The following is a 72,089-nucleotide window of genomic DNA, read 5'->3' as shown; positions in this document are numbered from 1 at the left end:
ACCTATAATATTACCAATTGTATTTCTTATGCCAATGACGATCTTATTATGAGTTTCTCTTTTCAGCCAAGCAATATTTGCATGAACACTTTCATGAGTTGGTACATCATTTTTAGATCTAGACTTAGAATCCATCTCTTGAAATTTTAAAAAAGCCTACCTCTATTTTCTTAGTGCTAAAACCACTAGATGGAGGCAACCATTTCTACCATTCAACTTTCATGCATGACAAAGACATGAAAACTGAAAATACCTTTATGTGTTGTTGTCAAAAACCTCGGATCTATTGATTGGCATGGGTGCAAATATAAAATCCTTCACACCATAGATAGAATCCTTTGTAGAGCCACCACCTCCTTGAAGAGGAAAATGAAATCATAGTAGTGATTCACCCTTTGAAATCAATTAATTCAGTAGATATAAACAACCACATAAACCATTAATCAAGAAACTTATAATTTCTCTTTCCCAACAAAAGAGATCTGCCCACAAATACTGAAAGCCTTTGATATTTAAAAAAATCATGCACTGGTATAGAGATTTACTTTAGAGTTGCCACTCACACTTAGTGAGAAAATATTTAAAACAATTTTACCATTTATACATTTTGAACCAGACTTTCAATATGGAAAACTTGTAGATTAGGTTATTTCTCTTGGGTTCCTGAGCGGGGCATTACAATGAGTATCTTAACAAGCATTTATGAATGCTACATGTTGAATTGCATTTTAAAACATGTATATACTATATTAAAATTTACATCTTATCTACTTATTTTTCATGATAATGTTAGTTTTAATTTACATCTTATCTATTTATTTTTCACTATATTGTTAGTTTTGATTTTGTAATTATTATTGTACTTGCTATAGGCAACGTAGTGTTGCATTCACTTTGTCTGATTACTAATTAGTTTTCACCAAGTAACTATTTTCATATTATTGAAATATTTCTAAAGTTAATAATATAATTAATATTAACACGTATCAATGATATTATTAAATATTAATGAATTTAATATCAAAATTCATTAATAAAAATTGTTAAATAATTATTAAATTTATTTGTAAAACTTACTAATTATAATAATAATAATAGATTTATAAAATATACTAATTAAAATTATTAAATAATAATAAAATAGTGTTAAAATTTATAATAATAAAAACTTTAACTTTTTTTAAAAACACAACACCCAGCGCTAGTCACATGGGCTACCGTGTAGCCTCTGCTGACATAGGGCCTATAGTAGCATTGTTGATGCAATCCCTACGGCAACAATATGGCTGTTGGTGGTAGGGGAGGTAAGAAAGGAAAAGGGGAGGTGGTGGGTGAGACCTGCCTCCTTCCCATAATATTATTAATTTAATTTTTTTAAAAATTTTTTCTATTCAATAATATGGAATTTAATACAAACAAAACTCCTCCCCAATAAAAAATGTTTAAACATATTTTTTTTAAACAATTGCCATTTTAATCTGATAGGAGAAATACAGACAACCATTTGAATTTCCAACCTAAAATTTTCATTTTCAATTTCAAATCTTTCTCAAGTTATCTAATAAGAAGATTTGACTAATAGTTCTAATTTCTAAATTAAATTTTCTTTTAAATCTCAAACCTTCCCTTGTTTAATATCTAATTTTTAAAATTAATGGACAAGGTTTTCTAGGAATTTTCAACCTCTACAAATATAGAGGAATTAACATGCATACTGCAAATTCACAGAATTGAAAGCACCTATCACAAGAAATATCTAGATAGCCATTCGAAAAACATGATGAAGATAGGAAAATAAGATCATTATAAACTATGCGAAGAATAACAAGCATCTACTTGGACACTGATGCTAATCACTATGCCCAGGAAAATTGTAGAGATACTCCTCTCAGAACCTTCCCCTTTCTGAAAATTCTTTCCTTCTCCAAAATTCACAGTCCCTTTCCAAAAACTTATGTCCTTTAAAAAAATGAACCCTTAATTAGTGATAAGGAATTTTCTCCTAAAATAGGGGCACTAATTGTGTGTTCACCTGAGATAACTCTCTACTCACCAAACTTCAACTCTAAATTAACTTTTGTTAATCTTTTCTTTATCTTTTCATGCACGTTAATTGAATTATAAAATCACTTTATTTAATTTTTACTTGACTTCTATTTTAATTGATTTATTAAATTTAATCTCATGCACACATTATAAACCATGGAACTTTTAATATATTAACTGAACTAATTGAAGGTATACTCGTTTCTAAACACAAATTACAACCAATTCAAGAACTACTGTTGTAAGAGAATAAAGCATATTGGGGAACATGAAAATATAGCAAGGAAATGGACTGAACACATCAACTTACTACTGTATAAATTTTTTTCCATGTCATTCCTTCTATTGTGTTGAATCCTTTTAAATTGTCAAGGTTTGTCTATCATGAATCTCAACAAAAGTCCCCAATAGAGTTGCCATTTTGTTGGTGTTTGAAAACATTGTAGGTTTCCAATTACCTCGATGAGAAGATGACATATCTAGGGGTAGTTAACTCCCATTTTCAACAATTCATTTCAGACATCGAGCCAACTATAAGGCTTGACCCTTCTTCACTTCAAGCTCTGCAAAACCTAGGTGGGTAGACCTTGGATTCAATCAATATGGTACCAGTACAAAAACATATTCATGAATCTATTCAAGCAGATAAAAGCCCTTATATCTCCTACCATTTATGCAATGACACATATCTGTAGTAGCTAAATGCAAATCCTATGATATTCACAAGCTAAGTGAGGGCATCACATTTAGGTTCTTCAACATGAAAGGGAAAGAACGTTTGATTAATAATGTTGAATTCAACAACATCTCAAATATGTAGGAGTAAGAACTAATGATCCTATAGATGACCAGTGCCTAATCCATTGGGAAAATCCATGAATCAAATGCATACATATGGATACCTAATACTTATTAATATATTTAGAGATATGATCTATCTATTCACCTTGTAAATAGACATCCATATTCAATCTAGATCTCATTCTTACATGATATCTCCATCAATAAACTTGCAACCCTATTGATTTCCCTGAAGCATTTACATAACCCCTTGAGTTATCAGCAACAATGAAATAACATATAGCCTTAAGGGACTGTAACTACAACCTAAGCCCTTTGTTCAAAGTTTATAAAACATTGAAGATCACTGATAAAGGAGACAAGATTCAAGATGAAACTCAACCATCTACTATTCTTTGTATTTATTTCCTTGAAAAAATATATTCATATGCATGAAATGAAAACACAGAAAAAACCTAATAGATCTAAACTATCTGTATTATCCTTCCTAATGCTATTCATACAAGAGAATTATGCTAAAGAATGAAGGTGGAATCACAGATCTGGATCCACAAAGTGGTCTCATAGAAAGACTGAAAATTCCAACCAACAATGGTCTCACAGTGAAAAAATTGGAACCCCTACAATCAGAAAGAAAGGGAAAGATATAGTAGGAAGTGAATTCTTGGATCTGTTGTAAAGATGACATGTTTCCACTCAGAATTCCTTCCCAAGAAGATGAAAAACCTCTTTCTACCCTCTCTCTATAACTGCATATCAAACCATCATCAATTGGCCTCCAAAGAAGACAAAATATCTAAGATACTTGATTGGAAATCATAACTGATTTTGATGCCAAAATGAGCTCAAGGTAAAAGTGAAAAATTAGTTTAATATGACCTCAAGAATGCAAGAAAACTATTTAAAATCAAATTTTTCCACATTCAGAACCGAACAAGTCTTCAAATCTACCCTCTAACCAATTTTGATGCTCAGTGGTGAAAAACACCCATTCTACTGAGAATGCCCCAGATTCTACAAATTGGCTTATAGCACAAATTGGTGAGCACCTATATGAAAACTGACCTCAAATTTGGAAAATTCTGATCTTCCTAGTTCTGGTAGTATATTGGAGCCATCTTTTTTGATAAAAATAGCCCTAGTTATGGCCATTTGAAGATTTGGCTCCCATTTGCAGGTTTGCATAACATTTTACAAAATTTAAAACCTTTTACATAGTTTGAACTATATTAAAAGTCTTAGACTTTATTTAAAAAGAGATGCATGTGAGCTTGATGGAAAATTAATAAAATATTAAAATTTGAAATTTCCAAAATTCCTCACCATTCTCTATTTGGTTCAAACCTATTGACTAGCCCAATGACATGTGTCAAGATGTGATTAGCTCAAACCTGTACAACTGACACCACATGGCATCACCTAATTCATCCTTGTCACCACCACATCATCATGCCACCTCATCTCACCATGTCATACTCACTATGTTGCTATATTAATAGGTGAGCAACTTCCTCTTTGCAACATAGCGAAATCCATCTTATCTACCATGTGGCACGATCTGGTGTGACTCTGAGATTTACCTACCATGTCATAGCTTGCCTTGGAATTCATTCCATGTGGCACCTTGTGGTTGGTCTTGAACTCCACATTATGATCTTGTCATCCTGTCGGCTGCCACATGGTGCTACCTTATTCATCAACTACATTGGAAGCAGGACCCATGTTGCATTTTACCTTGGCTAGATTTTGGAAGTTTTCCAGTGATTCACTATGTCGCTACTAGAAAACCTTGGATTTTCTAGCAAGCAAAGTAGTGACTACTGGATTTTAAGAATTTTTTGGTACTTGCTTGAACTTCTACTGACATCATCTCAAACTGTCTGGGTGTTCAAAATTTCTTCTTGGTTGCCCTCTAGCTCAACACGGGCTCCACCACACATGCAACGGCCTTTAAAATGAATCTTTCTTTTAGACATTGTATTATGTATGTGAAATGGTATTTAAAGAAATAATGGCTTCATTTCCCTTTCAATGTGGGATAAAGCCCTTTCATGGTCTTTTCCCTTTTCACTATGTTTTTTCATCTACCACGACTTTAAACCCCGCTCATGGATTTTACATGGGCTATTTGCATTATCTGCCTTCAACATATAACATCAAAGGGCATCCTTATCTTTATTAATGTTTTTATTAATGAGTAAGCCTCCTTGCAACTTGGTTTTGTTGGAATCTTTTCCTGTGGCATTTTTCTCTCACAGGGTGGGTTTTCATTGTCTTAACGCTATCATTATGCAAATTCTAAGGCATCCCCTTCATCCTCACCTTGCAGCAGACTACTCTTCCTTTCAATTTTCTATGGCTTTGTCTTTTGATGTGCCATCTTGGACCCTGCTCATAGCATGCATTCCTTTGTTTTCTAATGTTGTGTGCTCCTTTCTTGCCATGTTGGTCTTTCTTTTCTTCTTGAATGCTAGACGTGCATTGTTTGTTATTGTCCAATTCCTTTGGCTTGCATGATTCCCTTGTCTATTGCTGTGGGCTTCTTTTTAACTCTAGTGTCTTGGGTCTTCAAACTACTTGTGGCTTTTGTTCTTACTTTTCAATGCCACAGGTTTCCTTCTTGTTGCTAGGTTTCTCCATGCTAGCTAACGGCTTATTTTGCACTTTCAAAGAGCTAGAGAGTGGATGTTTTATTTTAAAAAAAAAGTTGTGGCTTCATTCTTTATAGCACGAGCTCCTTGTTTGTTGCCTACAGGTTGCTTTAAGTCTTCCTGTTGGCATCTTTCTTCTAAATTTGCTCTTCCCTTCAGTATGTTGCCTACTATGTCTCTCCATTTCAATCCCATAGAGCTCCCTTTCATGCATAAGGCCTTGCCTGGAGGTCTATGGCTTCCTCTTGATGATTGCACCTCACCACCAAACCACCTTTGACTTCCTTGATGTGTGTGGACTACATCTTTATTACATGCTAGCCGGCATGTTTTTCCTTCAAATGTAGCTATATTGCCTTAGCTACAAATTCTCCTTCATTCTCATCCACCTACACTTTGATGTACTCAGGCTTAAGCTAATCAATTAAGGCTATAAATTACTAAACCAATGGAGTTCAAATATTATAACTGAAGGCATCCATTTACATTTTGACCAATAAAGTCCAAGTGTAATTTTCATGTGCTATGTAGCCACCATCAGACCAATAAAGATCATCCTTATGACTTTGACCAATAAAGATCTATCCATTATAGTTGGCCTTCTAATATTTATCCATTAGAATTATAGTTTTTTACAAATATGAATCTGTACCTCCATTAGAATTATGGCTGAATTATAGTTTAGGAACTATAAATAGATGAAATCTCATTTAAACACAAAGATCCTTCAAACTGCCCTCATTACCAATAAAGATCTAAACTGACTTCATTAAATGTTGGGAAGTAGTGCAATCTACTACCCCAAATGGTCCATACTTTGCAAGGTTGGTTTCAAACAACAAACCTTTGATGACTGTCACGCCCACGATTACCACGATATGCCCGATCCACTTGCCTACCATAATCTTTCCTGTGTCAACTTTAATCGCCATGTTTTACTTGAGTCTAACACCTTACAAATTTAATGGTGGCTTCTACATTTTCAATGCATTGTAGGCTGCTTCCTTTTAACACTCCCTTGTAGTCATTGAGGCTTCTTAGTGTGGACTATATATATATATAAAAACCACACTCTCAGCATTATCAACATCTTCTTCATATTGCCATGAGAATACCATCACAACAAAAAGTGGAAATCCATAACCTTTTTACTTTTTCATTTTTTCAAAGCCTTTTCCCATATGATCTATTCCATCTAGCCAATGATTGTGAAAGCCAATAGCAATCATCTCACAGCGTAAGAAAAAAGATCTCCAACATTGACACCAAAGATATGACCTGGTAGCTTTGTCAGGAAAAGAAATTCATTTTTCATAAGCATATTACTAATAGCCTTTAAATTAGGCTATCTTGAAAATTTCTTTTCCTCTTTCATTCCATTTGATCCATTCCCTACCTTTCTATTCAGTCAAATGTAATTAGTCGAGCCCCCAAAGTGGGTTCAACTAAATTTTTTTCATTTTCAAACAACTGAACTATCAAACTAATCCATTGATAATCTCAAACTGATTAGAATCAAATTTGATCACTGACTAATTGTTAAAAACTCATTTTATCACTTTCTGCCAATTGTCAAATTTGTGCCAAGAGGTTCATTGACTGGCCTTAAAAACTGATCCGAACACCTGACTGGGCTTTGAAAACTGGCATACTAATTCTTTGTTTTGCACCCTTTTACCATGTCAAATATCATCTCATGAAAAATTCCCATTCAAAGGATATTTTCTGTCAAATTTGACATCTCAGAACTACCTACAAGAAAACATGTCAGAAAGCAATAAATTGCATTTGGAATTGTCTTTGAAAACTGGGTAAATTGACACTTGGGGAAACAAAAATTGGGGCACAAGTTCATTGTCATGAGGAGAGTATAAATCTAAAATTTGGGCTCATGATGAATAACTGGATGCAAATGGTGAGGGGTCAAAGTGGGCTACTAAGAATTGGCAAACTGGAAACATAGACAAAAAACTTTTTTGCAAATGGAATTGACTTGGAAAAGTGTGCAAATGGATTCGTCATGATTTGAAAATTGACAGACTTAAAATATTTTTGGAGGAAAACACATTAGTATAATCCATTTGATCTAGGCAATCATAGATTTCAAGATATAACATTACGAACAGGGGTACTGATCAATCTGCACTTGACTCCAGTAAAAAGATAGAAATTACACTTGGAATCGTGTTTGAAAACTAATCAAATGGATTTTTCATAAGCTAAAATTTGAAACATAGAAAGTCTCTAACCTCTAAAATGGAACACAAAAATAATTTTAGCATTTTGGTCAACTGGGTCAAAGTTATAGCTCATCAAACAGGGCTTCCTAGAATTGTGTGGAATGTGCATCAGCATGAAAACAATAAACTACCAACTTTGAGTGATTCAAAACCTAGTCAAATAGATTTGAAACAACTCAAAATCTAAAACATAGGCTTTCTAGTATGGACACTAAACACTCCCCAAATGGCGATTCATGAAACATTTTTGGGTGCGAGATATTCAATGAAAAACATAGCCTCCTATCGCTATTTGACACTCAGGTGAAAATGCAGAATTGACAAATGCTCAAAATAGGACTTCACAAAATGGCTTGGAGTGAAAATTTAACTTCATGGAACAAGTGAATATGCTGAATGAAATGTGTTAGAAATATTAAACACCTCAAGGGCCTCAAAAGTACAGCTGGGTACATGTGCATGTAAAAGCATTTATAGGGCTCAATTTCTCCAATGGTGCTCAAAATCAAGGCTACAATTTTGAGCGCCAACAAAGACTAAGAATGTAGTGTTTAGATTTGAGTCATTTCTCATACACTTGTTCTTCTAAGTAATAAGGAAATTACCTGGTATGCTAGATTATGAGTGGAATAGTAAAAGATGTACAATTAATATAATTACTCATTATTATAGAAAATATTCAAATGATATAATAATAGAGGATGTAACTAAAATGATGATGAGCTTTTAGGAAGAAACAAAAAAAGGATACAAAATCCCACCATCTTCAGTAGAGAAGTACAAATATGACATCTGTTTCATGGTTGAAACTGATGTAACCTATATTAAAGCAATTGAATCAGAAGTTAAGTTCATTGACCCTATGGGATATGCAATGAATGAAGAATTAATAGAAGGAATTGTGAAGATAATTCTTTAATCAGAGAGAGACAAGGGGTGTCCTAGATAGGGCACATATGAGGTTAGAGAGGTAGACACTCAGCTCCATAGTAAGGAAATCAAGAAAAGAGTTGATAAGAAGATAGAAACTATTTTGAAGGAATCAAACATGAGAAGCGATGAATTCAAGGAGGCCATGGCAGTAGCATTGGAGATAAAGGCTAGTGAAAAATCAAAGATATTATTGTCTAAGCCCTTAGCAGTTGAAAGTGCAACACAAGGAGTGACTATTTTAGGTTCATCTACACATATACTTAGTGTACCATATGTAACAGTATCACAGGTGCAACCTTAGACTATTCCACCAGTTCACAATTAGTAAGAGGAAGATGTCAACATTACTAAAGTACAAACAACTACACCTCCTAGCACCAAAAGTTCTATGAGGTTAACTGAAGTAAAAAAAGAGAAAATTGAACCTCCTAAGCAAAAGAGAGTCAAGAAGATGGCTACAAGTTGAGAAAAGAAGAGGAAGACACTTTGATGCAAGGAGATGGGTATAATCAAGTTCCCCTCTAGATCTTCTTCACTCTCTATAAGAGAGAGAACATTCCCAAGGCTCTACACCTTTGAAGGGGTTCTAATCATCAATCCAATCTTACTTCCAAGAGCATTCCCTTATGAGACCAATGCTTGATTCCAAAATACCACATCTATTTGGGTGAATTCTTGACTATGAGTGAACAAGTGTAAGGAATTGGTTCACCTTGGACATGGCTTGGAATCCTATTTTTCATGGGCCCACTGACTCCTTAAAACATACTAGTCCTGAAACTATGTGGACTTTCTTTTAGACTAATGCACTTGGCCTAGTAGCCCTTGATGCAAGGTTTTGAGGTCTAACTTGTAGACTTCCCAAAGACTTGAATGAACTAGTGGCACATCCTAATATCCTTTTGAAAGATGGGTTAACATTCCAAATGATAGGTCCTAACTCCAACTCTAAATCCTAAAAAGTGGAGAATCTTGACGGGCCTAATTGTCCTAATTAGGGCTAAGTTTCAGAGGAAGTACCCTCTAAACAAGCTGCAGAACTAGTAAAGTGATTTAGACCAAGTTTTTGGACTTTAGTTACATGGATTCCAAGGTTTGCTATGAAAATTCAACCCCAAAGTGATTAACTTCACTCGATCTTTGTTGTTGTCACAAAGTTGCCACATAGAGATGCCAACTCAAAATTACTTCATCTATATGACCACCAATTGATCTCTACAGGAAAGTTCCAAAATCTTAAAATGCACACACATGACTCTCATTCCACCAAATATTAGAATTTTTCTATGGTGAAAATGAGAGATATGGCGGTTTGGAAGTAAGTTACACCAGTTTGAGGATATCTCTTTATCCCAAGCATTTCAAGACATCAATCAGGAAGCAAATGAAGGATAAAACAATAGGCTTCCATTCACACTAGGTTTTCCTTCTATCTAATCCATACCATCCATATAATCAACCAAAAACTCAAGGAATTTGTAGAAAAAAATCAATTATTTGTATTGATTCAAAGCAAAGTACATCTTAAAGCCTTCCACCTACCTGAAAGGGCTATATGAAGGCCTTCTTCAACTGGTCCAACCAAAATCTAATGTTGTGATCATTGAGGAGATTATTACAAACAAAATTTTAAATTAGACTAGTTTCTAAAAGCTGCTAAAAGTTGCACATAGCAACTTTTCTTGTTCATGACAACTTTTTTCTAAAAATGAAGGACTTAAAGTCCTAAACACAAACCTAAAGACCTAAAGTGACCCTAGTGTTGGAAATAGAGATGAAGTAACTGAGAGGGGAGGGGTGAATCAGTTACCACAAAAATATTTCTACAGACCCTTAGATGTCTTATAACTGCTGATGACACTCGATAACCACACAAATAGATGCTAAAACTTGATAGATGTTCTGTTAACTTTATTAAGCATTTAAAGTGATTAACATGCATGCATAAATAAATAACATGAAAACAAGAGACAACAGATTTAACGTGGAAACCCAATTTGGGAAAAACCACCAAGTAACTAGTTACCAATTTTCACTCTTCTAAAGTGAGCCCTATTAGGAGCCAACCCTGTTAAAGGTTACAAAACACACTATTAGGTGTGAACCTGTTAGAGGATTTGATCACCTTGTTAGAAGTGGCCTTGTGAGAGGTCTTTAAAACAATTCAACTGAATTGTCACCTTGTTAAAGGATTTACAAAATGGTTGTCAAACCAACTCTGTTAAGAGATTTTGAATCACTATTACAATTATTAGAAAGCAACAATGAAATGATCTAAGATATATGAAACTTATCTTTTGCTGAATACAGATCTCTGTTCTGCTTTATTAAATCCTTATTGATCGAATGCAACTCTGCAGCTTCATAGAGATGGCAAATTCTTCCTCAACATTTGCTCATGTATTTTCTTGCACTTTTTGCATCCATTCACTTCCTTACTTTTGAATTCACAACTTGAATTTTCATATATACCTTACAGATTGTCAAGTCAGCTCAATTACAAGTTTGCAACAACTGGAAAAACATAAATCAGTCGGCTGCAAAAAACAATTAAACTTAATTCTTTAGAATCATAAAATTCTTTACTGCCCGACCCATCTCGATGACCACTGCTTCAAAATGGTTTCCCCATGTTAACCAAGTCAAGCTCGGTAAACACTGCAAACCTTGCAACTTCCTTCTGAGACCGAGTTAACTCGATAAATACTAACCTTCCTTTGTTTACCGAGTGAGCTCGGTAAAAGCTAATTTTTCTTCGCTTACCGAGTGAGCTCGGTAAAAGCTAATTTTTCTTCACTTACTGAGTGAGCTTGGTAAAAGCTAATTTTTCTTTGCTTACTGAGTGAGCTCGATAAAAGTTAACTTGCCTTTGCTTACCGAGTGAGCTCGGTAAAAGTTAACTTGCCTTTGCTTATCGAGTGAGCTTGGTAAAAGCTAACTTGCCTTTTCTTACCAAGTGAGCTCGGTAAAAGTTAACTTACCTTTTCTTTGCTAACCATTTGAGCTTGGTAGACTCTGTTTGATGACTGATATGACATTTGTGTACCATCAAAAAAAATACACAATCAATAATTGTACCCAACAATCTCCCTCTTTGGCATTGATGGCAACACAACATATCATAACAGAAATAAAATTTGAAAACAAGTCTTTTACTTATATGGCAACACAACATGTCAATATGGCAACACAACATGTCAATATAACAATTATCCCTCTAAGATAGAAAACTCTTCCTCTTACAGTAATCTCCTTCTATTTTGAACAAATTTCAAAGAGATATGACAGTAATAAACTCTCCCTCTTTGACAACACATGCCAAAGACAATTCAAACTCAAATGAATTTCAGTGTACCTTTAGTACTAATTCATATGCAATGTTTCCTGGTTATGTTGCATCAACTGATAGATCTTCAATCTGGCATGAGTTGATGTATCACTAGAACTTTATTTTAGTGAACTTCGGATAGGGGAGTGACCCCTAACTTACCTCTTAGATACAAGAATGCATCCTTAGGTAATGGTTTTGTGAATATGTCAGCAATTTGGTCCTTTATATGAATATATTCCAATCTAATCTCCTTATCTTGCACCAATTCTCTAACAAAATGATATTTTATTGCAATGTGCTTGGTTTTGGAATGCATCACTGGATTTTTAGATATGTTGATTGCACTTGTATTGTCACAGAACATAACAACAAGTTCTTTGATTTCCATCTTCATGCCTTCCAACAATTGTTTAAACCAAACAATGTTAGAGCAGTTTACTGCTGCAGCAACATACTCTGCCTCTGCTGTTGATTGAGATGTACAATTCTACTTTTTGCTTGTCCAAGAAACCAACCTTTTTCCAAGAAAGAATGCACCTCCACTTGTACTTTTTCTATCATCAAGGTTTCATGCCCAATCAGCATTAGTAAATACTTTCAAATCCAAATTTCCTCCAAACTTATACCATAAACCATACTCTTTAGTTCCTTTTAAATATCTCATTATTCTTTTGATTGCCATCAAGTGGTTTTCTCTTGGTTTTTCTGAAAATCTTGCTACAATACCAACTACAAGAGCAATATCTGGCCTTGTATGAACTACATACTACAACTTTCCAATCATAGATCTATACAATGTTTGATCTACTTCCTTTGATTCATCTTCCTTGGTAAGTTTTAATCCAGTACACATAGGAGTCCCAACTGGTTTAGAATCTTCCATTCCAAACTTTTTCAATATCTCTTTGATGTACTTTGATTGAGTAATGTAGATACCATTTTTATTCTATTGAATTTGAAGACCAACAAAGAATTTGATCTCACCAAACATGGACATTTCAAATTCCTTGTTCATTTGTTCTGAGAATTCTTTGCATAGATCATCATTCCCTATGAAAATAGTATCATCTACAAATATTTCTGCCAAGACAATCTTATTATCTAGTCCTTCCTTAATATACAAGCTACTGTTATCATTAGTTCTTTGAAAACCAATATGAATAAGATAGTTATGCAATTTTTCATACCATGCTCTAGGGGCTTGTTTCGGACCGTACAATGCCTTGTGTAATTTGCAGACCATGTTCTTCTTATCTGGATTAACAAAACCTTCAAGTTGTTCAATGTAAACCTCTTCATCTAGTATACCATTGAGGAATGCTGATTTGACATCCATCTGATAAATTTTGAAACCCTTGTGAGCAGCATACGCTAGTAAGGTTTTGACTCCTTCCAATCTTGCAACAGGAGCAAAATTTTTTCCATAGTCTATTCTTTCTTCTTGAGCATATCCTTTGCATACTAGTCTAGCTTTGTTTCTTGATACCTTACCATCTTCATCCAACTTGTTTCTGAATACCCACTTAGTTCCAATCACATTTTTGTCTTTAGGTCTAGGTACAAGAGTCCATGTCTTGTTTTTCTCTATTTGCTCTATTTCTTCATTCATAGCCTCAATCCAACTATCATTTTCTAATGCATCTTTGACATTTCTAGTTTCAAAATTAGCAAGTAAACAAGTACCTTTCAACTGTTTTCTTGTCATGGTTCCTTCAGATTTATCTCCAATGATCTAATCTGCTGAATGATGTCTCTTGACATACTTAGCTAATACAGGTTCCTTGCCTTTTGAATGGATTTCATTTTTATCTTTTTGCATTTCAACTTTAGGCTCTTTCTGTTCTGACTCGATAGATGTTTGCTCGATAAATACTTTCTCAGTAGATACTGAATTTAACTCAATTTGCTGTGGCTTGGTTTGAACTTCTTGTAACTCAGTTACAGATGACTCAGGAGTAGAAGTTTCCTAATTCTCTGATGTAACTGGTACTATATCAGGTTCACTGAAGACAAACCTTTTATAATCTTTTGGTTCCCTTTTGCTTTCTTCTTTAGTCCTTTCTACAAACTCATCAACTTTCACATGTACACTTTCTATGACTTTGTGAGTAGACGAGTTCAAACATCTATATGCCTTACTTGTGCATGAGTATCCAAGGAATATACCTTCATCACCTTTTAAATCAAATTTACCTTTTCTAGATTCTTTCAAAATATAACATTTACTTCCAAATACTTTAAGATAACTTACATTAGGTTTATAGCCATACCATAACTCATAGGGGGTTTTGAATGAGTCTTTTTTCAGCTGTACTCGATTCAAGGTATAGACTGCAGTGCTGATTGCTTCCTTCCAGTATTTGATAGCAATGCTCTTTTCAATCATTAATGTTCTTGCACAATCCATGATGGATCTGTTTCTTCTTTCAGCTATTCCATTCTGTTGGGGTGTTCCAGGTGTTGATACCTATCTTTTGATTCCTCTTTCAATGTAAAAGTTATTGAATTCTTGTGAAATGAATTATCCACCTTTGTCTGATCTCAAGCATTTTAATCTTTTTCCTGTTTCCTTTTCTACTCTAGCCAAATACCATTTGAACTTTTCAAATGCTTCTAATTTATTTCTGAGATACATGACTGTCATCATTCTTGAGTAATCATCAACAAAAAGAAAGAAGAATTTTTCTCCAGTATAGCTTTCAATTCCAATAGGTCCACATAAATCAGTATGCACAATTTCTAATATGTCTTCAAACTGATAGTTTTTACTTTTAAAACTAGTCTTTCCCATCTTTCCAATTTGACAATTTTTGCATAGACCAACTTCAGGTTTCTTTATGTTGGGAATGCCTTTTACTTTTCTGAACTTGCTTATCTTTACCAGATTATCAAAGTTTACATGACACAACCTTTTATGCCATAACCAACTTTCTTCAACTTGAGCAATAAAACATGAACATTCACCTAGTTCAAGATAGAACAAGTTACCTTTGGTTTGAGTGCCTGATCCAATCTGCTTTCCTTTCCCATCTAGGAGTCTTGTTTTACCATGCATGAATTCTACTTTGATTCCATTATTGAGTAGCTATGCCACACTTAACAGATTATGCTTTAGTCCTTCTACCCAATAGGCATTATCACATATAAGTTCTTTGGTTAGAGGGATTCTTCCTCTTCCTTTTATACAACAAGGTTCATTGTTACCAAATCTTACACTGCCACCATCATAGTCTTCAAAGTATTTAAACTTAGTTTTTTTGCCAGTCATGTGATGAGAGCAACCACTATCTATGATCCATGTATCATTTTTTCTCATATGAGAAATGAGTGCCATTTCTTCATCATCATTAGATTCATCTTTTACAGCAATATAGACAATCTCATCTTCTTCTTCATTATCAGAGTCATTAGAATCTTTAGCCATAAAACATGTTTTCTTACCTTTTCGTTGAATGATTTGAAATCTTTCTTGCCATTCCATTTTTGATCTTTATTTTCATCTTTATTTTGCTTTTTTGGACATCTAGCAGCAATATGACCAACTTCTTCACATGAAAAATAGATTAGGGGTACTTTACCTTTGTATTTTCCTCTGCTTCTAGAATATTTCCTTGCTAAAAGGGCTTCAATTACTTCAAGATCACTGTCTAAACTTTGGTTTGATTCATCTTCACTTTCTGACTGAGATTTCATTTTGCCTTTCTCCTTGAGTGAAAGTTTGGCTTCAAATGCTGATTCAATGTTTTTAGAAGCTAGAATATAGTTATCAAAGTTGTCCAATTCAAATGCAGTCAATCTTCCAACTATAGCCTCTAGATTTATCTTATGATTTGCTTCACATCTTCTTTCCTAAATTGCAGAGACTCTGATTGCATAAATGGGAAGGAGAGTTTTGAGAACTTTGCTTATAACTGTCTCTTCACTAATATCTCCACCAGAAGCTTTGATTGCACTGACACATGCTTGAACTCTTTCAACATATTTTGCAATGTTTTCATCCTCTCTCATCCTCATTTGATCAAACTGTCCTCTCAAACTTTCTACTTTGGCTCTTCTAACATTATCATCTCCTCCATATATCTCTTTCAACTTTTCCCACATTTCAAAGGCAATTTTGCAGTCATTCATATCATCAAATTCTTCATAACTCAGAGAAGATTCTATATCTATCATCATAATGTTGTGAGTCTTCTTTTCAGCAATATCATTGACAGATAGCATACCAGCTAGTTCTGCATACTTTTCATCAAGGTACTTCAATCCTATATGACCAATAGATGCTAGGTGAAGTTTCATCAGTGCTTGCCATGCTAAGAAGTTATTTCTGTTAAGTCTTGGGATTTCCCTTTTGTAAGACATCCTGATCTTTGGCTTAGATCCTTGAAATCTTATACTGCAAGCACCAAAAGCTCTGATACCAATTGTTGGAAATAGAGATGAAGTAATTGAGAGGGGAGGGGTGAATCAGTTACCACAAAAATATTTCTACAGACCCTTAGATGTCCTATAATTGTTGATGACACTCGGTAACCACACAAATAGATGCTGAAACTTGATAGATGTTCTGTTAACTTTATTAAGCATTTAAAGTGATTAACATGCATGCACAAATAAATAACATGAACACAAGAGACACCAGATTTAATGTGGAAACCCAATTTGGGAAAAACCACCAAGTAACTAGTTACCAATTTTCACTCTTCTGAAGTGAGCCCTGTTAGGAGCCAACCCTGTTAAAGGTTACAAAACACATTGTTAGGTGTGACCCTGTTAGAGGATTTGATCACCTTGTTAGAAGTGGCCTTGTGAGAGGTCTTTAAAACAATTCAACTGAATTGTCACCTTGTTAGAGGATTTACAAAATGGCTATCAAATCAACTCTATTAAGAGATTTTGAATCACTATTACAATTATTAGAAAGAAACAATGAAATGATCTGAGATATATGCAACTTATCTTTTGTTGAATATAGATCTTTGTTTTGCTTCATTAAATCCTTACTGATCGAATGCAACTCTACAGCTTCATAGAGATAACAAATTATTCCTCAACATTTTCTCATGTATTTTCTCACACTTTTTGCATCCATTCACTTCCTTACTTTTGAATTCACAACTTGACTTTTCATATATACCTTACAGATTGTCAAGTCGGCTCAATTACAAGTTTACAACAACTGGAAAAACATAAATCAGCTAAACAAAAAAATTAAACTTAATTCTTTAGAATCATAAAATTCTTTGCTGCCCGACCCAGCTCGGTGACCACTGCTTCAAAATGGTTTCCCTGCGTTAACCAAGTGAAGCTCGGTAAACACTGCAAACCTTGCAACTTCCTTCGAAGACCGAGTTAACTCGATAAATACCAACCTTCCTTTGTTTACCGAGTAAGCTCGGTAAAAGCTAATTTGTCTTCGCTTACCAAGTGAGCTCGGTAAAAGCTAATTTTTCTTCGCTTACTAAGTGAGCTCGGTAAAAGCTAATTTTTCTTCGCTTACTGAGTGAGCTTGGCAAAAGTTAACTTGCCTTTGCTTACCGAGTGAGCTCGATAAAAGTTAACTTGCCTTTGCTTACTAAGTGAGCTCGGTAAAAGATAACTTGCCTTTGCTTACCGAGTGAGCTCGGTAAAAGTTAACTTACCTTTGCTTTGCTAACCATATGAGCTTGGTAGACTTTGTCTGATGACTGATATGACATTTGTGTAACATCAAACACAATACACAATTAACAATTGTATCTAACACCTAGAGCCTACAAGACCTATATCTAAGGTGCTAAGTATAAGAATAGTCTTCATGACCTCTTTTAAACAGTAGATTTATTTAGCCACCTAATGTCAAAGGGTTTGTACAATCAAGACCTTAATGAATAAGAGAAAGCCCTAGGAGTCTAGATTATTCTTCATGGTCTAGGAGACCCCATCAATTCTTATTAGGTTTATTTGAGTTTTTTAGGGTGCTCCTACACCTTGCTACCCAAGTTGTTTGAAACTCAAGTTCCCACTTGAGTCTAACTACTCCAAGGTGCACCCATGCTGAAGGATATCTTGTTTAGTCATCCAAGTGGTATAAATGTTAGGTAGGTTCTACCGTTTGACTAGGTACTAGAGATAGGTATTATGCCTAGTTTTCTTCAAAATATTTTTTTTCGAATATCTTCTCTAATTGAAGAGGTTGGCTTGGGAGAAGATTCTTAACCCAATCATCATGTGTCTCTATAGGATTAGTTGAAGCACCTTCCCTGTTAAGTCAGAGACATTGAATATTGGAGTAGATCATCTCATTTCTACTTATAGAGGAACTCAGGAGAAAGACATAGATTATTGAGTTTGAATTAGATAAATTAGAAGAAGAAGCCAAGGTGATGGTAAAATAAACTACAGAAAAAGTAGAGCTAAAAGATCCTATTGGAAGGAGACTTTAGAAGCCTAAGATGGAAACAATATATTGTGCAATTATCAATGATGGAAGTTTTTTTCAGTTGAACAAATATATTTATTTGTACATAGGTATTGAAAAAATTTAGTTGGAAAATAAATTTTTTAGACATATGATTTTGTCTAATATCTAATTTGAAGATATTGAAGGTCAGATCCCAAAAGATCTCTATGAGATATTAATAAATAAGAAAAAAGAGATTAGTTGAAGAGGATAAGAAGATAATGGAAAACATGATAAGGAAGTTGTGCAAAGTTGAAGATGATGAGCATCTTGAAAGAATCATGAAAATCATTGAGCCCTTATTGAGGAATAAGAAGAGAGCAATATTAATAATGGGAGGAAATTATGAAGATGTTAGTCACGAAACATAAGAAGCTATTGTGAAATCTATGACTTCTATAGAACCCATCAAAGAGAAGGAAGGAAAGGAGATATGGAGATAAATCCCTAGAGTAGAAAACCATGACACATCAACAACAACAATAGAAGTTGGAAGAGATATAGTGATGATAGAGGCATCCACTAATCAATAGGTAATAATTAGTAGTGATACATTACAAATAGACAATACAATAATTGCCCTAGATACATCAATGAATCCATTCAAGGACTATGGACCCTCTATTGTTGACAATTTTGTAGACTACACTAGTTGTGAGGATGAAGAAGAAGAGAAGAGGAAAAGAGAAGAAGAAAAGAAAAAGAAGGAGGCTGAAAAGAAACAAAGAATATAAGAGAGGAGGAAAAGAGTACATGAAAAGAAGAAAGGAAACAAGACGAAAAGAAGAAAGAAGAAAGAAGAAGAGTAGAAAAAGAGTGAAGACGAAGAGGAAAAAAGTAGAAGAAGAAAGAAGAGAATATCAAAAGTAATTGGAAGATAATCATGCAGGAATTGACATTCTTGACATAGTTGAAACACATAGAAACTGAAGTTGATAGTGTCATATTTCATCATGAGATAGATATCCTATTGCAAACCCCTATGAAATCTAAATCCCCATGGGAATTAGCATTGAAGAACTTTCCTAGTGATGATGATGACTAGCTTGGATTGATATCATCCTTAAGTAAATTGTTTGAAACAACTAAGAAGGTAAATAGCCTTTAAGAGAATTTAGAAGAGGTCTCTTAGAAAATTTGAAGTGTTGTGACCAGTAGAATAACAGATGTACATTCTTAAGCTAGAGCCAAGGAGTTGATCAAGGATCTTGATAATGAAGTTACTTAGTTATCAAAAGTAGAAAAAACACATGCTCAAGTCAAGCATGATGCACAACTATTTGACATAGTGTGCAAGAATATCATAAATGACTTAGTTGTTGACCTGCTTAAGTTGCCTATTATTGTTCAAACACTTAGTCATTTGCAAGTCATTTACTAGGCAATATTATAAGGTCATCACTGTGACCGAGTTATCTAGTAAAGGATGAGCATATAATACTTTACTAAGCAGGATAGTAAAGGTTGAGCATATAGTAGAGACCAAGAAAATACAAGAGTTGAGAAATATAATGGAGACTAAGCATATTGATGAGTTATGAAGAGCCGATAAAATAGATATATAAAGGTAGAGAAACAACATGAAGGTTTATGAATGACCGAACATCAGAGAATTCAAGTGCCAAGTAATTCAATTTTGATACATTAGTTTGTAATTACACAAACTCATATGTAAACCATTTTTGGCCAAATTTATATGGTATTTAATATTTGTAGAGCCAAAATAGATGTTGATTACATGTCATTATAGAAGGTAATGATCCCTAGGTATGCAATTCAACTAATCATAGAATGGACAATAAAAGGGAAAAAGATGATGAAGTTTAAGCCATTGATCAAGATCTACAAATGTTACAGGACATCTATTTAAGGTGAGTTTTAACCATAGAATCAAAGGTTGTAAAAAATTATCAAGGAGAAGAGATGGGTAAGGAGAAAATGTGCACATGAAGACGAAAAATGAAGTTTCATTGACATATCCAATAGAGCAAAATCAGAGCCGTGAAGGACTAAACATAATTATTAGATTAGGAGAATCAGATCAAAGATATAGGAAAGAGGAGTCCCTATTGGATACAATTGATTAATTGTGTGTTTTTTTGATGTTACACAAATTTCATATTAGTACAAGTGTCATATCAGTTTTAGTCAATGCTTTTCAAGCTCACTCGAGCAATGAAGACAATTTTCTATGTCTGCTGAGCATTCTTGTGTTTGCCAAGTTCAGAAGGTAGTGTCTACCAAGTTCACTCTGGAGACAAAGGAAAGTGTGTTGAAGATGAGTGTTAACCAAGCTCACTCAATTAATGAAGAAAAGTTGGATGGAACTAGTGTTGACCAAGCTATGTCACGTGAATCAAGTTTCACAGTATTTGCTAAGTTGCCAGTGTAGGCCGAGTTTGAGAATACTTAAAGGTGATCACTATGGATTGATTTTCTATGTCTACTGAGTGCATGATGATGTCAAGTATTAGGATCTCATTGAGCAAGTCTTTAGGACCCGAGTGTCTACATTTTGGCTGAATTTGTAATTTTATGTAAACTTGTATTCTAGCTGAATAAGGTGATAAATGTTGATTATTCTAAGTTGTATTTGAGCCAACTTGACAATATGAATGATATAAGTATAAGTTCAAGTTGTGGATTCAAAGTGTGAAAAAAGAGAGTAAATGGATGTATGAAAGAGTGTATGAGTGAATTGAAGATTTGATAATGAGCAGAAGAAGCTAATGATAAGTAGAATATCCTTGTGGAGTAGCAAAGCTATATTCAGTCAAGAAGGATCAAGTGCAAGTCAAAACATAGATCTATAATCAGCAATTCAGTTGCATTCATTTAGGTCATTTCATTGTTTCTTTCTAACCATTGTAGCAGTGATCTAAAATCTTTTAACAGAGTTGGCTTAATAGCTATTTGTAAATCTTCTAACAAGGTGATAGTTCTATTGAATTGTTTCAAGACCTCTAACAAGGCCACTCCTAATAGGGTGATTAAATCATCTAACAGGGTCACACCTAATAGTGTGTTTTGTAACATTTAATAGGGTTGGTTCCTAATAGGGCTCACTTTAGAAGAGTGAAAATTAGTAACAAGTTGCAATTGTTTTTTTTTCCCAAATTGGGTTTTCACTTTAAATCTTGGTGTCAAATGTGTTCATGCTATTTAATTTTATGTGTTTTCAACTAAGTTAAAGTAATCGCAATCACAGATAATATCTAAAGACTTGCATGTTAATGTTTACCGAGCAAACATAGTGTTTACTGAGTTACAACATTTTCTTTGTTTGTCAAGCATCAACAATATTTAATTTTTAGAATTTTTTTTGTATAGACTCTAAGGGATCTAGGATTTATTTTATTGGTAACTAATTCACCCCTCCCCTCTTAGTTACTCCTCTCATATTTCCAGCAATTGGTATCAGAGCTTTTGGTGCTTGTAGAGAAGGTTTTAATGACCTAAGCTAAAGATCAGGATGTCTTACAAAAGAGAAATTCCCAAGCTAAACAGAGATAACTTTGTAGCATGGAAAGGATTAATGAGACTAAACTTTGTAGCATGGCAAGGATTAATTAGACTGCATTTGATTAGTATTAATGATTTAGGTTGCGAGTATCTTGATGCAGAATACAAGACTCCCGTTGGAACATTATTAGTTGAAGATATTGTTGTAAAGAAGAACCATAACATCATGATGATTTATATTGCATCTACTATTAGTTATCCTAAACTTGATGAGGTAAAGGACTGCAAAACTACTTTTGAAATGTGGAACAAACTGAAAGATATCTATGGAGGAGATGACAATGTAAAAAGAGCCAAAGAAGAATATCTTAGAGGATAGTTTGATCAAGTGAAAATGAGAGAAGATGAAAAAATTGCTAAATATGTTGAACGAATCAAGTCCAATGTAAGTGCAATCAAGGAATCTAGAGGAGACATCAAGGAGGAAACTATTGTAAGTAAAGTGATTAAAACTCTTCTTCTTATTTATGGAATTAGAGTATCTGCTATTCAAGAGATGAGATGTGATCCAAATTGTAAAATATATTTGGATGCTCTAGTTGGAAGATTGATAGCTTTTGAGTTAAATAATTTTGATAACTATGTTCTTGCTTCTAATAATATTGAGTTTGTATTTGAAGCTAAATTTTCACTCAAGAAAAATGACAAAAAATCAAAATCTAGTCAATCAGGAAGTGATGAAGATGGAATATTAGAAGAAAGTTTAGATAATGATCTTGAAGTTGTTGAAGCTCTACTTGCATGGAAATATTCAAAAGGTAGAGGAAAGTACAAAGGTAAAGTTCCTCTGATATGCTTTTCTTGTGAAGAAGTTGGTCACATTGCCGCTAGGTGTCCAAACAGAGAAAACAAAGATGAAAAGAAAAGTCATAAGTACAAAGGCAAGAAGGATTTCAAGAATTACAAGAAGAAAAAAGGTAAGAAATCTTGTTTTATAGCTAAAGATTTTGATAATAGTGAAGATGAAATGGTATATATTGCTATAAAGGATGAATCTAATGATGAAAGAGATAAAATGGAACTTATCTCTCATGTTAGCAAAAATGATACATGGATCATTGAAAGTGGCTACTCACATCATATGATTGGAGATAAAACAAAATTTGAGAATATGGAACCTTATGATGGAGGTAGTGTAAGATTTGGAAACAATGAAACTTGTTGCATAAAAAGTAAAGGGTGTATCTCATTAACCAATGAATTGGCATGTGACAATGCTTATTGGGTTGAAGGATTAAAGCATAATCTACTAAGTGTGGAACAGTTGAACAACATTGGATTCAAGATAAAATTCATCAAAGGCAAGGCCAAACTACTGGATGAGAAAAGAAATTTGGTTGGATTTGGAAAGAAAACAAAAGGTAACTTATTTTATCTTGACCTTGGTGAAAATTCATGTTTTATTGCTTAAGTAGATGAAAGCTAGTTATGACACAAAAGGCTATGTCATGTAAACTTTGATAATCTAGTTAAGATTAGCAAACATAAGAAAGTAAGAGGTCATCCTAGTTTGAAGAAACTTGACATAGGTCTATGCAAGTATTGCCATATTGGAAAGATGGGAAAGACTAGTTTTAAAAGCAAAAACTATTAGTCTAAAGAAGTCTTAGAGATTGTTCATATTGACTTATGTGGTCCTATTGGAATAGAGAGTTACAGTGGAGAAATTTTTTTTATTCTTTTTGTTGATGATTATTCTAGGATGATGACTGTAATGCACTTAAAAGAAAATCTGAAGCTTTTCAAAAGTTCAAATGGTATTTGGCAAGAGTAGAAAAGGAAACTGGAAAGAAATTAAAATGTTTGAGATTAGACAGAGTTGGTGAATTCATCTCCAATGAATTCAATAACTTCTGCATTGAAAATGGAATCAAAAGATAGGTATCAGCCCCTGGTACACCTTTGCAGAATAGTATAGCTGAAAGAAGGAATAGATCCATCATGGATTGTGTAAGAACATTGATGATTGAAAAGAATACTGTGCTCAAATACTAGAAGGAAGCTATTAGCACTATAGTTCATACTTTGAATAGAGTACAGTTGAAGAAAGATTCAAATCAAACTCCTTATGAGCTATGGTATGACTACAAACCTAATGTAAGTTACTTGAAATTATTTGGTAGCAAATGTTATATCTTGAAAAAATTTAGAAAAGGAAAATTTGATGTAAAAGGTGATGAAGGCATATTCCTACGAAGGTAAAGCATACAAATGTTTGAATCTATCTACTCATAAAATCATAGAAAGTACACATGTTAGAATTGATGAGTTTGTAGAAAAGAGTGAAGAGGAAAGCTGCAAAGAGCTAGAGGATTACAAAAGCTTCATTTACAATGAACCTGATACATTACCAGTCACATATGAAGGGAATAAAGCTTCACCCCTCGAGTCCCCAAAATCTCCATCAATTGTCGAGTTGCAACTAGTGCAGCTTGTCACAATTAGAGGCTACCAGGCTAGTTCAAATTGAGTCATAGTCAAAGGCTACCAAGCTACTTCAAACTGAGTCTGATGGACCTGAGTCATAGATAGTGGGACTTGAGCCTAAAATTGAAATTAATGATGAAATCGGTGAAACTCATTCCAAATCCAAGGAACTTGTGTTAGCAAGATATGTCAGAAGGGATCATGCACCTGATCAAATCATTGGTAAAAAATATGATGGAACCATGACAAGAAGTAAATTGAAGGGAACATGCTTACTTGCTAAATTTGAACCTAAAAATGTTAAATATGAATTGGAAAATGAAAGTTGGGTTGAGGCAATGAATGAAGAAATAGAATAGATTGAGAAGAACTAAACTTGGACTCTTGTTTCTAGACCTAAGGATAAAAATGTAATTGGCACAAAATGGGTGTTTACAAATAAATTGAATGAAGATGGAGAAGTTTCAAGAGATAAAGCAAGATTAGTATGTAAAGGATATTCTCAAGAAGAAGGTATTGATTATGGTGAAAAGTTTGCTCCTATTGCAAGATTAGAAGGTATTAGAACTTTACTAGCATATGCAACACATAAAGGATTTAAAGTATATCAAATGGATGTTAAATCTACATTCTTGATGAGGAATTCTATATTGAACAAATAGAAGGTTTTATGGATCCTAATAAGAGAGACATGGTTTGCAAATTACACAAAGCATTATATGGTCTCAAGCAAGCTCCTAGAGCTTCGTGTGAAAGGCTACATAACTATTTGGTATAGATTGTCTTTCAAAGAAAAAAATGATAATAGTAGTATGCATATAAAAAAAAGACCAAACAAGAAAATTGTATTGGCTTAAATATTTGTTGATGATACTTTATTCACAAGAAATGATGACTTATGCAAGGGAATTTTAGAAGAAATGAGAAAAGAACTTGAAATGTCTATGTTTGGAGAGATAAAATTCTTTATTGGGTTGCAGATACAACAAAGCAAAAATGGTATCTATATTACTCAATCCAAGTATATCAAGGAAATACTAAAGAAATTTGGAATGGAAGATTCAAAGCCTGTTGGAACTCCTATGACTACTGGACATAAAATTTCCAAAAATGATGATTCCAAAGAAGTATATTAGACCACATACAGATCAATGATTGGAAAATTATAGTATATAGTACATACAAGGCCTGATATTGCATTAGCAGTTGGAATGATGGCAATATTCTCAGGAAATCCAAAAGAAAATCACATGATGGCAATCAAGAGAATCATGAGATATCTGAAAGGTACTCAAGATTATTGCTTATGGTACAAACTTGGAGGTAATCTAGATTTAAAGGTATTTACCAATGCTGATTGGGAGGGAATTATTGATGATAGAAAAAGCACTAGTGGTGGAGCATACTTTCTTTGTAAAAGACTAGTGTTTTGGACAAGCAAGAAGCAAAATTGTACATCTCAATCTATAGTAGAGGTAGAATATGTGGCAACAATAGTTAATTGTTCAAACATTGTTTGGTTCAAGCAACTATTGGAAGGTATGAAGATAGAGATCAAGGATCCAATTGTCATATACTATGATAACACTAGTGCAATCAATATATCAAAGAACCTAGTGATGCATTCTAAAAAAAAGCACATTGCAATAAAATATCACTTAAGAGAATTAGTGTAGGATAAGGAAGTTAGATTGGAATATGTGAACACAAAGGAACAAACTGTAGACATATTCACTAAGCCATTACCTAAGGATGCATTCTTGTATCTAAGAGGCAAGCTAGGGGTCATTCCCCTATCAGAAGCTCACTAAATGAAGTTTAGTGATGCATCAACTAGAGCATGTTGAAGATCAATCAATTGATGCATAATTGACAAGAACTTATTGAAAATGAATTAGTACTTAAGGTACATTGATATTATAAAGGAAGTTGTCTTTGGAATTTTTTGTCAAAGAGGGAGAAGTTTACTATCATATCTCATAAGAAATTTCTCTAAGAGGGAGAACTTTGTACTAAGAGGGAGTTGCAGATGAAAGTTTTTTGACAGAGGGAAAGATTTGAAGATGAGAAGAGCTCACACTAACAAAGGGAGTTCTCATGGATGAGAATTAGAATGAAACTAAGGATATGCTCCTTACTTTATGCTTGCTTTGAAATTTCATTGTGTTATGACATGTTGTGTTGCCATCAGTGTCAAAGAGGGAGATTGTGGGATACAACTGATTAATTGTGTGTTGTTTTTGATGTTACACAAATGTCATATAAGTTTTAGTCAGTGCTTGTTGAGCTCACTTAGGCAGTGAAGACAATTTTTTGTGTCTACTGAGTGTTCTTGTGTTTGCCAAGTTCAGAAGGTAGTGTCTACCAAGTTCACTCAAGAGATGAAGGAAAGTGTGTTGAAGATGAGTGTTAACCAAGCTCACTCAGTTAATGAAGGAAAGTTGTATGGAACCAGTGTTGATCGAGCTATGTCACGTGAATCAAGTTTCACAATATTTGTTGAGTCGCTAGTGTAGGCCATGTTTGAGACTACTTAAAGGTGATCACTATGGAACAAGTTTCTACATCTATCAAGTGCATGATGATGCCAAGTATTGACAGTGGATGCCAAGTATCGGAACCTCACCAAGCCAATCTTTAGAGCCCGACTGTCTACATTTTGGCCAACTTTGTAATTTTTTGTAAACTTGTATTCTAGCTGACTAAGGTGATAAATGTTGATTATTCTAAGTTTTATTTGAGTTGACTTGACAATATGAATGATATAAGTATAAGGTCAAGTTGTGGATTCAAAGTGTGAAAAAAGAGAGTGAATGGATGTATGAAAGAGTGCATGAGTGAATTAAAGAATTAATAATGACCATAAGAAGCTAAGGATAAGAAGAATATCCTTGTGGAGCAGCAAAGCTATATTTGATTAGGAAGGATCAAGTACAAGCCATAACAAAGATCTGTAATCAACAATTTAGTTGCATTCATTCAGGTCATTTCATTGTTGCTTTCTAACCATTGTAGTAGTGATCTAAAATCTCTTAACAAAGTTGGCTTAACAACTATCTGTAAATCCTCTAACAAGGTGATAGTTCTATTGAATTGTTTCAAGACTTCTAACAAGGCCACTCCTAATAGGATGATTAAATCCTCTAACACGGTCACACCTAACAGTGTGTTTTGTAACCTTTAATAGGATTGAATCCTAATAGGGCTCACTTCAGAAGAGTGAAAATCAGTAACTAGTTGCAATTGGTGGTTTTTCCCAAATTGGATTTCCACGTTAAATCTTGGTGTCAAATGTGTTCATGCTATTTACTTTTATATGTTTGAAACTAAGTTAAAGTAATGGTAATAATAGATAATATCTAAAGACTTGCATGTTAATGTTTACCGAGCAAACATAGTGTTTACCAAGTTACAACATTTTCTTTGTTTGCCAAGCATCAACAGTATTCAGTTTTTAGAATTTGTTTTGTACTAAAATCCAAGGGATCTATGATTTATTTTAATGGTAATTGATTCACCCCTCACCTCTCAGTTACTCCTCTTATATTTCCAATAGGCCCAAGATTAGCTTGTAGAGAAAACTAAGGGTTAGGTACTAAATCAATTATTTTGTAATTGAGACAAGGTAAATCTCTTAATAGAGTGGTCTTAACAAATCTATGTAAACCTTTCAATAGAGTCATTACTTAATTATGAGTGTAAAATCCTTTAACAAGGTGAGACCTAATAGTCTCTTAAGATTTTAATAGGGTATACCTTTCACAAGGTAGATCATATTTTATAATCAAACATTGTAACCTCAACATGTTAAATTTATCATTGCAATAATGAAGATTTGTGGGTTTCATCCCCACCCTAGTTTTGCCTTCATCTTGAAGTGTTTCTGGGTAACCAAATCATTGTGTTATGTGTTGATGGATGTGATGTATTTCAATTATGTTTTAGTATTACACTTTTATTGATAAATCTATGTGATGGTTTGGATATGAATTAGTGAAATTGGTTTTGAAGTCAAAATTTTAAGATCTTGATTCGCCCCCACTCTCAATATCTTGTTTTCCAAATAATAATTCTAACAATTGGTATCAGAGCCTAGTTCTCATGTCAGGAAGCCTAATAACTTGAGAAGATAAAATCATGGATCTGGAAGTATTCAAGATGGGAAAGATCATTGAGAATTAGATAATTGAAATCCAAATTGTGTTGCAATAATTAGAGACAACAAAAGAAGAGTTAAATAGAACATTAAAGAAAGCAAGAGAGATAGCTATTAAACTAAATGACACTCAATACAAAAAATTTGATACAGAAGGACTGCTAGAATGTGGAAAGATTGGTAACAATGATGGAGCATTGGTAGAGTTGCTAGAGAAGAACAATAACTTGGTAAAAAAAGTAAAAGATCACAAGACAAAAAAAATTCAAATAGTTGCACTATGTGAAGCAATCAAGCTAAAGAAGAAAGAAATGGAAGATAATAACATGGCTGAAAAAGACAAAAGACATATGGCTAGAAAACTTGAAGAAACATCATTTGAAGTTCAAAAGCTTACAAATAATCAGCTTGATATGATAAATCAATTAGTGACTACAAATAAAGAAGAAAACATAAAATATTTGGAGATCACAAATCTAAGGCTACAAAATGAACAATTAAAAAATTAGTTAAGGCATGAAAAGGAACTCATGGAAAATATGAACAGACCTAGTGAAGTAATTAAGCATTTTGAAGATATGATGAAGTCACCTAGAGAAAAAAGACACCTTTGGACTTGGATACAACAAACAATCTTCAACTACTACAGAAGGAGAATCGTCCAAAAGTGGAGAACAAAGGAATGCAAAGTCAAAATCCAAACCTAATGTCATTCTTATGGGAAAATTTGACACATAGCTATTATTTGAATAAGCAAAAATGGTAAGAAAATTCCTAAACCTAAGCCAAGTGTTAATTGTTTTAATTGTAAGAAAACATGACATCAAGCACATAAGTGTAGATCAAAGAACAATGATTCAACTATAAATAGACCTAGATTCCAAGGTCATTGCTATAATTGTCAAAAGTATGGACATAGAGCTTATGAGTAAAAACTTAAGAAGAAGTCAAACTAGCTACTTGAGAAACAAAATCACACAACAAATAAAGGTAATTCCTACAATTGGGATTATAGCACATGGTACAGTTGTCATTATTGTCGAGAATATTGGTACATTCCACAAAATCACATCAATACATGTTTCAAGCTAAATTACAAGAAATGGTTAAATGGAGAGATAATATGTTTCAATCATCTCAAAGTTGGACACATTAGTAAGAAATGAAAAACTAGAACACCAACACTAGTACCAGAGAATGTAAATGAAAAAATTGAAAGGAAGAAGATGTGGGTAGAAATAGTAAGAGTTGGAAGCAATAGAGAAGATGAAATTGTGGTCACTCAATTTGATGGATTAGGTGATCACACCACATCTCACTAAAAAAAGAAGAAGGTGTGTAGGAACTGTATACTTAAAGTTATATTTTACATTAGTTCCTAGCATAAAAGTGATAAAAAGTTATATCTACATGAATAAATCTGTATTAAGAACTGTTAGAAATAGAATATTAGAAAGTACCAAGCATCAGTGATATGGTTTATATTGACTGAACCTTTTAGTATAGATCGAGTTATCAAAGGCGTACATATTGACTGAGTGAATTAGTTATGGCCAAGTGAGTAAAAAATTCAAGTAAAGACCAAGCTAGCTATCTTACACAATCTAAGTACAAAGGCATTCATTGCAGATCTAAATCAAAAGATTGAAGGTATATATAAAATTTGAACACTCATTTTTACTCACCAAGTGATCAAAGAGATCACACAAATATTTAAAGGTGATCAAAGCATTTTCAGCGAAAAAAGCAAAGAATCTCAGTAAGTTGTCAAGAAAATTTGTGAAGTGAAGTAAGTATTATTCCTAGTGTTGAGTAAAGTATTGTTGGTGTAAATTGGTACTTTACTATTTACACTTACTTAAGTTTACTTAGGTTAATGCATTAGTTAATTACTTTGCATTATTTTTATTATTTTATTATGAGACACTTAGGATTTTGTGCCACCTTGTGATTTGTCATGTTGACAACACAGGAGTCTGCACCTTTATTTGAGCACATGGTGTCTACAACACTGTTTTGTGTGTCCCACCCTTGTAGGCTTATCCTCTCATCACCGCACTTACTTCCGTGCTTAATGGAGGATAATCCATAACTTGTGGACATGTGCTTGGTTGTTTGACACTTCATGGTGCTAACTTCTATGCACTCTAGAAGCTCTCCTGTAGCCTTTATAATTAGGCACTCCTAGTGTACTCTAAGCATTAAGCATGGTGCATTTAGCATTATTCTGATCATGCTCTCTCTTGGTCTTCAATTGTGCTTGTGTTTGAGTTCTAGGTTCTTGGGTGAATTTTGCCCTTAAGCAAATTCTTACATGGTATCAGAGCTTGGAGTCTTTCTCTTCATAGCCGTTCGAGACCTCTTGCTTGCTTCATCACCTCAGCCTGAATCTGGAGTGCTGTAGAAATTGGGAGCGTCCAACATCAAATCTGACCTCTCCATTGTGTCTGGAACGCTAAACCAGTGAAAATCGACTATAAGCACGCCTATTTTGGCCCATAGTTGATCGTGAGGCAACATTTTTTTTGCAAATCGAAACTCGGAAGCCCCGATTTGCAGTATGGGTATGGTTCTTTTCGCAGATTTATGAATTTATTTTTCGATCTGCATTTATTTTCTCTGTAATTTCCATCTTTTTCTCGTCAGCATTGTTGAAAAAAAAAAATTTCGACCTTCGAGCACATGACAGGGAAAATTTTTTAACAGACCCGGGCTGTCAACCCCTGGATCTGCCCATTTGGAAATTTTTTTATTTGGTCGCAGGCGATATTCGTCATTTTTAAATTGCGCAAGGGTGGATCATCAAATCCAAAGCGAGACGACCAAATCTGGCTAACCCCAATCGGGCTGGCCTTTTTCCATCACTGTCAGCCACTTCAACAGAAACTTCACACGCTCTTTGCTTCAACGCTAGCGGAGGTTTCTTTTTCTCAAGCGCTTCTAGCGCACCCACTATCAATGTGGGATTTTTGTTATACAAAAAATCTCGCTGACAACGAACAAGTGTATTCTCTGGCGGCCAGTCTCCATCGAGGTGATAAGTATTTCGGCTGCCCGTTTCTCGGCCTACAGCGTTCAGATCCAACGAATATAGTTTAATTCTCTGGCCCCCGATTGCGTGAAAAATCTTGGCGTCGCTCTGTTCCCGCCCACGATCTGCTAAGATTCTCGGCAACCATTACAGCATTTTCCAGCGTCGATTCTCCTTCCACGGTGCCACTGTTTCCTCTGCACCCACCTGCAGACTTGGTTTTTCGGTCACGATTTAATGTTTCGGGTGCAGATAGCAGATACCGCCAGCAGACTTGGTTCCAGGCATGCTGTAAATGGTTTCGGTGAGGGTTTGATCTTCAATTTTCTGGCATCAAACTTTTCGCTGTCCGCAGGATTTTAGATACCCTGCGCCACGCGGCGCCCAAACAATCGCCAGATCAAACAGTCAGCATTTTGAAACATCCTCCAATCCAAAATTGCCACGTTGCCACATGGGTAGCCAGATCTTCATTTGCCACATCAGCGTACGAAATTGCCACGTGTTAGTACGGACTGACAACTCAGACTGACACATCAGCACATAGCGCTTTTTCTTACTGACGTCATCATTTCACTGGGCTAAATTTGATGCCTATCTGAACGTCACTGTAAGGCATTTTACAACTGCATTGATGGCCATTTGACCATCAAATTTAACTTCGCAGTTTCTCCTCCAGACCCCTCTCCAGATTACTTTTCAATTTGGCAGCCTGTCTTCACGAGGTCATAACTCGGGCATCTGACCTCCGATTCAGGTGCAATTTTTTCTGAAATCAAGTAGAATTTATTGAATTTTCCATAGGTGGTGTTTTTTCTAGTTTTGGTGCACAAATTTTGCAGAATTTGCATTTTTTGGCGACTGTACCTGCATAATCCTGCCTTTAGCAACTTCAGAAGCTCCGTACGGGCATCTCAGGTCACTTTTTCAGGTTTCATTTTTTTTGAAAGTGCATATTTTTTTGTCTACTTTCCAGATTTGAAGTTAGATTCTAGGGTTGTGTGAAAAAATTTCTCACTTTTAGAATTAGGCCTTCTTTGGCATTGTAAGCTTTCCTTCTTTTTCAGTAAACTATAGTGCTTAAGTGACAGATTTTAGCGTCATAAGGCAGTTGTAAAAGCCAAATTAGACAGTCCACCTTGGTCATTTTTGACAAGTGGCTCATTGTAAACGCACTACTTATCAAGTGCCAAAAGCATCTTTTTTGGGGGGGTCTTTTGATTGGGTGAATAGGGGGGTGTGTACAGTGTTTTTTTTGTGTCTCTATTTTGTGCTCTTTCATTTCTGCATCATGGGTTTTAAATGTCCTCCTCTAACTTCACGCAACTATTCTACTTGGAAAGATATTGCATGGAGTAGATTAATGGAAAAAGGATATAGTTTATATGTTGATGGTACAATCACTAAACCTACTGATGCTAAAGAACTCATTAATTGGAAAATTCAAGACCAACAAGCTTTAGGTGCTATCAGGAGTTGTGTACATAGTGATCTTCTCTTCCACATTAAAAATTGTTCAGAATCTAAGGAAGCTTGGGATAAACTTGAACAGTTGTATGGTAAAGTGGATGAAGAAAAGGGATTTCAGATTGAGGATGATCTACTTCTCTTAGATCCTAAGAATTATGACACAATTTAGGATTATATCATCAAAGTTAATGAGTATAGGGCACTTCTTAAAGATTGTGGAAATCCCATGAAGGATGAAAGGTTGATACATCACATCCTAAAAAAGCTACCTCAAGAGTATGCCAACTTTGTTTCAAGTTTTGATACTCACAAGTTAACCATGGGATCTGCTTACCAGAAACCTTCCTTTGATGGATTTGCGGACATGTTGATTGTTGAACAATCTCACTTGGTGGATTTTGGTCTTCTCAAGTCATCCAAGACCAAAGCCTTGGTGGCTAATGATGCTTAGAAATCTAGTCAAGGGGGAAAAAGCAACAACAAAAAAAAGTAGTGGAAGCAGAAAACACAATCTGAGACACAACATGAATCCTCTCAACAAGGCAGTTCTTCTTCAAACAAGAAGGGAAGTAATGACAAGAAGGACAAACTCTTTTGTGCATACTATAAAAAGCCAAATCATGATGAGCATCATTGCAAAACAAAAAGAATCGATGAGTTAGAAAATCTACTCAAGAAGAAAAGAATTCAAGTGCCAGGTACTTCCAAGGATTCTACTCCTAACTCTTCAAAGGGTAAAGGTCAAGCACTTATGGCAAACACAACTTCTTCTTCGGAATGGATACTTGACTCAGGTGCCTCTTACCACATGGGTTCTTCAAAGCAATATTTTTCTTCCTTGAAGCAGTCACAGGTACCACACATCTTCGTGGGAGATGATGCAAAAATGGAAGTTGAAGGGAAAGGACATGTTGAAATGGAAGATGGGGAGTTCAAAGATGTTCTCTATGTTCCAAATCTAAGTTCCAATCTACTATTAGTTTACCAAATCACTCACCTTGGAGATGGTCATAAGGTTGAGTTCCTTCCCGATTTAGTGATGGTGCGAAGTCTAAAAGATGATTCATTGGTAGCAGTTGGGAAAGTCAATGATGACAGGAGGCTTTATTCCTTTTCTCATTTTGTGCCTAAGAGTTCTTCTCAAGCCTTGTTAAGTCACTCACATTCAAACAACAACTTATGGCATGAGCGGTTTGGTCACCTTGACTTCCGCTCTCTTCAGCAAATTTGCTCAAAATGCATGGTTAAAGGTCTCCCCAACATCAACTTTTCTAAGGGGGAATGTTCATCTTGTTTAGTGGATATGCATCTCAAGGAGAAGTATGGTAAAGGGAAGTCTTCTCGAGCTCCAGTTGTTCTTCAGCTAGTTCACACGGTATTAGCAGGACCATTTGCAGTGACTTCAGTCAGCCAAGGTCGCTACATACTTGCATTTGTTGATGACTTTTCAAGGTTCACTTGGGTCTTCTTCCTTCATCATAAGAGTGAAGTTGTTCATAAGCTTCAAGAATTCAAGGCTCATGTTGAACACAAGTCAAGGAAAGCCATCAAAGTATTAAGAGTGGACAATGAGCATAGATATGTTGATAGGAGACTTAAGAACTTTTGTAAAATTGAGGGGATTGATCTTCAGAACTCACCAGCATTTAGTCTGCACAAGATAGATGTTGTAGCTATGAGGATTAGGACTCTCAAGACCATGGCAAGTTTCATGATACAGGCCAAGTCTCTCGATCCTACACTTGAAGTTGACGCCATTAGCAGTGCTACTCACATACTTAATAGGTGTCCTCATCTAGCCTTAGATGGCAAGACTCCTTTTGAGGTTTGGTGCGGTAGAAAACCAGTTGTGAGTCACCTTAGAGTCTTCAATTGTCCAGCATGGGAAAAACTTTATTCCAGAAGCTGCAAGGCACAGACACCTAGGCCTTGTACCTTTATTGGTTATGAAGACAATGTGAAGGCTTACAGACTTCTTGATCTAGAGACACATGAGATTTTTGTGGAGAAGGATGTTCACTTTGAGGAAATTTCTCCGAGCTTGTCCTCTACTCCTCTCTGCACTTCATACACAATGGAAACTGATAGTGACACCAGCGATGGTTCTTCCACAGGTTCAAATATGTGGGGTTCTATTGACAGTTGTAGTGAGAGGTCACATCAGTCCAGTCCATGTGCTTATATTGCCACTGTGAAAGGTCCATCTTAGCATGGTACATCTCGTCTTCCAGCTCCAGCTTCATTTGACTTGGGAGACAGACTTGAGGACACACATCTTTTCATTGATGATGATACTTCTACAGTTGTTGCGAGGGCTCACTCTGACCCTCATGTCCATTCTCTACATGATCAATCTTTTCAGGTTGGCATGATTGTGGATCCTTATGAACAGCAATTAGTGGATGTCTCTTTGTTAGTAGAGGAGACAGATGGTTCAGTGGAACAGGTTCAACAGACATCCTTGACATATTTTCATTCATTCTTTTTAACATAGTTGGATGGGGTGAACTTCAGCATCAGTACATGGATACTTGAGTAGGTTTCAGGGCCACCACACATCTTCAGGACAGTACCTTGGGTATTGTTTCTTCCTAAGGGGAGGAACACCATTCTACATTCTTGGACCTGCTTCTTCATCGGAGGAGCCTTAACCTGTTGGCATTCTTCTTTTGGGGGGGGGGGGGAGCCTCTTCTGTCTCTCTTCCTTCTTTCATTCTCTTTTGTATATATTGGATGTATGTTGTAATGGGGGGGTCTTGATTACTCCATCCATCGATGCATCCATCTTTATCTCTCTTTTTGGGGGAGGGTTTTTCCCATGAGGTTTTCCCTCTTTCCCCACTTTATGGGAGATTTGCATTTTCATTATGTAAAGGGGTACCTAACATGGCCTAGTAGCCGGGACCCATTCTGCATCTTCATCCTAGCTTGTAAGCTTAAGCGCATACCCCTAACTTGCACTTAAGGGGGGGTGTTGGTGTAAATTGGTACTTTACTATTTACACTTACTTAAGTTTACTTAGGTTAATGCATTAGTTAATTACTTTGCATTATTTTTATTATTTTATTATGAGACACTTAGGATTTTGTGCCACCTTGTGATTTGTCATGTTGACAACACAGGAGTCTGCACCTTTATTTGAGCACATGGTGTCTACAACACTGTTTTGCATGTCCCACCCTTGTAGGCTTATCCTCTCATCACCGCACTTACTTCCGTGCTTAATGGAGGATAATCCATAACTTGTGGACATGTTCTTGGTTGTTTGACACTTCATGGTGCTAACTTCTATGCACTCTAGAATCTCTCCTGTAGCCTTTATAATCAGACACTCCTAGTGTACTCTAAGCATTAAGCATGGTGCATTCAGCATTATTCTGATCATACTCTCTCTTGGTCTTCAGTTGTGCTTGTGTTTGAGTTCTAGGTTCTTGGGTGAATTTTTCCCTTAAGCAAATTCTTACAAGTATTAAGTAAAGATATGTGTAAAAAGTTTTTTTCGTAAACCCTAGTTCATAATGGAATCTAAAAGTGAAATGATGAAGGATAAAAGTGCTCAAATTATTACGAATGATCATTGTATGTGTGAAAATGTAGCCTATGTTATAACACACACACTTCAACATGGTCTTTATTTGCAGATTCATCCCGGAATGAACATTGGATTGTTCATCTAAAAATCAGCCGGCAAGGCGAGCTGTTGCCTTCTATCTAAAGGGATTTTGCTTGTTAGATATCTTTAGATTTGAGGTGTTAAGCAACTAGACCCTCTAAGAATGAAGGATTTAAGAAATGAAATTAATCTATATGATTATGCAAATTAATCTAGAATGAGAAATGCATTCTAATTTAAGAACAAGTAAAGGAAACTAGATTAATCATATGCATATTATGCTAAATGAAATTAAGCTAAGGATGCAAATGTATGTAAAATATGAAGAAATGTGAGAAAATGTGAGTACGAATTCCAGTAGCAATTTGATGCAAATTCCAAATTCATTCTCCCCCAAAATGAAGAGATGAGGGTCTCTTAAATAGACTTTCCTGGAATCCATCAACAGTTGAGATCAATTTCAATCAATGGTCAGGATTAAAGGTGAAGTTCAGTCATAAAGGAAGATTCCCAAATTAAAGGGAGTTAACTAATTTAATTTGAGTAGAATATGGAGTTAACTAATTTAATTTGAGTAGAATAAGGAGTTAACTGATTTAATTCCTTTTTTATCAACAGTGAACTGGGAATTTCCCTTTTTGAACTGAAGAAGGATTTTGGAGAGATATTTAATTTAATAAAATGAGATATGCTCTCATAAATATATTTCCTATTTAATTAAATAATTTCATATAATTAATTAGAGATACTTTCTTATTTAATTAAATTACTATATTTAATTAATTAGGAATTACTCTTATTTAATTAAATAACTTTGTTTACTTAATTAAAGAATAGCCTTCCATTTAATTAAATAATTTTCTTTAATTAATTAGAAATACCTTTCCCATTTAATTAAATAATTACATTTAATTAATCAGGATAGGTGTATTTATTAAATTAAATAAATTTAATCCCATAGTACATTAGCCTTAGGAGATAATTTAATTTAATAAAGTATAAATACTTTTAAATTAAATTATAACTAAATCAAGTAGGTTTAATGTGACTAATATGAGTACGTACTATAGGAATTAAATAAGAAATGTGATGAATGCAAATTAGGGTCTTCTGCATCTGACAATTAAGTCAAGTAGCGAGTTCGATCAAGAATGTGTCTAATGAAATAGGACTTTAGCAATGATCAAAATAGACCAGAATTGGTATCATGGCAATGAGCCAATTTTGGGGTATTACATTTTGCCCCTCTTTGAATGAATGTGCAAGCAACATGTTCAATTCAAAGAAAATCAAAAAGTCTGATGCGCAGATCAAAAAAAAGAGATTGGTTCCGAAATTGATTCTATGGAGACCAATTGATGAGCTTTTAAGGACTATCTCTAGAACAGAGCTTAATCCTAAGGAATCCAAATAGAATACCTAGATACCTGAATTGAAACAAATAAGATTTTAAGGATCATCTCCAGCATGAAGCTTAATCCTAAGGAATCCAGGTAGAACACTTAGATACCTAAGTTGATAAGATCTAATTATGAGTCATAGAATCATCCCTAGAATGAGGCTTGATCCTCAGGAGTTAGGATTTAGATTGTCCCGATACCTGTCCATTAGACTCAAATCAGAAATGTTATAAGATGTGATCAAATGATGAAAATATGAAGTAGATGACAAGGATGCCAGAAAGAGGAGGACAAGATGCCCTGAGTAATAAGATGCCCCAAGTGAAAAGGACATAAAATGGGAACTAGATGCCCCAAGAAATGAGACTCAAAATGAGTTGAAATTTAGTTCAATGATGTAATCATCCTGCCCCCTTGGGAGTGAAATCGAAAGATGACACACCAGAAGTATGATGTAAGGAGAGTGATGAAAGATATAGAAGAAATCAAAGGTTTAGTAGAATATAGAAGAGATTAGAATGATCATAAGAAATATAAAGAGATTAGAACGATCAGAAGAAATATAAAGAGATCAGAACGATCTTGAAGAAATATGAAGAGATCAGAATGATCTGAAGAAATTTGGAGAGATCAGAACGATTTGAAGAAATATGAAGAGATCAAAATGATCAAAAAAAATTTGGAGGTTGATCTGAAGTGATTTCTAGATCCAAAAGACCAAGTTTGAGTTGAAAAGATTCCAATTATTGCAAAGTATCAGAAAGATTTGGATTGCACAAAAAATTTTAAAATGCATTTTGAGCCACTTAAGTGTGTCAGATTTCAAATTCGATCCCAAAAAAATGGGTTTAGAGCAACCAAAGTAGCCAAGAGGGTGATTAATCAATCATTGTGTAGTTCATGAAAGAATATGATACTTTGAAGAGATCAGAAATCCCTCATTAGAGAAGGTGAAAGTAGATTTGCAATTGATTCACATGCTTATGCAAGTGAAGTATGCAATGCAAGACTGTGTTAAATGCAACCCTAGGTCTGGTTATTGAGCATTGATATTTAATCATCACCAGATATAGAACAAAGCTTGTAGGTCATACAATTCTCACTGACATTGCAATCATGGAAATATGAATATAACATACATTATTGATTTGTCAGGATTAAATATAAGCATTCGAGGCACAAGAAGCCAGAATGACCAGAACATTTGTTCCTTTTAATGTAGCAAGTTAACATAAGCATTAGAGAATAAATGCTAGGATGACCTAAATGTTTCTTGCATGATAGGCACACCAAACACATGGGAGATCCCTCTTATGCTTAGTATTCAATATTTATTCTGTCCATAATGACCCTTGCGTTCGTAACCTAAGACATAAGTGTGCTAGATATACTCGCAGTGACCCATATGTTCACTTAGCAGGATGAGAATTAGTATTTACTGTAGCATGAAGAGTTTACTCCAACAAAAAAGGAGAAGAACCAATGTTATTGGCATATTCGTATAAAAGGAGTCGAGGTACATATGGCCATCCAATACGAGATGGAGGCTCTTATAGTGGACACCCCTCTTATAGGAATAAATCAACTTATTGGAACTAAAACGCAAACAGAAAGCAAAGAAAATATCATGGCCCTAGTCATTACTTCTCTAGTCAAAGATGACATCATCGAGTTGCTCGAGGAGATATGATAAAGCAAAAATAAAGCAAACATAGAAAAAAGCCCAACATATCCAAACAAGTATATCATTTTTGAGTTCATTTTTTTTTGGATTGATGTCAAGTGTCAGTGTCCAGAACATGTTTGAAAGAAATCTCTTCAGTAGGGTGACGACAGTAGGCAGACGTAGCCAGAATGACTAGTGATTGAGGTCAAAGAGGAATCTTCACAATGAAGAACCTAAGAAGGACTGAGCGATAATAGACAGACATAGCTAGGATGACTGGTGACTGATGCAAAAGAGATCCTCCATAAAGGAATTTGGAGACATGAACTTAGCAATAGTAGGAAGACACAGTTGAAACAATTAGTGACTATTGCAGAAGAGATTCTATGAGGAGAATCTTGAAGAGAGTGTCACTGGCAATAGTAGGTAGACATAGTGAGGACCACTGGTGACTGTCACGAAGGAGATTCTCTAAGGAGAATCTCAAAAATAGTGACACTAGAAATAGTAGGTAGACGCAGTGAGAACCACTAGTGACTGTGGCGAAGGAGATTCTATGAGGAGAATCTCAAAAATAGTGACACTAGTGACAGTAGGCAGACGTAGTGAGAACCACTGGTGACTATCGCGAAGGAGATTCTATGAGGAGAATCTCAAAAATAGTGACACTAGATATAGTAGGTAGACGAAGTGAGAACCATTGGTGACTATCGCGAAGGAGATTCAATGAGGAGAATATCAAAAATAGTGACACTAGCGACAGTAGGAAGACGCAGTGAGAACCACTGGCGATTGTCACGAAGGAGATTCTATGAGGAGAATCTCAAAAATAGTGACACTAAAGGGGGAATGCCCCGAGCTATAACAAGACTGAATCCATGGATACATGAGCGAAAAGTACAAAAAATAGGAAAGCAAAAGAATGAAAGTGACTATACAGAGTAGCCAGAAGATGTGCTGCAAGATGGAGCATTGGGAACAAGAGGCACCTGTTTACCAGGTTTTTACCTTTTTGGCAAGATTCTCTTTTTTTGCTACCATGATGCCTATTTCTAGGTTTTCACCAGTGGCACTTTTTTTTGTTTTTCAATTCTTTTTTGTATTTTTCTCTTTTTGAATTTTTTTTTTGTGTTACGAAGGCGCCTATTTGCTAGGTTTTCACCAGGGTAACAATTTTTTCAAGACTTTTTCTGATTTTTTAGATTTTTTTTAGGACATATAGATATGTATAGAGAGCTTGCTAAGATTAAATCAACTATAAAACTGCTTTAGATGGAGAGTGTTGATAGGCTCTTTAAGCACTTCTCCTTTGGTTGTGGAAAGCTGATAGGCACTATATCCATATACAACAGTAATGATGTAAGGACCTAGCCAATTTGGTTTGAACTTTCCCTTTTGCACTCGCTGTTGTTGATTCTTAGGGTTCTCTCTCGGGACGAGATCACACAGTTGGAAGTCACATGGCCTAACCCTCAAATTGTAACTTCTGGTCATTCTTTCTCGATATGCTCGCAGATGATCACATACCACTTGTCATCACTCATCTAGTAACACAAGCTCTTGAAGATGAGCTATCCTATAATTTTCATCAGTGATAAGACCCTTCATAGAGATTCTCAAGGTAGGAATCTTGACCTCTATTAGAAGCACATCATCTACCCCATACACCAATGCAAATGGAGTTGTGCCCGTTGGAGTTCTAATGCTTGTCCTATATGCCCAAAGGACTGGGTTGGTCTGGAGATGCTAGTCTCTCCCTGACTTACTGACTGTGCAATGAAGAATTTTGAGGATTGCCTTATTGGATGCCTTAGCTTGGCCATTACCCTGGGGGTAATAAATGAAAGACCAATGTTGTGTGATCTTGAATTTCTTGCATAGTTCCTTGAGGTCTTTATTCTTGAACTATCCTCCATTGTTAGTAATGATTGAGGATGGTACACCATATCTACAAATGATGTAGTTTGTGATGAAAAGTGCTATATTTTTTCCATCAACAACTGTGAGAGGGACTACCTCTACCCATTTCATGAAATAATCTATAGCTTTGATGATGAACTTATGTCCATTAGAAGAGGTTGGGTGAATTTTCCCCACCAAGTCAAAGGCCCATTGTTGAAATGGCCATGTTGTAGTAGAGGGAATCAGCTCTCTGGCTAGAGCATGAATGAGATTCCTATGTACCTGACACTACTTGTAGGACCTAGCATACTTAATATCTTCTTGCTCCATTTTAGGCCAATAGTAACCATCACGAAGGAGTTTGTGAGCTAGTATCAGGCCATTGGAATGAGATCCACAAATACCTTCGTGAACATCAATTAGTGCGCATTTGGACTCGTCGGGTTCTAAACACCTAAGGAGTGTTCTGTCAAGACCTCTCCTATAAAAATCATCAGCAATAATGACATAATGTGGAGCATTACGAACTAGGTAACATTTCTCATTCCAGGTTAGACCTTTCGAAATGGTTTGATTACAAAGGTAGGAATAGATGTGATGGTAGCAGGATGATTCTTTTCCTATAATAGAATAGATCATCCTGGAATCAGGGGTCTCATAGGCTGGGTAGTGTAACACTTCCACCAAGAACTCATGTCGAAGATCATTTTTTGGCATTTGTAGTAGGGAGGCTAGAGTGGTCATGGCATCAACCGCTTTATTATTTGCTCATGGAACTTACTAGAAGGTGATGTGTGCAAAATAATTCATCAAGTCATCAACCATGCACTTGTAAGGAATTAGTATCTCATCCTTTGTTTGATACACATCGTTTACCTGATTGATAACAAGCTGAGAGTCACCAAAGATATCTAATTGATCCACTCTCCACTCAGCTGCAATTTTCATGCCATTGATCAAAGCCTCATATTCAACAATGTTATTTGTAGAAGGAAACATAATCTTGTACACTTTGGGCAATGAGTACCTCTGTAGTGTAATAAAGAGTAATCTAGCACTTGATCCTTGTTGTGTGAAGGACCCATCGAAGAACATAACCCATGTATGGTGTGTGAGTGTCAAAATTGACTAATCTAAGAAATCAATTTTTATTGGTAGAAGACTCTATATGGGTGCCTTGGCTAGCTGCTCTGCAATTGCCTATCCCTTTATAGCCTTGTGTTCAACATATTGGATGTCAAACTCACTGAGTATCGTGACCTATTTAGCCAATCTTCCTTTGAGAGTTTCCTTACTGAGCAAGTACTTTAATGGATCTATTTTAGCCACAAGCTATGTAGTGTGGGAAAGCATGTAGTGTCTCAACTTCTAGGAAGCAAAGACAAGTGCCAAGCAAGCCTTCTCAATAATGTTGTAGTTCTTCTCATAAGAGACCAGTGTTCAGCTCAAGTAATAAATAGCTCTTTCTTTTTTTTCATTGTCTTCCTAAGCCAACAGGATTCCCAAAGATGTTTTAGTGGCTAAAATGTATAAAGCAAAGGATTCCCATGCATAGGAGGCATTAGGATTGGTGGATTGACAAGATATTGTTTGATTTGTGTTAAGCTTTGTTCACAATCTTGGCTCCAATTGAATTTCACACCCTTATGTAAGGTCTTTGTGAAGGGTTGTGATCTATCCACCAATTGTGAAATAAACTTGCAAATAGATTGAAGCCTTCCCTATAGTCCTCTCATTTGATTGATGTTCTGAGGTGGTGGCATGTCCATTATTGCTTGTACTTTTTTTGGATCTACTTCAATTCCTTTTGCAGAAGCAATATATCCCAACAATTTCCTTGATGTGACACCAAATGCACATTTCTTAGGATTGAGCCAAAGAGTGAATTTTTCCATACGATCTAGGATGGGTCCAAAATCTTGTAGATGAGTATTGCATTTAGCACTTTTGACCAGGGTTTCATCGATGTAGTCCTCCATGGTTCTATGCATCATATCATGGAAAATTGTAGTAACATCTCACTGATATGTAGCACCAACATTCTTTAAACCAAATGGCATCACATTCCAACAAAAGGTTCCCCATGCACATGTGAAAGCCATTTTCTCCTGATCTTCTAGCACAATTTTTATTTGATTGTATCCAGAAAAACCATCCATAAGTGAGTACATCTCATAGCTAGCCATCATGTCCACAATCATATCAATATTAGGGAGCAGAAAGTCATCTTTAGGACATGCCAAGTTAAGATCACAAAAGTCTATGCAAACCCTAATAGATTTATCATGCTTGGAAATAGGAAAAATATTGGATATCCATTCAACATAATCAATTGCACGGATGAAACCAGCCTTTAGGAATTTCTCCAATTCTGCTTTGATGAGCAATGCAACATGAGGGTGCATTTTTTGTAGCTTCTGTTTAACTAGTTTGATGCTTGGTGCTATGGACAAATGATGCATGATAAGATCAAGAACCAATCCTGGCATGTCAGAGTATGTCCAAGAAAAATTTATTTTCTTTTCCTTGAAAAAGGCAATTAATTGTTCCTCCTCTTCAAGTGACAGTGATTGCGCCAGATGTATCACATGAGGATGTTCTTCTGTGCCCAATTTAATTGGCTATGTTGGCTCTATTAACACTGATAATCTCTCTTGAAAGTGATTGGGAAGGACATCAAATATCTCATCCGTGGGCACCTCAGAGAGGTTTTTACCCTTGGATATGTCTTTTGTTTTTACTTTTTTGGGATCTGACACTCCCACAATGTGGTTTTCACCATCAAACCTCTTGCATTTTTTCTTTTTAATTGTGTGACTAAGATATTTGATCTTAGCCTCAGTCATGTTGATGCTTTGCTCATTGGTGGAAGACATTACAAGTTCGATAGCATTTAGGTAACATGCAAGAGCATAGTCATTTTGGAACATGGGGACTTCATTAGATGCATTGGGGTTCCAGTCTATAAGCTCAGGATGTGTGAGTGAGAGAGTAGTGGCTGGTTCAATTGCGTTCACAGTATAGTCATTAAGTGCATGGACCAACAATTCGAGACCTACGGTGACTTTGTCCATAGGTGTGTTCAAATGCCTCAGAGTACAAACGTTAGTAATTGATGACTCTAGGACACTAGTTCAATCCGACCCATGTGGCCTAACCCTAGACATTTCACGCACTTTGATTTGGTTTTCATAGACATGCACTTGGTCAATGTCTTTATCAGTAGTCACTTTTGAAAGAGAATCAAACTCATATTCCTTAGAATCAGTGCTACATGGTGAGAGATTATAGAACTCTCCCACAGTGATAGGGACATAGTCTCCTTGATCCTCTAGATTCTTACAAAAATACTCAACATGACATGACTGACTAGATTCTCCCTTTTCTGAATGATATTTGAGTTGCTCAACATTTTCCTCAAAAGAATCACTAGTATCATCCACAGTAATAACATGTGGCACAAATTCATCTGGCTCAGCAAACAATTTAGTGAGATCATAAGGGATAGGATAAGGATAGGAATCCTCATCATCAAATTCTTCCTCTTGAGTATCTGACTCAGCTTGTGACTTAGTTTTAGATAAACTCTCAGGTTTGGGGATGAATTTATTTGATCCCAAATGGAAAGGGACCTTCTTAAATCCTAGGCCCATTGTATCACTATTGCTTCGAGCTCTTGTTTTGATAGGATCAATTAGGCCATTATTAATAGGTCCAATTCCCTTGTAAGCAAAATGCTTCATAAGCCTAAGACTAGGTCCATATTTCTTACGAGTGATTTCTCAAGCTTGTTCTATTAGGTCCACTGGAGCCTCTTCTTTGTAAAGTCATGTAGCAATGGCTCAGTTTTCACTTTCATATTCTAAGGGAACTGTAGCCTTGATAAAAGAGCCATTAAACTTGGTCTGAGGTGTCAGCATGAATGGGTTCTTTGCTTCTAAGTGCCTCCCATAATGTCAAGGGGACTCTGGGAGAGATGTCAATGACAATACTAGTTCAATGTGGTACTCTCCCATACTAGTTTCTTTTAGTTTGAATGACTGCTCCATTTGTTTTAGCATATTGTTGTGACAATCAGTAGACTCATAGTTAGTAGGGATGAAAGTTTTAGTAGCTTTGAGCATATTGCAGGTGTAGCTAGTAGTGGCAGGAATAGTAACTTCGAAGCCATGAAATGGGAATTTGATGCATTGGTGGTATGTGGATGGTACAACACGCATCTCATGTATCCATGGCCGTTCCAACAGAATGTTGTAGTCCAAGGGAATGTCAAGCAACTGACAGGTGACATCCCTTTCAACAGGACCGACACGAATTGGTAAAACCACAAGACCTAGTGACTTTCATTCCACTTCATCGTATGCTTTAATAGTGATCTTTCATCAGAGATCAACAGAGTCCTTAGAATAATCCAATTGTCTAAGTAGAGTAGCAGAGACAATATTTAGGCTAGTGCCATTATCAATGAGTACCTGACAAACACGTGTCTAGTGGATCATAACCTCAATGTGTAGAGGCTGATTGTGTGGATGATTCAGCGAGTTGTCATCCTCCTCAGAGAAGGTCATAAGACAAGGTGAGGTCAAGTGACCTACCATGGATTGGAATTGCTCAAGATCAAGATCTTGAGGAATATTTTCCTTAGTGAGGGCTTTGTCCAGAATTTTCCTATGAGTAGGCAAGATTTTAAGCAGCTCAAAGATGGAAATTTGAGCATTAATTCGTTTCAACTAATTGAGAACACTATAACTAGTTGTGGTCAAGTTCGTTGTGGGTTTTGCACCTTTACCAGATGGACTAGCAAGGGCTTTGTCTTTGTGTTGTTCAGGATTTGAAGTAGGAGGCACAGGGCCTTTTAGCACCAACTTGGCATGAGAATGAGTGATAGCATTAGCATAGTGTTGCAAAGGTGCATTATCCATTGTATTGGAAGTAGGGCCTCTCAAGACAAATGGTGTCTTGGGTTTTTCGTTATCTTGCTTGCCCTTAATAGTAATAATCTTACAATATTCATAATCCATAGGTTCAATCATATGAATGAAATTGTCATCATTGGAATAGGTATAGTTAACCTTGTTGTAGGGTTCTGGCTTCGAAGTCTCTCCTTTTTCATAAGTTGGGAAAGGTTCTTTGAATGCCTTGTGGTCCGAGTTTTTGTTATGTACATCTACCACAAGATCACCAGCATCAATCATGTCATGGACTTTATGATGCAAGTTTATATAGTTGCTGGTTTTGTGTCCCTTGTTTTGGTGATACTCACTAAATGAGGTCTCATTCCACCATGGTGGATGTGGTTGTGGATCATAGGGAGAAGGGTTATCCATTGGTGAAATAAGCTTATGTTGTAGCAATGTTTTGTAAACCACATCCAAAGGCTCCCCCAAAGGCATATACTCTCGCTTGGGGCATGTTGTCCATGAGTTTCTTGATTTGTTCCCAGATGTCTTATTGTCAAGGGGAGGTTTCTCACCATTTTTGGCCTCTTTAAGGCAGTCTATGAGATTAAATGTCGCTTTAGCCGGTTTGGGTGTGACATTTTCAACAACCCCATCATGTACAATTTCTCGGTTCTTGTTGACATGTTTGGTTTTATCCCTGTTGGCAGTGGAACCTTTTTTTGTGTCTCTCTGAAGAGTGAGTTCACCTTTCTTAACCATAAATTCCTCGATATGGATAGCCTGTGTAGTCATATCTTCAAAGGTACGTGGACCTTGTAGTTGGACTCTATACCCAAAATTAGGTAAGAGGTTATTAGTGAAAATGTCAAGCTTCTCCATTTTTGGGATTTTACGAGAATACTTAGTGTATAGTTGTCTCCACCTTTGGAGGAAAGTGAGGAAAGGTTCACCAACCTTCTATTTAAGGTTGCATAGATCTCGAATATTGATAGGGTGTTGTATGTTATGAGAATATTGTTGAAGAAATGAATTGGCAATTTCGTCAAATGTCTTGATGCCAGGAGGTAAATGTGAGAACCACTCCAAAGCTTGACCACCTAGGCTTCTAGGGAATAAATGCATGAGGTATGTTTGATTGTGTATAAACTCCATAGACAAAGCACCAAATTCCTGCAAGTGATCTTGGGGATCAGTAGTACCAAAGTACTTGTCATATTTGGCTAGTTCTACACCTCATGGGAAAGGTGGCATGTTTATGCTTTTGTCAAATGGAAATGAACAAAGAGCGTCCAATGTGTATGTCTTTGTGGGTTTCTCTTTCTCATGCATCATCTAAGCCAATTGGTCTTGCATAATTTTCAATTATTTTTGGAGTTTGGAGGTCTCAGTTTCTTCTTTAGTTTTGACAACAGTTTCTACATTGAAATGAGAAGGTAACTTTGCTCCCTCTTGGGCAAGTTTAAGAAAGTATTTTTCTTTCTCTTTGTTGATTAGGATTCCCATGACCTTCTGAAAGTTTTTTTCTCTTCAACATTTTGCTATGTGTTCAGGGAGTATTTCCAGCTCTTCCTGTTCCTCATCAATGTCATAGTCTTTCTCTTTCTCTTTGTCATTCCTACGTGGTTCTTGATATCAACTATGACTACCATGTTTAAGTTCACGATTAGTCATTATAGGAACGTGTTCAGTTTCCATATGTTGTGTTTCAAAAGGGTCTCTGGAGAAAGGATCATACATTGTGTTTGGAAATGCAGGACCTCTACCTGTCTCAATATCCTCTTGGTAAAAAGGATTCCTAATTTGTTGCAAATTTTTGGAAAATGTTTGTTGAGCTCAAAATGACCTCGCAGGTGAGGGAGATCGTGAAGATGCCTCACTAGCCGAACTGGATACATATTGCATAATGAAAGGTGAGTGACCTCTATCGTGATTACGACCCCTAGCATGACCACATCTAAGGTTATAGGGATAAAACATGTTGCCTCTTCTGGTTGTGACAGTCATAGACAAGGACAAGAAGCTAGAACCTGGACAAGGACTACACTAAGACTGAGTCTCAAAAAGGACAAGATAATAGCAAGAATGTTGTACACTAATAACACAACTGGTCTGATTTAAAGGCCTGAATAGCTAGAGATTATGATCAATGTGACACAAAGTATGACAAGCATTAAGATAAGGACCCAAAAATTACTTATGAGACAAGACTAGTCAAGGTGCAATACACAAGTCTTTGGCTAAGCGAAGTGTCACTGTTTTAGGACTGTTTGCAGATAGAGAGCGATAAACGGACGCAGAAAAAGATAGCGTACAGGCCATAGATAGCTAAAGCAGACCCAAATTGGTAATGCTAACAAAAGATCTTGCACAAAAAAAAATTTACAAGCCACACGAAGAAGTTTTACGACCTGTGCGAAGAAGTTTTTTGGCTCGCGCAAAGGTTAGTGACGGTAATTTAATTTCGCACGAAGAAGTTCACAGGTCATGTGAAGAGTCATGACATCAATTTAATTTCGTGCCAGAAAAAAATGATTTTGCGTGAGGACCATATGATTTTGTGCGAGACCAAAATGATTTTGCGTGAGAAGAGAGATCAATTTTACAACAGCGACTAATTTTGACAAATTTTGATCATTTCAGTAACCAGGCAGATAAACAAGCACGTAGAACAACAAGTAGGTGATTCCAAGCACGTCTGAAAATAATGAACAAGGGAAAAAGCAACCTTGCGCATGAAAAATAAAGTGACTTAGTTTTTTCTAATCCCTAGGAGAGCTATTTGTGTATGTTTTCAAAGAGTTTTGCAATCATTGCACACATTCCTAGAAAGTGAAAAGTTTGGCCTCTCTAAGGTTTTTAGTAATGTTTTGACTCTGCAACTTTTATGACTGATAGGGGCGACCCTGAGGTTTCAACACAGTCTGAGAACTTAATCTTCAAGAACTGCTACAGAGATCTGACAACCCATAATGAACCACACATGTGGAGATTTCTTTCACAAGGACATTTATATAGTGGTTGTCACTACCATGTCAAAAATGGCTATTACCGCTCGAGGTTTCGTCAATGTAGTTTTCCCTATAGAGGGATTGTCTGCTACGGTTAACCCTCTCTAAAGGTGATTGACTCACAATAGTGTACCACAAGGGGACTTACCTTCTAGATTCAAGGTCTTGACACCTTTTCACTTTTAGCCCAATCAAAGCAGACAGATTAATCTGACACGCTAAACTAAGAGTATCTCTCAAAGATCTATGATATCAACTCCCAATGATCTATCAACCTCTCCGGAGAAAGGATGCCTCAATCAACAAGTTGAGGATTCATTTATCTATGAGATGCTCAAAGTATCCTCCCCACCTACAAGGAATCCGTCATAGAGAGGAGTTTCACTAGGAACCCACTCTCTCAAGATCTACGAATAGTGTTCATGGGGCCTAATTACTATGTGTGTATAGATGTTAATTCTCGAAAGAAAATCTATCCAAAAGTAGTCGAAGAGCACAAGGTGGTACACTTAACGATTTAACTAATGCGAGGTGAGTCCAAAGATGTGGAACATTTAACCCCTCACACAAGCCAAAATGATTCCACAACTCAGAAACTAGTGAGTTCTAGAAAGCACAAAAGGGTTGCCTAGTGGAGCATTTAATGCTTCTTTCTTGTAGACCCCTCCCCTTTAATGTGGTGCTGATCTTGAAACCATAGGGTGAAATGAGGGGATGAAAAATTTAGCAAGTCTAATAACCCAAAATAGCTATCTAAATATATCACTAGTACCTAAGCCTGCTAAATGAATACTAATGGAGATCACACCCTAGTATCAAATTATGCATGTGTTGTAAAATGAAAACATGGAAGGAAACACACACAAGCTTGACATGAGAGATGTTTATTTTAGATCCAAATGAATTGTTATCACTTGAGGAAGGTTACCTGGTGATCCTCACAATGTACTTAGTAGATTTTACCTGATTTTTAACAATTCTTGTGCTATTTTCGAAGCTAGCAAAAGCGAGATGCATTTTTTATTTTTATTTTTGCTTTCTTTTGTCATATTTGGATGGCCTTTCTTTCTTCCTTGCTTTTTTCCAAAAAAAAAACCTGCAATAAAAATTATTGTTTAAAATTCCAAGATTTGCATCATGAGTTAACAATTTTTTTTTATGAAAACATGTAAAAAAATTATTAAAAATAGAATTATGATCTAAAAAATCTAAAATTTTTACTATAGTCTAAAAAAAGTGTCCCAAATTGGAAATAAAAATTTTAGATCAAAATGTTGAGATTTATCTGATAAATTAATTTTTTTATGGAAAAACATAAAAGAATTAATAAAAATAAATTTTAAATCTAAAAAAATTTAAATTTTTTACTGAAATATTTTGACATCATCCTAAATTTTCAGTAAAAATTTTAGATTTTAATTTGATGATTTTCTATGTAAATGAAATTTTCATTGAAAAAACCATTAATGAATTACTAAAAATATAATTTTGATCCAAAACTTCTGCAATTTTTACTATTCATGAAAAACATTGTCATAAATCTGAAAAAAATAAAATCAGATCAAAACATATTATTTTAATTTCTCAAATAATTCACATATGGCGAAATCATTAAAAATATATATAAAATAAAGCTTTAATAAGAAAAATCTGAAATTTTGCATGTGATTTTTTCCTATTGTCTAAAACCTTCAGTAAAAATTTCTGACCAAAATTCATCAAGTTGGTCTACTTTTTATGATTTTTATGAAAAATCATAAAACGGATAAAACAAGAATTTTGATATATATATATATATATATATATATATATATATATATATATTTTAACTTTAGAACATGAGAAGGAAAAAGAAGAAGAAGAAGACGAGAAATAGAAGAAGATTAAGAGGAGAAGAGGAAGAGGTTTCTCAAATGCTCATTTTCTTACCATTGTTGGATGTCTTCTCAAAGTGTTCAAACCTGCAACAAGACAAACCTGCAAAACAAGATATAAATAAAAAACTAAAATGCAAAACAAAAAGAATGAGGCCAAAAAATTGATTTCTGATGCCCAAAAATGTATGCGTGAATATGCAGCCTCTGCTAACACACACACTTCAACATGGTCCTTATTTGCAGATTCATCCCAGAATGAACATTGGATTGTTCATTCGAAAATCAGCCAGCAAGGTGACCTATTGCCTTCTATGTAAAGGGATTTTGCTTGTTAGATATCCTCAAATTTGAGGTGTTAAGCAACCAGATCCTTTGAGAATGAAGGATTTAAGAAATGAAATTAATCTATATGATTATACAGATTAATCTAGAATGAGAAATGCATTCTAATCTAAGAACAAGTAAAGGAAACTAGATTAATCATATGCATATTATGCTAAATGAAATTAAGCTAAGGATGCAAATGTATGCAAAATATGAGCAAATATGAGAAAATGTGAGTACGAATTCCTGCAGCAATATGATGCAAATTTCAAATTCATCCTCCCCAAAATGAAGAGATGAGGGTTTCTTAAATAAACTTTCCTGGAATCCATCAATGGTTGAGATCGATTTCAATCAACGGTCAGGATTAAAGGTGAAGTTTAGTCATAAAGGAAGATTCCCAAATTAAAGGGAGTTAACTGATTTAATTTGAGTAGAATAAGGAGTTAACTGATTTAATTACTTTTTGATCAACAGTGAACTAGGAATTTCCCTTTTTGAACTGAAGAAGGATTTTGGAGAGATATTTAATTTAATAAAATGAGATATGCTCTCATAAATATATTTTCTATTTAATTAAATAATTTCATTTAATTAATTAGAGACACTTTATTATTTAATTAAATAACTATATTTAATTAATTAGGAATTACTCCTATTTAATTAAATAATTACATTTAATTAATCAAGATAGGCGTATTTATTAAATTAAATAAATTTAATCCCATAGTACATTAGCCTTAGGAGATAATTTAATTTAATAAAGTATAAATAATTTTAAATTAAATTATAATTAAATCAAGTAAGTTTAATGTGACTAATATGAGTACGTACTATAAGAATTAAATAAGAAATGTGATGAATGCAGATTAGGGTCTTCTGCATCTAACAATTAAGTCAAGTAGCGAGTTAGATCAAGAATGTGTCTAATGAAATAAGACTTTAGCAATGATCAAAATAGACCAAAATTGGTATCATGGCAATGAACCAATTTTGGGGTATTACAATCATAGGCCTACACCCAAATTTAGAGATATAGTTAATGTTGAAACCCCTATTGATGATGTCAGAGCTTTGTCATCTATTCCACCTAGAGTCTTGAATGTGCAAGAGACCAGATTGTGCTACTAATGGAAGATTGGAGATTTAAAAATTAGGGTATCATATGAAAATCTATGCATCAATAGAATTTTGAAAGATGAATTTAAGAGAGTTTCTAACAAAGGGCTTACCCATTCGTTAGGATTTCCAAAAAAATTCAAAGTTGAATGGATCAAGATTATTCTCAACCAAGTTCATGAAATGAAAATCTAGTTGGAAGGTGGGCCAAAAAAAATCAACAAGGAAATCATTTTAAGGGTAACTAGGTACCCTACATTGGATCAACCAAATATTTTAAGGAGTGGAACCCAAAATGAAATTGAGAACCAAACAAAGGAAAAATAGAATTGTCGTGGAATGTCAATAGAAAATATTGAGGATCCACTTTGTGTAATTATACATAAATTTTATCATTTGAGAAAATTGAACATCATACCTTGGGTTGCTATTTACTTGGACTAAAAAATTGTAAAGAAAGATATTCATACGATCTTGCTAAGCTTTAGCTGCACCAACTTTTAGAGAACCTAGAAGTAGTGAGAAAAGTGAAGAACACATAATGTAAGTTTGGTTCACTATTAGTTTGCATATTTTTCTATGTACAAAATTATTTTCCTACTATTTGAGGGATTGGATGGGACATAAATAGGGCTTCTATGGAGAAGATAAATGATCTAAGAGATAGGTTAGGAGAGAATTTTAAGGCAGTAATGGAAAATTATTTTGAAGAGTTCAAAGTTAAAATGAAGAACAAAATGAAAATTCCAAAATCAGTTGTAGATAGATACTATGATGAAATATTTTTCATAGTGAACATAGACTTTGCGTATGCATAGGTAGTACTACTGAGTGTAGCATGGCTAAGGCCAATGTCCTATGAGGTAAACATTGATAATGTAACTACAACAATTATCACACTATTAGCAGAAGATATTGATGCTAGTGCTAAGCAGTTTGGTATATATGAGACTGTCATTGCCAAGTTGACTGTAGAATTAGGCACACAAAAGGAAAGCAAGCAAAGGAAAAGGAAAATTTTTGAAGCTAGTACAAAGGAACAAGGAGAAGGGTTAGGATAACCCTTAGAGGCCAAGGAAAGAAAATGAAAAGAGATTTTAGCTGTGAATCCAAAAGCCGCTAGATAGAGAAAGGTTGTTATCATTGAACCTAAGGTGAAAGAAGACCTCTAGAAAAACATGCAAGAAATGGTGACACCATAGAGGCCAAAGGGAAAGGTGATCATCAGCAAAAAGATGTAAGAACAACCTACTATTAAGATATTACCAAGAAATGCATCAAAGAAAAGTAGGAAGATGATCTAGAAAACCCAAAGAGGGAGCTTACCATTACCTAAGAGGAGGAAGAAGATGAAGAAAAGATTGAGACTGATGATCCCATCAAAATAAAATGGTTAAATAGACTCTCTCCAATGATTATATATCAGTTATGTGTAAAATTAGTAGAATTTGAATGCATTCTAGGATTCAAGGATATTCAATATGATTCTTTGAGCGATTATGATCAAGTTAAACTTGGAGCCACATTGATTGATTTAATGATCAAGTTTAGGTGCACACCCTTGGAATTAGGACTAGTATTTCTAGTGGGATTATACAATAGAGTGGATGCTAAGTGGAAATTGGCATTGATCACTAAAAAACAAATAAGATAAACAACATTGGCACAAGTTATACTAGATGTAGGGAAGACACACATGTTTATAGCCCTTAAAAATTGTGTTAAGAAGTTTATGCCAAGGGACAAGGCATATAAAGTTTTGAAGAATAAATCTCATGAAGTTGAGTATGAAAATATAAGGTTTTGGAAATAATCATTTGAAGTTCTCAATCCAAAAGTAGAGGAGAGGGAAGGCCTAGATGCTATTGAATCTAAAGATGCCTATAAGCATGAAGTGGTCAAGCTAGAAAAGAAATTTAGCAACTTGTTAGTGGGTATAAAAATAAAGATACAATAACAATTGAAGATGACACTGACACCCCCTCTACCTAATCCAAATATACTAACTAAAGAGGGCATTCAAGTTTTGATGAAGGACTCAAGAAAACTCTATACAAACCCAATTTTGTTGTAGATAGTTGAATATCACAAGCTTGAAGTCAAGAAGACTGATGATGTTATAGTCACATTAGTAATAGAGGCTACAAGTGTCAAGAAGCTTGGTAAGGAATTATTTTTATATATGCCACCACCTTGTCTGAAATTTTTGAGAAAGGAAACAATTTTTGAGAAATATTCATGCGCTAAGTCAGTAGAAGTTGAAGTAACATAGAAAGAGAAAGAGGCTACTCAAGCTCTTATTCAATTGTCGAGTGCAAAGGCTAGACAACCAATACATGTGACATCTGTACAACAAGTGATATCTACACCAGTACAATAGCCAAAGGAGAGATCAAGTGAAAAGGGGAAGAAATTAAAAATATCTCTACCTAGTGATACACACTCTAGATCTCAAGATGTGACTCATGAAGAAGAGGAAGAAGAAAAGTCAATGAATCTTGATGAGGTAATTACATTACCTAAATATTTTTTGAATAATCTTACACTAGAAAAAATGCATGAATTGCAAATTTTGTTGAGTCGTAAAGAAAAACAAGAACAACTTAAGAGAGAGTACTTCATATTGTCAAATGTATTTTTACAGATGCATTTGGAATCATAAATATAAATATTGAATAATTTTTTTTGGATCAGCTAGTGTATATAGTTGATAGAATTTAGACAATTGATATAGAGAAAAATGAGAAGTTATTACAATGGTTTGAAAGAAGAATGGAGAATAAGGTGTTACAAAAAGTCTCACAGGAACTTGTATAGAGACATGATGAGATTTCTACATCCATTACACAATTGGAAACAATTTTGAAGACCATCAATTTTTTATACTTGAAATTGTGTGATATAGATTTCTTTATAGTAGACATTACACACTTATTAGAGATATTATATGTAAGAATGAGAGATAATTTTCTCACATTGGGAAAGAACACAAGTTCAAGCTCATTCTCTTATAGTGAATTGACATTCAATCAAGCAAGGTTAGCTAATCTTATGGTTAAAGACATAGAGACTTAACATAAGTTAACATTGAATCAACTTCAGATATGGCCATATATCATGATAATTTAGAAGGTAATTTTTGTTGCAAGAGATTTTTTAAAGAAAGATACACATTTTTCACACATTGCAAGATTCATCGATCTAGCTACCAAGATGGAAGTTCAATTTCAAATTTTGGAATAGGTATAGGAGAGATGGAACACAACCTATACCAATTTTGTGGCAAGTCACAAATAATTCTTTAACAAATATCAATTAGCCCCAATAGCCCCAAGTTCCATCAATGACAAAAACAAGTGGGAATAAGGATAAGGAAATGAAATCATGAGATAGGGGGAGATAAGCAATAAAGAAGGAGATAAGGCAATATGTAGATCATAGATTAGATATATCAAATTAAATAGATATTTTGGATGAGATGATTTCATGACAAAGTGTTTTTGCCACTAATGTCAAAGGGGGAGATTGTTGATCTCTAAGCCTAAGTTTACCATTAGTGTTAAAAAACTTTGTCATTTGCAAGTCATTTACTAGGCAAGATTACAAGGTCATCACTGTGACAAGGTATCTAGTAAAGGTCGAGCATACAATGCTTATATCAAGCAAATATAGGAGTTGAGCAATATAATGAAGACCAAGCATATCGATGAGTTATCAAGAGTTGAGCAAACAAATATATAAAGGCTGAGTAACAACATGAAGGTTTATACATGACCGAGTGTTAGAGAATTCAAGAATCGAGTAATTTAGTTTTGATATATTAGTTTTTAATTGCCCAAACTCATATGTAAACCATTTTTGGCCAAATTTCTATGGTATTTAATATTTGTAGAGACAGAACATATGTTGATTATGGGTCATTGAAGAAGGTAATGATCCAAGCTTGGCATGCAATTCAACCAATTAGAAAATGGGAAAAAAAATAGAAAAAAAATGATGAATTTGAAGCCATCGATCAAGATCCAGAAACTTCACAAGAAATCTATTTAAGGTCGATTCTAACCCTAAAATCAAAAGGTTGCAAAGAGTTATCAAGGAGAAGAGATGTGTTGTTAGTTTGTGGTGACTAATTAGGGAAGTACTATACGTACATCATAAATTATTTGGGGTTCACGGCATCGCCCCAAATTTTTTTTTTGGGCTACTATTCACCAATGTTGGGCTACTATTTGCCAATGGCTAATATTTGCCAATTGGCTATTGTTTATATTCACCAATTTATGCTGACACGCTGTAACTAGTTTTAACACTAAAGAAGAAGAAATACTTGTATAAAAGGGCTTAGGGTTAGGGATTGTTTCATAAAGTGTGATGCAAAAATTGCTTCTTGTAGTGGTATTGAGTTGTAAGGAATTACAAATTGTAATTAGGTTGTAATAACTAGATCATAATAATATTGGACTTTTGTTTGGTGGATGTAGCCTAGGGTTTAGGTGAACCATATTAAATCTTGGTGTCTTGTGTTCTTTTTTGTGTGATCTATTATTTTTTGATATTGTTTATATTTGCATGTAATTGTTATTTGTGTCTAAGGCTTAATCCTAACAAGTGGTATCAGGGTGAGGTTGTTTTTTTAGTTATCCTCTGTAGAAAAGTCTCATGATTGGGTGGGAGCAATGGCAGATGAGGGTAAGTTGAGGGTTGACAAGTTTAATGGGAAGAAATTTCAGTTATGAAAGATGCAAATGGAAGACTATCTTTATCAGAATGATTTATGGAAGCCATTGGAAGGAAAAACAAAAAATTAGGGATCTATGACAAATGACGACTAGGATCTTTTAGATAGAAAGGCACTTGGAAGCATTTGATTATGCCTAGCACCATCAGTGGCATTTAATATTATAAAAGTGAAGATGATAGAAGAGTTGATGAAAACCCTAGTGAAATATGAAGAGCCCTCCACTTCAAATAAGGTATTTCTCATGAAGCATTTATTTAATATGAAAATGGCAGAAGGTGGATTTGTTGCTAATCATTTAAATGAGTTTAATACTGTTACCAGTTATTTATCTTTTGTGGGTGTTAATTTTGATGAAGAAATTAGGGCTCTCTTGATTTTGTGTTCTTTTCCTGAAAGTTGGAATGGCTTGGTAATGGTTGTGAGTAATTTTATTTTTGGATCTAATACCCTAAAATATGATGATGTGATCAGTGTCATTTTGAGTGAGGAAACTTGTAGGAAATCCTCAGGTGGATCTACATTAGGAAGTGCTTTGAATGCACAAAGTAGAGGCAGAATGACTAAACAAGAAAATAATTCCAAAAATCATGGAAAATCAAGAAGAAAGTCAAAAGGGAGGAGGTCTCAATCGAGAGGAGCAAATGACTATTGGTACTATGGGAAACTAGGGCATACGAAGAAAGATTGTTGAACTTAAAAGAAAAATTAAGGAGAAAAGAAAGATGGAGACAAGGGGGTAAATGTGGTAAGTAAATTTTTTGAAGAGGATGCTTTGATTCTGTCTTTAGAAAGTGTTGATGATTCATGAGTTTTAGATTTTGGTGCTTCATTTCATGCTACACTTCATAGAGGTCATTTCATTGATTATATTCAAGGAGATTTTAGGCTTGTTTATTTGGGGGATAATGAACCCTGTTAGATTGTTGGAAAGATAAAAGTTAAGATTAAGTTGTAGAATGGGAATCATTGGCTACTGCATGAGGTAAGACATGTTCCAAAGCTAAGTAGGAATTTACTTACAGTAGGGCAACTCAGTAATGATGGTTGTGTAGTTACTTTTAATAATAAAATTGGAAGGTTTCAAAAGGTTCTCTCGTAGTAGAAGGAGGTGTGAAAGTAGGCACCTTATATATTTGTACAGGTCATATTGTTCCTTCTACTTTAATTATTTCAGAGAAACATGAATGTTCAGGAATAGTTGTTGTTGTTGAGTAGGGAGAACAAATAGTTGTTATAGATTCTAATATAGTGTTTTGGAATAACAGACTTGGGCACATGAGTGAGAAATGTATGAAAGTACTTCATTCAAAAAAAGTTTTACCAGGTTTGAAATGTGTTGATATGGATTTTTGTGAAAGTTGTGTCTATGGAAAACAAAAGAGAGTGATTTTTGTGAAGACTGAAAAGGAAAATAAAAGGGAGAAATTAGAGCTTGTGCATATAGATGTATGGGGACTATAGACACCTAAAATCTTTTAGAAAATAAATTATTTTTATTTTTTGAAAAAGTTCCTAATGAAATCATCATTTATTTATTTATTTATTTTATACCATTAAATCTCTTTATCTTAATTAAAAATATTTAATTACATTATTTCTTTATTTATTAATTATTTAATTAATAAATTGATCAAAAATCTCAAAATAAATAATTAATTTATTTTTTGTCCAAAACTTGGCCAATTTCCTTAAGATCACTAACCTCTTCCAAAATCTTCTAATCCTTCTTTAATTTCGATTAAAGGCTAATCCCATCATTTTCTACCCCTAATCCCAACTCAAAATATTTAATTAAGATTAAATATTAATCCTCATGTTTATTAGAAATATTTTAATAAATATCTCCTCAACCCAAACTTTTGAAATAAATAAACTTTATTTATCCTCATCCTAGGAAGTTCTAGACTCTTCTAAAAAGTCTTCATCCTCATCCTAAGCCTATCCCTAATCTTCCATTTAGCATAATCCACCCTATCCACCCATAATAACCAAGCTTAGCTACCAACTCACCCACCCTCATAAATGCCATCCACTTGTCCATCTCTAACATCCCTAATCTAATCCTAAGTCCATCCCTAATCCAACCCTTAATCATTTTCACAATCTTAAACAAGTTTAAGATTGTCCTAAGCCAAGCCAAAGTCTTCCCTTAAAATATCTCAACCACCAAACCATGAATGCTCTTACAAAGCAATAAAAGACTCTTACAAACTTATTAATTGCTCTTACAAGCCATTATGAGGGTCTTTAAGGCCTTGAGCCTCCTTTGTTGACTCATCCTTGCCCTTTCCTCCACCCACTCACCGTGTGACATGTGTCACTCCTTGATTGACTGTAAGGAAGCACAATCCATGTGCTCTCCTCTCATGCAATCTGAGCCCTCCATGACCTTTTTCCCATCCTTGCATCTTAGCCCTCAAACCCTCAAGCCCTTAGCCTATAAATTGAATCCCCTCCCAAGCCATTTCAACACAATCCATTTAGTAAAGTTATCATGCTAGTTTGAGAAACAAAGCCATCAACCATACCCTCATAATGCCAAATTGAGAGCTCACAAGGCTACCAATTTTCTATTATCTATCTCCATTGAAGCAATTGAGCAAGCAAGTGAGCATACATCCTAAATCTATCAAATAGACTCATCCCTAAAATAAGAAAGGCCTCATTGAGAGAACCTCTTAATGGTTCATATTCTAAATTGAGAGTTTGTCTTTATCTAGCATATATATTATGCTTTTAAAAGTTTGTAAATGCTTTTGATTCTTTTATTTAGTATTTCTTGCATGCTTATTTCTCATATACATTTTGGCACGTCCAGTGGGACCCCACTATGGGTCATTCATTCATCCATTTCAATCCATATTTTGTTCTTACAAACTAACAATCTAATGTTTATTGTTGTTTGAGTGGGTTGCAAGGTGTTTCTCTTATTTTTGCAGGTTGAAGGACACATTTGGGAAGAAACCATAGCCTCAAAAAAAAAAAAACCAAAAACAATTTTTTTTTGAAGAAAAACTGCACCTATCAATTCTGTTTACGTGCAGTGTCGTCTTCGCCAGCTTAACTGTCATCTCCGTAGTTCAGTGTCTCCGCCTAGTTGACTGTCATCTCTGCTTGATCAACTATCATCTCCACTAACTCAACTATCATCTCTGCTAACTTAATTTTTGTCTCCACAGTTCAGTGTCTCTGCCTGATCAACTATCATCTCTAAAACTTTAACTATCATCTCCGTAGTTCAGTGTCTTTGCCTAGTTAACTATCATCTCTGCCAACTTAATTGTCGTCTCTGCCTGCTTAACTGTCATCTCTCTAGTTCAGCATCTCCGCTTGATCAATCGTCATCTCCAAAAACTTAATTATCATCTTCCTAGTTTAGTGTCTCCGCTTGGTTAACTGTCATCTCTGCCAACTTAATTGTCGTCTCCGCCTGCTTAACTGTCATCTTTGCAGTTTAGCATCTCCGTAGTTCAACGTCTTCACCTGGTTAACTGTCATCTTTGCCTAGTTATTTTTACCTATCTACACTATCATCATTTCTATTTTAGCATCTTTGTGGCTTAGTAATCCCTGCACTTTTTATTATTAAAAAAAGAAAAAGAGTATAAATGAAATTTTAATTTTTGGTGGTTCCATAGAGTAGAGGTTCTTCTAAGCATTTTTACGCCTATGAAAAAAAACAAAAAAAGTTGATTTTATTTTCTTCATAGTTAAGCTTCAATTTTTGAGATTTTTGGGTGACTAATCAAATTGACTTTTGTAGCTTTGCAGATTGAAGCATCTATGAAACCACTAACCATGTTTCTTGCAAGTTCTCCTTACATGGTTTAATACTCTTGAAAAATGAACTTGAATGTTTAAACACTTGTCTTTGAATGCATGTTGCTAAAATAAACTTGAATGTTTAAACACTTGTCTTTGAATGCATGTTGCTAAAATAAACTTGAATGTTTAAACACTTGTCTTTGAATGTATGTCGCTTAAATCAATCCTGAATGCCATGGATTAAAATTAAGTTTTTCTTGGAATGCATGCTTAAAACAACAAATACAATCTTGAATGCAAAAGGTCAATTAATCATTACAATATCTCACACTTCATCTTTTGGGATATAAAAAGAATCTACATTTTAGAAACTTTCTAAGTTATAAAAACAAATAAAGACACTTTGAGTGAATTTGTTGTTGGACTCACCCTCTTCAATCACCCATCATTCTAACCATTGGTTGCAATATCAACACCATATATGGGGATGATCCTACCTAAGAAGGTGTTAAGTGCTCCACAAAAAATCAAATTCCACTCACTTGAGTTTTTATTGATTTTTTTAAGATAGAAAATTTCTTGAATGCACATTAGTCTCGCTAACACTTCATTTGGGCATAAAAAAATTGAACAAATTTTGACGTGGAGGGCGTCTGAGTGCACACTTGAAATTGAGCTTTACACACATCTTTGTTTTGGGCTTAAAAAAAACTCACACTTAATCTTGAATGCCTTAAAGAAAATCAATTGATACTTGACGTGGAGGGCCTCCAGGCATTAGAGTTTTCTTTTTGTTGACCCTAAATCTTCTTGGTGTATTCATTCTTCAATCACTTCTCTTTTTTTGGTGCATTTCAAATTGGAATTGAACCTTTGCATCTTAAATCATGTGTGTTTTCAAAAATTCTAGATCAGAAAACTTAAAGCATCAATTGGAAAAGAACTCTGTCTTTTAGCCCAAGATCATCCAAGTCTTCTCTTCCCTTTTCGTCTTTCGAGGCCATCTTGGGTGCATAAGATTAGGATCCAAAATCTTGTCTTAACTTTTAGGAGGCCTACTTGGGGATTCCATCACCCCTTGGGACAACCTCAACTCTAGTGTTCCGGTGGAGTATAAAGATTGGGAGGTGAATTCAAAGACACCTCTCTTAGGATCAAAATTTTGTCACTCGGGCTAAGCCTCAAGGAACTTTATACCCTTGAAAAGTGAAAGAGGAGAAGTGGGTTACTGCTCCTCTCGGCTGTGTGATATTGTTTTGGTTTCATCTACGAATTTGGGCCTCATGTACCTTGGGTATATTGAGGACTCCCTAGCTAAACCAACTGTCAGCCTTGTAGACAACCATCTAGGATGTTAATAAGTTTGAAGTGACTGATCGAAACATTTGTTGAATATACACACTTCTTGGTGCATGTATCACATTCTGAGAATCAAAAACTTCTATCTTGTTGTTCCTATCTATTTCTTGATCTTTTACTTGTTGAATGAATGTTTGCCAAACTTGGTCAATCCTAGCTTAGGGCACACTTAGCGTAGTCACTGCTTGTTTCAAAAGTTGAACAAGTTGAAGCAAAACAACCACAATCTCTCAAAGCCAAATAGATTCAAAAATTTATGTCAGAACAACGCAAACCCAAACAAAAGTTTCACAAAGCCAAACTCAAGCCCTCTCAAGCATACCAAAAAATTTCAGCCAAGAGAAAGGAAGTAACACCAAGCCCTTGAATTTCCAAACTCCACAAAATAGAAGACAAAGTTGTTCACAAAACCTATCAAGACACCTAGTTAGATCGCACTATCAGATTTAGAAACCATCTAGGAGTTAACCCTGAGTATGTCTTACCAACTAGACATGATTTTTATGATTACACCCCCTTGTTTCTCCACATCTTCTTGCATAAGTTTCACTTTAGAGTCATCTTTGTAGGAAAGCCAGCCATTCTAGGTTATCCCTTTAAGCATTTTAGCTCATCCATCTCATTTAGTTCTTTTCTTTGAACCAAACCATCTAGCAAAAAACCAAAAAATTCACACCCAAGCCTTTAGAATTGTTGTCACCTTGCCAAGAGTTTGCCATTCCTAACATCTTCCAAATCCACCAATCTCACCAAATTTATTCCTTTGACAGAGCTTTGTCTAGGGTTATCTAGCTTTTGTCACTTGTTATCCCTCATCACCTTGAGCTAAAGGTTGGGATCCACAAGTGGTCAATCTTGTCTTTTTCTTAAAGGATCATCAGTCTATCCTCAAGCTGACACAATCACCACCAAGCTTGCACATAGGAAAGTAGACCTTTCATGATTTGGCAACATATCTTTGAAATTAGAATCCCCAACCCAATCCTCCTTAGGTTTTTCATATAGCTTTGCCTCAACCTAGGAAATCATTTGCATTAAAAAAAATCTTCCCCCTTTCCATCCATCACCATTGTTGCATCTCATCCCTAGGAAAATTTTCATGCCACCCGTCACTCACTTAGCCAAGAAGAAGAAGGAAACAATGGAACCCTATAATTTGGATCAAACAGCATCGGTCCCCTTAAGCACTCAACCATCCTTCAGCCCATAGAACACTATACCATCACCTACTGACATTGAAGCTTTCATGAACACACTAGGAAATGTAGTATTGGTGAACACCATTATAGACAAGAAAAAAGAAACAATCATGGCTAACTTTCGAAGGGACAACATAGGAGCCTTTGACTTTGGAAGACCTCCTCCCTTATTAGATTCATCTCACCCATTGTTTGGGAAACTACCACTCTCGATAGGCTCTTATGATTCAAAATATCCTCAATATGTGCTAATAGAAGAGCCTCAAGCCAATCTTTTTGATCCAACATACCCAAACATACCATCCTCCACCCAAGTTGAAATCTCCATTCCACAAGCCAATCCAGCCACCACCACTCCATCCTTGGTTCATACCTCACCACTCCAAACTATCTTTGCCCAAAACACCTCACCATTTACTCCCTTCACTATTGCTGCTACTGCTCTCCAACCCAACTTTCCAAATCAACCCATCTCCCAAATCAGTGCTAGCATCTTTGGCCAACCTTAGCAATATACAATAGGGATGCCATCCATAGGGCCAAGTAATCAACCTTTCATCTCCCCTAGCTTATTCACCACAGCCCAAAGCAAAATTCCATCATTTCCACTAGGTCCTTGGAGCTCAGTGCCATCAACCACAAATCCACAAGCTACAACCCTCACTCTACAAAGCTATCAAACCCCACAAGCTACTACCAATGTTTTGCCAACTCTCAAGTGACCCAAGCTCTTGCCACCACTCTACCAAGCTATCAAACCCTGTCAGTTCCATTCCCAAGCTTTCAATTCCCACCACCTCCACCATCAACTAATCCATTACCTTCTATTACCAACTATTTTTCTATGCCACTTCTAGGAAGAAATCCAACACTAGTAACCACCAAATACTTGGCCTCTTTTGCCATGCAGATACCTTCCCAAATGGGGGCACATCCCACATATATTGGTCAAACCCCTCAAAACCAAAATCAAGTTCCACAAGCTCCCCAATCCTTCCACCAAGCTTCACAACCATCTTATACCTTACCTCCACAAAGAAATCCATTTATCCCAAAGCCAGCTTATGTTCCTCAATCCCAACCTCAAATCCAATATCAGCAGCAAGCCTCGCAACACATGCAGCAATATGTGCCACCTCCACCTTAGCAACCCATCATCCACCATTTAGTTGCCCAAGCCATGTACAATCCCTACTAGCCCATACCTCAAAGCCATCCATATTCCATTGCCCCATCTAGCACATACCTACCTTAGGGCACTCCTACATTGGGGGCACCCCAACCATCACCCATTAATTCAGAATGGGAAGCCATGAAGATAGCTTTGAAGAACATCCAGGAGGGAAATGATCCAAAAAATTTCAAGTTTGAGAATGTGTGTTCTTACCCATTTGATAGAGCCATTACCATGACACCATTTCCCAAACACTTTGAGATACCCAAGTTTGACAAATTCAAAGGAAAAGGAGACCTTGTCACACATATCAAAGAATTTTAGATGCACTACCAAGAAGTGGCATACGATGATGTCTTCCTCTTGCGTCTCTTTCTCAAAAGCTTGGTTGGACCAGCTCTTGAATGGTTTTATAGAATCCCATATGGCACAATTAAAAACTTTGCTGAATTGTCTGAGGCATTTGTAGCCCAATATGCCCATCTTGTTGAAACAAAGCTATCAGTAGTTGATCTTTTCCACACTACGAAAAAAGGTGGAGAAAGCCTTCCCTAATATCTAAAAAGATGGCAAACCCTTACCACCCGCATATCTTGCACCTTACCAAAATGCCATTTGGTGAAAATGTTTATAGATAATGCCCATCCTAGCTTGGCTTACCACATGACCATGAACTATTTGTAGACCTACAAAGATATCAAAGAAAAAGGAATGATCCTTGAGCAAGGACTCATTAATGATGGTGTGGTCAAGATTTGCAAAGAGGCCAACCAAAATCAATCACATTCCAATGACAAGTCTAGGTATTGGAACAAAAAAAAGCACGTTGCAATAGATGGGGTTACTGATACGAGACATGTGAATATTGTTGGTCCTTCCCAAAATTAGTCCAACCCATTGTATCAACCAAAAAATCAACAATCTATCAACTACCAACAATAGAATCACCAAAGCTATCAAAGCCACAATCCAAGACCCAACTTTCAAGGGTCTAGCAATCAAGCTAATGCCATTAATGTAGCTGTAGGACCAAAGCCTAAGTTCTAACCTGCACCTAGAAACTATACACCCCTTGGTGAGCCATTGGATGTCATTTTTGAGAAATTGATTAAGGAAAACCTCATCAAATTTCCTCCTACCTAGCAAATTGACCCAAGCCAATGCAAAGCTGCATGGTACAAAGACAATGAATACTGCAAATTTCATAGGGTAAAAGGTCACACCACCCTCAAATGCATGAAACTAAAAGATTATGTGCAAGACCTCATTGATCAGAAAGAAATCACCGTTGGTGCCCAAACCTCTCCCAATGCAGGCTTATAGATCTATCAAAATTCTTTTCCTCCTCACAACAACCAAAATCCTAGAAAAGCACCTATCCAAACCAACAACAACAATACCAATAATCACTAGCCAAACCAACACCATGGGAAGAACAATGACCACACTTCATCCTACATAGACTATGGTAGCCTTATCGGTTGTATATTTGAAAAAGAGCCTTCTATCAATGTTATCAATATCCAAGGCCCAAACAATGAGTGTGTAGTCACCACTAGAAGAGCACGATTAAACATTGTAGCCCCATCAGTCCCATGAACACTATCAACCCCAGCAGTATCATTAGGTCCATCCAAAATCCAATACAATATCTTGGAACACCTTGGGAACATGGCAGCCCAAATCTCCATTTTAGACCTTCTTCGCACTAGTCCTGTGTACAAAAACATCCTTGACAGTGCTCTCATAGAATGTTGTGTCCCTTCATATATCAATGCTACTAATTTTCATAATCTCATTGGACACATATCCTCCTCATGTTCCCTATCATTCAAACCCACTGACATACCTATGGTCGAGCTAGATCACACCCTTTCACTTTGCATAGCCATCATGGTATCCAATTTTGTCATAAAAAGAGTAATGATAGATAATGGATCAGCCTTGCATATTTGTACCCTAAAATTCATAAAACAAGCTAGTTATACTGAGGCAGATATCATCAGTGAGGTTATCACCATCAAAACTTATGACAACTTGGAAAGAACCATAGAAGGAACTATTTTGCTGCCAATCAAGGTTGGGCTAGTCATCTAAGAAACACTTTGCCATGTTATTTATCTAAACCTACCATTCAACATCCTCCTTGATCGCCCATGGATTCATGCCATGAAAGCCATTCCATCTACTTACCATCAATGCATCAAATTTTTGCATCAGAGCACTAAGGTAACCATCCATGCTGATCCAGAATCTTTTACTTATTGCAATCAGTTGAAGCTTCATATGCAAACCATTGCCCTGCAGTTGATATTGGCACACCCATCGCAAGCTCATCCCACACTTGTAATGACCCATAAACCATTCTTGCCTCCACCTTATCTACCATTAAGATCAATAACAAAGGCTGTGGAGAGTATAGTCTGTCAGATGCATTTGTTGTCGAAGCACTCCCACTTGATCCACAAACCCATGGATGACCAACATATCATAAAGCTAAGGAGATTCTACCTCCTCAATAAAAATAGCTTGGCCCAACAACCTTTTTATCCCTGCAAATCCCTCTTCATGAGGAGCTCACTCCAGATATCAACAATTGGTTACATAAGGATGCACCTCCAAGAAATCAAGCACGCCTTGATCACTTCAGCTAGAAGTATCCCCAAGAACATAAGCTCATCACTGACAAATGGAACTATCAAGGTGGTGGTCTAGGACTAGAAGAAAGAGGCATGCAATTCCCCATTGAAGCACACAAGTGGGAAACAAAGTTAGGTCTTGGCTTTGGCATACCCACAATTGGGGGCACCAATACGGATGGTCACACTTTTTTGAACATTCACCGTGACCTTGTCAAAACCAAAGACATTTATGAGGAAGTTGAAAAGAGAGCCTATGATGATATCTTAGACCAAATCTTCCTTGGAGACTCTGTTCTCCAAGAACTATCCATCAATTTCATTGACCTACCACTCGCCCATCCACAACTCATAGATTGGGACCAACCAGGCATCATACACATTGATGAGTTCACATTAGAGGAAGCACTTCTAAGATTCATGGGAGCTGAAACACCTCACAAGAAAACAAAGCCATACTCAGCATATATCTACAAGTTGGATCCAAAAGCATATTTTGGAGAAAATTCCCAACCTAGTTCCGATACACCCAAAATTGGAACTAAGGAAAATTCGAGACTAGCTAAGGTAATGAAGAGAGCCCCTCATCAAGAAAATCTAGAGTCACAAGAAGAACATGAGGATTTAGCATTGCCTCCTCAAGATAATAGACCAGAGGTGTCTTCTATTCTAATTGATGATACTAGAGAAGTCAACATCAGTTCTTTAGAGATCCCTAGACTTGTTCACAGTGCCGCATCCCTATCACAAGACATAGTTGACCTCCTCTTTGAGGTCTTAAGAGAGAACATTGGCCAATTTGCATGGTCATATCAAGACATGCCAAGACTTGATCCAAAGCTTTTAGTTCATCATCTTGCAATTATTCCAAAGATCAAGCCCGTTAGAAAAAAGCTTATAAAAATGCACCCCAAGGTGGCATTACTAGTCAAAGATGAGTTAGAAAGAATGTTAGCTGCTAAGGTTATCTGACCTATCGACTACTTAGAGTGGATCTCCAACATGGTCCCCATCACTAAGCCTTCTGGTGACATCAGAATCTGCACTGATTTCAGAGATCTTAACAAAGCTTGTCCAAAAGATGATTTTCCCTTTCCCAACATAGATATGATTGTAGATCTTACAGCTAGACATGAAATTCTATCCCTCATGGATGGATTTTTTGGGTATAATCAAATTAATATTGCAGTAGAAGATCAGCATAAGACAACATTCACTACCCCTTGGGGAACCTTTTGCTACAACATGATGCCTTTTAGCCTAAAGAATGCAGGGGCTACCTATCAAAGAGCTATGACAGCCATTTTCCATGATCTTATCCATAGCATTTTGGAGGATTATGTGGATGATATCTTGGTCATATCTCATACCTTCATGGATCATCTTGTTGACTTGGAGAAAGTCTTTGATAAGTTAGTCACATATCATCTCATGTTGAATCTCAAGAAGTGTGTCTTTGGGGTCACATCTAGCAAGCTTCTAGGCATTATAGTTTCTAAATGAGGTATAGAGATCAACCCCAAGAAGGTCAAGGCTATCTTAGACATGCCTCCTCCCTAGACACTGTGACAACTTCACACTCTTTAGGGAAAGGTTCAATCTATTCAACGCTTCATCTCCCAGTTGGCAAATAAGTGTACGCCATTTGCACATTTACTGAAGAAGGATGAAAACTTCAAGTGGGATCCTTTATGTCAACATAGCTTCGATCATCTCAAGAAATATCTGACCAATCCCCCTATCTTGGTTCCACCAGTTCCTGGTCATCCCTTGATCTTATACATATCAGGAATGCCTATTTCTCTAGGGGCACTTCTAGCACAACACAATGAATACGACATAGAAAGAGCCATCTACTATCTTAGTAGAACCCTAGTTGGTTATGAACTCAATTACACTCCTATGGAAAAATCTTGTTTGGCAGTTGTTTTTGCAACTCAAAAGATTTGCCACTACATGCTAAGTCATATCGTCCAGCTAGTGTCCAAAATTGATCCTCTCAAGTATATGCTCTCTAGAACAGCACTTACAGGCCGTTTGGCTAAATGGGTTATGCTCCTTAGTGAATTTGACATCCAATATGTGGATAGAAAGGCAATCAAAGGGCAGGCTATAGCAGATCACCTAGTTGATGTGCCTCTAGTAGATACATATCCTTTGATCACAACATTTTTAGATGAGCATATCTATCTAATTGAAGAATAGCCCCCATGGAAACTTTATTTTGATGGCTCATACACATCTCATGGATCAGGGGAAGGAATATTGTTGGTCACACCTTAGGGAGATTACATTCTAAAAGCCTTCAAGCTACAATTCCCTAGCACCAACAATATAGCTGAATATGAGGCTCTCATAGTAGGATTAAAGATAGTTGCAGAATAGAACATCACTGAGTTACAAATCTTTGGTGATTCTTAGCTCATCATCAGGCAAGCCCTAAATGAATATCAAACCAAAGATGAAAAGCTATTACCCTACAAAGAGCTAGTTGATCAACTAACCCAACATTTTACAAAGCTTCAGTTTACACAAGTGCCTCGAATGCAAAACAAAGTAGCAGACACTATGGCTACTATCGGCTCACTCTTGGAAATTCCCCAAGTGGCTACGTAGTATGAGTTTTTAGTCAAGCAGCTCCTCACACTTGCCTATGTGAATGATGACTCAAATTGTGTTTGTATCTTGGTTGGTCCCCAATCCCCTTGGTACCATGAGATTCACGCTTGCCTTAAAGATGGTATCATCTCCCCTCACCTCGCACATACCCAATGCCAAAATCTCATCCAAAAACCATCCCGCTATGTTATCATAGCCAATACCCTATATTGCTGGTGTTATCAAAATACTCTCTCTCGATGTTTAGATGAAAATGAGGCTGTGATGGTGTTAAAAGAAGTACACTCTGGACTTTGCGGTGCCCACATGGGTGGTATTTTCTTAGCGCAACAAATCCTTAGAGCAAGCTACTATTGGCCTACCATTGAAGAAGACTCCTATGACTTTTTTAGAAAGTGTCTCCCATGTCAGCAACATGAAAATCTTGTGCACGCTCCAGCACAGGATCTACAGCCTATTGCACCACCTTGGCCTTTCTCTTGTTGGGGCCTTGATCTAGTTGGAACTATCACACCTATCTCATTTGATGGACATAAATGGATAATAACAGCTATAGACTATTTCACTAAGTGAGTGGAAGCAGTCCCCCTAGTCTCAGCTACAGGAGTTCAAGTCTCCAAGTTCATTTTGTACCACATTGTTTGCCACTTCGGCATCCCATCCACCATCTTCAGCGACCACGGAGGTAACTTTGAAAATCTCAACATGGAAGAATTATGCACTTCCCTCTGCATCCATCACCATTTTTCTAGCCCATATTTCCCACAAGGTAATGGCCAGGCAGAGGCAACTAACAAAGCCCTCCTCAAAATCCTAAAGAAAGTTGTCAATGATTCCGATCGCGATTGGCACCTATAAATAAATCTAGCCCTATGGGCCTATCGTACCTCCTTCTATACATCCACAGACACAACTCCATACTCCCTAGTTTATGGTGCTAAAGTGGTACTACCCATAGAGGTTGAACTTCCCTCCTTGCGCATATCTTTGCAAGGGCAAATATCAGATGAAGAATACAAAGTAGCCAGAATCACCCAATTGGATCTCTTAGACGAGAAGCGACAACAAGCCTATGATCATCTCATAGTCTATCGAACTCTTCTCAAAAAGAATTTCAACAAGAAGGTTCTTCCTCAAAACTTTCAGCCGGGTGACATGGTCCTCAAAGAAAATATGAAAGTCCAAGCTGATCGAGAAAAGAAAGGAAAGTTTGAACCTATATGGCTTGGTCCTTATGTTGTCACTGCTTCCTTTGGCTCTAGAGCCTATCAACTATCTACCCTAGAAGGAGAACTCTTGAATGATCCTACTAACATCATTCATCTCAAGAAGTTCTATGCTTGAAGATCCTTGGTATGCCCAACTTTTGAAAAAAATAAAAATAAATAAATAAATAGTAAAGAGTAATAAGCGTCCAATGGTGAAAACTTGGCAATTCAAGTTCCTTGGATAGGTACCTTGGTGAAAACTTGGTAATTCAGGCACCTTGTGTACTAAGACTAATCCATTATCTATCACTATCCTATCCCTCATCCATTCACCCACCATCCCATAAAATACCTACTTGTTCCCTTGGTGTTCCAACCAAATATCCAACATCTAATGAAGCTTGTAAATACCTCTTGTACAACTTGTAAATCTTGTACCTCAGCTTGTAAATCTTGTACCAAAGCTTGTATCATACCTTTTAAATCTTGTATCATCCCTTGTATCATAGCTTGTATATCCAAATCTT

Source organism: Cupressus sempervirens, chromosome 11 (assembly GCF_028749045.1).
Source record: "Cupressus sempervirens isolate cs-2001-9-10 chromosome 11, ASM2874904v1, whole genome shotgun sequence".
NCBI lineage: Eukaryota > Viridiplantae > Streptophyta > Pinopsida > Cupressales > Cupressaceae > Cupressus > Cupressus sempervirens.
Note: the sequence above shows the minus strand (reverse complement) of the source record.